Raw genomic sequence first — 72,089 nt, 5'->3', positions numbered from 1 at the left:
ACAGTCATGGAGTTAAATGGAGTAGTGGAGGTGAACAGACAGCTAGAAATCAACTGTGTAATTTTGCCATAACCTTTCGTAAACCTTTGTAAGCAATTTCATAACCTTGTTCACATAATTAAGCATCTTCAGCAAGAAGCATAATATTATTTACAGTAATTGAAAACTATCGAACAGATTAGGTACACAAATCAACTTTAACTCAAGCAAAACTTTAAATCAAATTCATTTAGCCCATAATAAAATTATAGCAGCACAAGTTATACATTTGTATTTCCTAAAACAATAACAAAACACTTTACTCTACCCTTGAGTGACCACCCTGAAGATTGTTTTCTGATAATAGTACTCCCTCAAGTGGTTATTCCTCTTATACCATGGTAACCTGTCAACAACTATCACTTTAATTATTCAAGAATGACACAGCGTACTTTTATCCATTTATAGTTACATTTAATGTTTTGGAATGTCTGCGAAACAATTCAGTTCCTATTAAGTACTTATTCTTATTTATCATTTTTTGGAAGGAGTCTCCAATGTCACTTACATCATAACAGGTTGTTGTATGTTCATGATGTGGGTGGAATACTGAAGCGCAGCAGGCAGGGACTGGTGTTAACAGAGACTTTATTTCTGAATACCATGCTTGCTTTTCAGCTTACTATTCTCACTTGTTATCTCTCTCTCTCTCACACACACACATGCGCTCTGGTCAGGAGAGATTCCCCTTCTTCGCTCTCTCCCTCCTTTTCTATCCTCCACCGTCACTGCAAAACACATGCACACCACATTAATTGACAACAGGTGTACTGACTTTGCCATTCACCTTCCCTGGCCCCGCCCTCCATTCACAAACCAATGCTTGGCCACACCCCCGCTGCCACACAGGTATAAACAGTCATTCCTTCAAGCTTATGTAAAACAAATGTTTTACTTTGATGCAGATGATTTCCTCAGAGAATTACATTGTATAGCCATTTTGCGGTTGCCAATTATAGTGTTAAAACTCAGTATAGGACCAGTTTCAATTGGTTTTGTCCCAAGTAAATATCTGGACCCAAAGAGATTAAATATTTAAATTTCTTTGTTGTTGCTGTTGTTGTTGTTTTGTTTTATTTTTTGTTTTTAATTCTGGAATTTTCCTTTAAAGAGAAACCATAAAGCCCTCCATCCTAAAGACTTTTGAAAGTACTAATGGTGAAGATTCCTTCCACAAATGCTGAATCAACATCTACTCCTAGAAAACTTCACCGTATCAATAATGACTGATAAAATCCATTTTGGAGAATCCAACACCACCTCCTGACCAATTTGAATCAGGAATTCAACAGTGTTTTAACATAAGACTGAAACTAGAAGGAACTCGGTAGAGTGCATACCTCCACCAAGCCACATATCCAGATTTGCCTCAAAATCTAATCAGTTGTTCCTTGGCCCATGGCCCACCTTTCCTCTAAATTTCATCAAAATCTGTTCACTAGTTTTTGAGTTACATTGGGAGCAAACAGAAAAGTCCTGGATCCACATAAATATTTGGATTTGCATCAAAATCTAATCTACTGTTCCTTGGCCCTTGGCTCACCTTTCCTCCAAATTTCATCAAAATCTGTTCACTAGTTTTTGAGTTGCACTGAGAAAAGTCAAACAAACAGAGGTGAAAACAGGACCTCCACCAACAAAGTTGCCAGAGGTCATAACGAAATAATAATGACATGACAACTTCTGTCATATGTACTCTGGTTATCCATCCATCCATCCATTTCCTATACCACTTATCCTACTGAGGGTCATGGATGAGCTGGAGCCAATCTATTGTACAGAGAGAGAGACACTCATATTCACACCTATGGGTAATTTTCACCACATATTCACACCATTGGCCCGTGTTGGAGGAAACCAGAGCAACCAGAGGAAACCCATGCAGGCACAAGGACAACGTGTACACTCCACAAAGAAAGACCCCAGTAAACAGATAGGTTCAAACCCAGAACCTTCTTGCTGTGCAACGACAGAGCTAACCACTGTACCATCATGCCACCCTACTCGAGTTATCATATATTAAGTTCCATGTTTATGTAATGTAATAGTACAGTATTTCAAAATAACTTTGTCTCTCCTGTGATGCGAAATCTCATACATAATTTCTGCTAAAGCATTATGTTTTTAGATGACATTATCGGTAAGTCTATAGCATCATAAAGAGCTTGGCGTAATACTCATCATTAGTAGAACATATTTTGATCCAAACCCCATTAGTGAGCTTTAACATGTATTTAATATTTATGTAAGCAGGTTTAGGGAGTAACGGAATACATGGAACAGTGTGACTTAATAGGGATACGAAGAAAGGTAACTTAATTCTGGTAAAATTACAGAAATAATAGATGTCATCAGATTACAGGTACATTTAGTAAAACTAGGGATTATTATCAGGATTACAGTTTTAAAATATTTTTAAATAAAGAATGATATACTGTCAATGTCATGCACATGCATGTCCAGTATTACAACACTTCACAAGTCTCAGAGCCGAAGTATACTTATGCTTATACTTACGGAAAAAGCTTCATGCAACATGGACATGGATGTACACATGGGCTTTTCCCTATGCAAAGTATACAAAGATTTCCTGCTGTTGTGGATACGTCTCAGTGCACAAGCTAAACTTCATTGTGTGACTTAATTGCCACACCACTCTAGTCTCAAGTGAAACCATAGCCAATCATACAGATGCCTATTCATGGAAAAAAGAAAAAAAAAGTTCACTGGGTGGAAATTTTGCCATTATTTTCTCTTTAAAGCAAAAAAAAAAGTGAATGTCACAATATAGTGCAAGTTATGTGTTCCAGCTGTGAAAATGCTGTCATCAGGCTGGCTAAGAACATAACTTGATTACTTTCCGTCAGTTTTGGATTAAATTAAACATCGAGTCCTTACTCAATGTTTAATTTAATCCAAAACTGACGGAAAGTAATCAAGTTATGTTCTTTGAATACTGTGATACCTGGATTAGGTAACCCTCTCTCATCCTGTATGTAAGTCATGAAGGCTAATGAAGCACCCCAGACATGACATGACATGAGTTTCATCACCGCTGTTACCATGTAAGGGCACTTCTTAAAAAATATTTACAGTACTGTCCAAAAGTCTTAGACCAAAAATGGCTTAAAATAATGAAATGAAATGTTTCAACATTTAAAAAAAATACTATAAACAGCAGTAAGCCATAATAAATTAAACAAAGTCAGTATTTAATGTGAGATGACTCTGCTTTAAAAGAAATAGTAGTCTCAGGTACAATGAGTGCAGTTTGATAAGGAAATGAGCTGTAGGTTTTACTGAGCATCTTACAGAACCAGCCACATAGTCCGGGAGCCATGGGGTCGGACCCGGAATTTTTGGTTAAAGGTTTTTTTTTTTCTTTATCTTATAGATTTGAGGTAGCTCTTCAAGATTTAAGAGGGTGCCCGGTGATATCCCTTGGGCAATTTAATATATTAACCCTTTAATGCCCTATATGCCCAAATAATGGAAGAAAATACAAAAAAAATATCAGTGTAAATACTGATATTAAATGCACCAAGTTGGCTGTATCTGATAGGTATTCACATTTTTCTCTATATTTGTCATTCAAATACATCAAATGTGGATTAATTAACCCTTTCATAACTTTTCCAAATTAGCGATTTTTATACAAGTATTACATAAACTCTACAGTTAATACAAAATAATGATCAATATCTATGTAAGAACTATACAGGATGCAAAAGAACTATAAACAGCATGCACACACACACACTAATGACCAATAACTATGTAAAAGAACTATATACAGCATGCATACACTCACACCAATGATCCACTATGTAAACGAACTATATACAGCATGTATACACTCACACCAGTGATCCACTATGTAAAAGAACTACAGCATGCAATAGAACTATATACAGCATGCATACACTCACACCAGTGATCCACTATGTAAAAGAACTACTGTATATACAGCATGAAATAGAAATATATACAGCATGCATATACATTCACACCAGTGATCCACTATGTAAAAGAACTATATACAGCATGCAATAGAACTATATACAGCATGCATATACACTCACACCAGTGATCCACTATGTAAAACTACAGTATGCAATATATCAAGCATGCAAAATGGCATATACAGCATGCGCACACACACACAAGAATAGCAAAAGATACTGATTTTCAATTAACCAAATTGGCTGTACAGTATTCACGCTTTACTGTCATTCAAATTAGTCAAACGTGTAATTGACCCTTTCATAAATTTGCAAAATTAACAATTTTGATACAAGAACTACAGTACATAAAGCATGTACGTGCATGCATGCATGCACACGCACACACATACACATGCACACACACTAATGAGCAATAATTATGTAAAATAATTACATACAGTATGCAAACACACACACAAAACACAAAAACTATTTAAGGAAAGAACTAAGAGTTCAGATGAAAAAAAAACCCTCTAAACCCTTTGCTATTGCTTAGTGTCTGTAAAAATATGCTTATGTACTGGATGCCAGCTAGTACAGAGGAGAATGTTAAGTAAACCTTACTCCCCAACGTTTTAAAAGTCGTGCTAGTCAGTGGAAGAGCAGTGTGGTTTGGAGTGGGGGTGAATCGGGGACAATGCCCTGAATTTTACTAGGGAACCAGGAACATTACTATTTCAACAGTCAATATCGTAAAAATAAGCAATCTATTAGCTTAATGTATTAGCTTAAGGAAACCTTACTGCCCAACGTTTTAAAAGTCGTGCTAGTCAGTGGACTGGCTAGTGCACATGACTCTCAGTCCACAAGCAGTGTGGTTTGGAGTGGGGGTGAGGGTAAGGTTAACAGACTTTTGAGATGATAATCGGGGACAATGCCCTGAATTTTACTAGGGAACCAGGGACATTACTATTTCAACAGTCAATATCGTTAAAATAAGCAATCTATTAGCTTAATGTATTAGCTGAAAAAAAGCAGTGACTAGCATTTACTAGTGTGCTAGCCAGTGTTGTGAAACTATGGGTCTAGTTCACTGGTGAGCAGTGAGTACATGTCACTGCTCTTTCATGATTACAGTCAAATAGTTTCTCTGCTTAGCTTATGCGTGCTGTGATCTTTTGGGGGCAGTGTGATTGACAGAGTTAGCAAGATAGCTACACAAGTTGGCTTGAATTAGCTAATTGTGTCCCTCATATGGCCCTGCAGAAGTAAACACAAGGATGACAATGGAGTGTATGCCTAATAATTTAAGGCTCGCATTAACAACCAAAGTAATAGAGTAATAAAGGGCTTTTTGGTATAAGCCCCGCCCCCAATTGCATGGCCACACCCCCAACCATGGCTGGAACCCCACCCCCAGGCCTTAAACTCATCCTATTATGTTAACAAACACAAAAATAAGTATGATATATAGACTTTGGTGAACATAAAATGAAGAATGTCAAAATGTCAGAATTTAGGCTATGACTGCAGCACATCCAACAATAAAGGGCCAATATCCGGAATTGCCCAAGGGATATCACCGGGCACCCTCTCTTATCTTAATGAGTAGACCTTGGACAACAACAAACAGCAAAAAAAACCTTTAACCGACGAAGCCAGGTTCAGCCAAATTTGGGCCTTTGGCTCCCGGACTAACAGTTCTTCTGGACACTTTGACTGTCACACTCGCTTCTTCATTTTGTAAAAAAAAAAAAAAACAGTAGCCTTCATTATGTTTTCTTTTTTAATCTGAAAAGTGCTCTCTTATGTAATACGCTGGTCAGAAACTTTTTTTTTTCTTGTAACATTTAATTTTATGCTGGAAAACGAACATTTGTACTCTAAAATGTTTTTGTGCTAACTCGATAATGTAGAAGTCATAAAATAGAAATCTATAACAAAGTTTGTATGAAAAAAAATTTAGGGTGCCGAAGACTTTTGCACAGGACTGTATATAAAAGCACACATGTAAAGGATGTCTTTGGAGTACGTGCCTTAATTAAATGGCATCTTATTTGTATCTGAGTTTCCACACACTCTGATGTGCTGGATGAATCAGTCACACATGGCAAACCAAAGAACACTTTGATTAAAGATTGAAGAGCTTGTAACATACCAATTATACTTCAGTAAAACTGGTTAAACTATGAAAAGGCCTCTCACAAAATGTGCGTGTGATCATGAGGGCTTCAAAAACGTGTCCTTGAGGAGCTCTTGATGAGGTTGTGAGAATTATAAATGTAGCCATTTTAACAAGAAAAACCCCTTTATGCCCACTTTGTGTCCCTTCATTAGCGTTTGCTTTGATGTCTGGTGAGATCAGGAATAGCTACAGTTGGAGAATTTAACGATTGAGAGCAAAGAGTGAAAAGAGGTTTAATTAATAACCAACCATGAAATGTTATATCACACCATTGTTCATAGTGTTATTAATGGTGTATTCCTTCTGGGTCCATCAATGGAACAGGAAGCCTTTGAGGATTTAAAGGAAAAATCCTCTCTGAATGATATACAGTAGTTCTTTGACTTGTTCTTGAAACTGGTTCTGATTGCTACTTGGTTTGGTTAAGTTAAATCCTTGAGATTTATCTTCTCTCACACATTCTGCTCTCTGCCTAATGAAGGTTATGTTGGCCAGTAATGTCTTTCTTCTTTTCATACGACTATGATCCTGACAGGTGTTGTAATGGTATATAATGCTCTTTTCTTTCATAAAGCAGTGTTGTCTAAACCAGTGATGTAATGCTTCATCACCCATTTACGTTATACATAGATAACCTAGCATTGTCAATTAAAGCATCATCATCATCATCCAATCACATAGCTACAATACACTCTTGAATGTGAATATATATTAATGTTTGTCCAAAAATAAACTGAGAAACATTTCTGAACAGCTGCATCTGTATCAGTGACTGTTTGCTCCTGGATCAATCTGTGAGGCAGAATCTCTGAGGCGGCAAAGGTCTGTCAATTCAACCTGTTTGGCTACAGAGAGCTCAAAACCTAACACTGAACAACTTGCAAATTAATGTTTATAATAAACAAGTAATCATGAATGGCTTGTGAGATTTAATTCGTATTGAATTCTTGTTGTTAGTTGCTAATGAGGACGTTTTGAAGATTAACTTTCGCACAGAAGGTGAGAAGTGACATCTTCAAAGAATGTTTCAACTTTGCAGTTTACTTTGCTCTTGTCTTGTTTATGGCCTTGGGAAATGGATGCAACACTTTAGGACAAGAAATAAACGACTCATCGCATCATACACACAACGCACCCATGCCACCCCTCACCTGAAAAAAACACATGAAAAGACAACTCTCTCATATTTGTCTAGTTTTCCTCTTCATTTAATTTTACTAGCTTTATAATATATAGCTCAATGCTATATATAAATCAATGCATTTTGCCATTGGCACAGTGAATTAAAGCAGCAGACACAGCATACTAACTTGGTAACACTGCCATTGGAAGCAAAAATTAACTTCCAGGATGACTTTCTGCACTCCCATGTGCCAAAAAGTGTGTTATATGGCACTGTGACTGAGCCTCAGGTCAAAATATAATGTATTCTCCCTCAGAAAACTACACACACACACACACACACACACACACACACACACAATAAATTGTGTTAGAGGTGTGAACTGATAGTCATGTCCATGAAGGAGGAAAAGGCAGTGTGAAAACTCTGTTGCTGGGTAAGCAAAGATGTCAGACCATAATAAGCAGTGTGTGTGTGTGTGTGTGTCTGCAGCATGGTAAGTGACTTATTTATGGGAAAGATACCATCAGTCAATAGGTATCGTGACCACACATACACACACACACACACACACACTAATCCAGAGTTTTTAATGAAGCATTTATTGTGCCATGGGCTCACACAGTGTCACTGATTACAGACATATTATTTACATAACACATCATAAAAAAAGTGATAACATGATTAGATACACACACACAGACACACACACACTCCCCCACAGGGTTATAATCAAGAAGAGTGGCTGTAGGACTGTGCACACAATCAGCCTTCCCTGACAACTGACAACACACACACATGCACACACACGCACGCACACACACAGTGAGAATACCCAACTTCCGTGCACAATTGTAGACTGACATTTAATTAAAATGCCCGAGCCAGGAAAAAAAAAAGTGGTCCCAACATCCCAATGGTGGGGAAGAAAAATTACAGCTGCTTTGTAATTGTACTGAAGACTGATTTTTTTTTAAATATCTGTGCTGTACTGTTATTTTTATCTCCTGCATTTAAAAAAATTTTGACATCTTAATAGGGCTGAACACTATGAAAATATAAGACTGATAGCATGATAAATTATGTTGCAATATGCTTTTCTTCGATATCATGTCTATCACATTTGTTTGTTTGTTTGTTTGTTTGTTTGTTTGTTTGTTTGTTTGAAATCAGCTGGAAGTGGTGGATCTGATGTCAAACTTTTGTACTTAATCTTTAAAATCGTAAAGCCTAAATGTGGTACATTTCAATATTTGTTATAAAATTTTGCTAAATGTAATTTTTGTTTGATTATAAATTTTTTAAACATTTTTCTCATTTTCAGTGTAAAATATTTATTTTTTTACATAAAAATAAAAGTTCATAAACAAAATCCTTCATTTTTAGCATCAAGCAGTTTTTTTAAATGCAGCATTACTCTTTTGTTGGCTTTTTGTTAGTAAACCTACAGTATAGGACAGTATACAACCCCAAAAGAGAAAAAGTTGGGTCAGTACGGAAAACACAAATAAAAAAAAGAAAGCATTGATTTCTAAATTTACTTTATCTTGTATTTTATTGCAGACAGCATAAACCCAAGATATTTCACGTTTTGTCTGGTCAACTTCATTTCATTTGTTAATAGAGATCCATTCCTGCATTTCAAGCCTGCAACACATTCCAAAAAAAGTTGGCACAGAGCAATTTAGGGCTAGTAATGAGGTAAAACAATTAAATAATGATGTGATTTGAAACAGGTGATGTCAACAGGTGATTGTAATCATGATTTGGGACAAAATCAGTATCCAGGAAAGGCAAAAATGGGCTGAGGATCTCCAGTTTGTTAACAAATACATGAGAAAATTATTGAAACATTTAACAACAATGTTCCTCAAAGAAAGATAAGAAGGGATTTGGATATTTCACCCTATGTGGTGCATAACATCATTCAACGATTCAAGGAATCTGGAGGAATTTCGGTGCATAAAGGGCAAGGACACAAGCCTAAGCTGAACACCCGTGATCCCTAATCCCTCAGACAGTACTGCATCAAGAACCATCATTCATCTATAGCTGATATAACCACTTGGGCTCGGGATTACTTTAGGAAACCTTTGTCAAGTGCTACAATACAGAGTTATATCCACAAATGCCAGTTAAAACTGTTAAAGTTAAAAAAGGAAGCCTTATGTTCAGAAGCTCTGTTGACTTTTCTGGGCTTGGAGGCATCTGGGATGGACCATCATACAGTGGAAATGTGTATTGTAGTCAGAAGAATCAGTATTCCAGGTCTTTTTTGTAAGAAATGGATGCTGTGTGCTCCAGACAAAAGACAAAAAGGACCATCCAGACTGTTACTAGCAACAAGTCCAAAAGCCATGGTTTGTCATGGTATGGGGTTGTGTCAGTGCCCTGGGCAAAGGCAGCTTACACTTCTGTTATGGCAGCATTAATTCAGAAAAGTACACTGAGATTTTGGAGCAACATATCCTGCCTTCAAGATGACATCTTTTCCGGGGAAATTTCAACAAGACAATGCAAAACTACATTCTGCACACATTAAAAAGGCATGGCTGTGGAAGAAGAGGGTGTCTTTCCCCTCTGTCCCCAATAGAGAATGTGTGGAGAATTTTAAAATGAAAAACATGAAAATAATGATCCCATACTGTTGCACACCTTAAGACCTGTTTGAAAGAAAAATGGGACAAAATAACATCTGAAACGCTTCATCACTTGGTGTTTTCAGTCCTTAAAGGTAGACTGTCTTTCAGATTTTTCAAGTGTAGGTCTCATCTCATCTCATTATATCTAGCCGCTTTATCCTGTTCTACAGGGCCGCAGGCAAGCTGGAGCCTATCCCAGCTGACTACGGGCGAAAGGCAGGGTACATCCTGGACAAATCGCCAGGTCATCACAGGGGTGACACATAGACACAGACAACCATTCACACTCACATTCAAGTCAAGTCAAGTCAACTTTATTGTCAAATATGCTATACATGCTCGACATACAGCACAAATGAAATTTCAGTCCTCTCTGACCCACGGTGCAAACAGGCAATGCAATAAATAAAAATAGAATAATTGAAAAAAACAAACAACAATATAACCAGTATAAACACTCTAGATAGGAACTAGACATAGACTAAACACTCAGACAAACAATATAAACAGTATAAATAAACAGTATAAACACTAGATAAAACAAGACATAGACTAAACACTCAGACAATATAAACAGTGTAAACACTAGATAAGAACTACAACACTCAAACAGACAATATAAACACTCTAGATATGAACTAGACATAGACTAAACACTCATATACACACACACACACACACACACACACACACACACACACACATAAATTGGTACAAATAACCAAACAGTCAAGGGCACTTGAGATATAGCAGGTAAACATGAAACATGAAATAAGCAGTATAAACAAACTAGCAGCTGTTAAGATGAGGTAGTGCAGAATAGTGCAAATGAGCGAGGTAAAGTGAGATGTGCGGTCCCTGAGTTCAGTGTGTTAATGAATGATGAGATGTGTGTGTGTGTGTGTGTGTGTGTTGGGGGGGGACTGTGAGGATGACATGTCATGCTGAAGGGGGGTGTGCGAGCAGAATCTGTGGCAGGGGGCAGAGGGGGGAGGAGGGGCAGAACAGGGAGGGAGTTGAGCCTCCTGACTGCCTGGTGAAAGAAACTGTTCTTGAGCCTGCTGGATTTGGCCTGGAGACTCCGCAGTGGTTAGGTTATAAAAAAATATCCCAAGCTCTAAACATCTCAAGAAGCACTGTTCAATCCATCATTGACACCTACGGTCAATTTTGAGTCACCAGTTAACCTAACCTGCAGGTCTTTGAACTGTGGGGGAAACCGGAGCACCCAGAGGAAACCCACGCAAACACAGGGAGAACATGCAAACTCTGCACAGAAAGGCCCTCGCCAGCCACGGGGCTCGAACCTAGACCTTCTTGCTGTGAGGCGACAGCGCTAACCACTACACCACCGTGCCGTCCCAAGTGTAGGTCATAAAAAGAATTTTCCCTGACACCGAATTATTTTTGTTGAATGAACCGAAAGCTACTGAATTCGAATCACAGACTTCCAATTTTATTCGCGTTTTTTAATGGAACAATTAATTAATTTAGGGCCATGTGGCCCTAAATTCTCCACTATTTTTTCCTGCTTCACCATGACCCAATTCAAGACACTACAGTGCCTTGAAAAACTATTCATACCCCTTGAACTTTTTCACATTTTTCCACCTTACAACCACGAACTTAAAAGTTTTTTATTGAGATTTTATGTGATAGACCAACACAGAGTAGCACATAATTGTGAAGTGAAATGAAAATGATAAATGGTCTTCAAAATTTTAAACAAATAAAAATCTGAAAAATGTGGTGTGCATTAGTATTCAGCCCCCTGTACTCTGATACCTCTAAATACAATCCAGTGCAATCAATTGCCTTCAGAAGTCATCTAATCAGTTAATGGAGTCCTACTGTGTGTAATTTACTCTCAGCATAAATACACTTGTTCTGTGAAGGCCTCAGTGGTTTGTTAGAGAACACTGAAGAACAAACAGCATCATGAAGACCAAATAACTCACCAGACAGGTCAGGGATAAAGTTCTGGAGAAGTTTAAAGCAGGGTTAGGTTAAAAAAAATATCCCAAGCTCTGAACATCTCAAGAAGCACTGTTCAATCCATCATTCAAAAATGGAAAAAGTATGGCACAACTGCAAACCTACCAAGACATGGCTGTTCACCTAAACTGACAGAGCGAGCAAGGAGAGCACTGGTCAGAGAAGCAGCCAAGAGACCCATGATCACTCTGGAGGAGCTGCAGAAATCCACAGCTCAGGTGGGAGAATCTGTGCACAGGACAACTATAAGTCATACACTCCACAAATCTGGCCTTTTTGGAAGAGTGGCAAGAAGAAAGCCATTGTTGAAAGACAGGCATAAGAAGTCCCATTTGCAGTTTGCTAGGAGCCATGTAGGGGACACAGCAAACATGTGGAAGAAGGTGCTTTGGTCAGATGAAACCAAAGTTGAACATTTTGGCCTAAATGCAAAGCGCTATGTGTGGCGGAAAACTAACACTGCTCATCACCCTGCACACACCATCCCCACTGTGAAACATGGTGGTGGCAGCATCATGCTATGGGGATGCTTTTCTTCAGCAGGGACAGGGAAGCTGGTCAGAGTTGATGAGAAGATGGATGGAGCTAAATACAGGGCAATCCTGGAAGAAAACCTGTTGGAGGCTGCAAAAGACTTGAGACTGGGAAGGAGATTCACCTTCCAGCAAGACTACGACCCTAAACATACAGCCAGAGCTACAATGGAATGGTTTAGATCAAAGAATATTCATGTGTTAGAATGGCCCAGTCAAAGTCCAGACCTAAATCCCATTGAGCATCTGTGGCAAGACTTGAAAATTGCTGTTCACAGATGCTCTCCATCCAATCTGGCTGAGCTTGAGCTATTTTGTAAAGAAGAATGGGCAAAAATTTCAGTGTCTAGATGTGCAAAGCTGGTAGAGACATACCACAAAAGACTTGCAGCTGTAATTGCAGCAAAAGGTGGCTCTACAAAGTATTGACGCAGGGGGGCTGAATACTAATGCACATCACATTTTTCAGATTTTTATTTGTTTAAAATTTTGAAGACCATTTATCATTTTCGTTTCACTTCACAATTATGTGCTACTCTGTGTTGGTCTATCACATAAAATCTCAATAAAAAACTTTTAAGTTCGTGGTTGTAAGGTGGAAAAATGTGAAAAATTTCAAGGGGTATGAATGCTTTTTCAAGGCACTGTACGTCATGCATCACGTGGTGGGCTTTCCCCATTCGCGCAAGGCATTGTGAGATACAAATTTGAAAGAGGAGAGAAAAATGGAGGATGTGAGTGTGCAAATGAAATGTGAAAGACTGACAAAAGTAACAAAAAGTAAGAAGAAAAGACGTTATGTTGCAAAGGAAACACAGGACCAAACTGATAAATATCGGCGGTCAGTAAGCACTTCAGTGTGATCAGCTGTTGGTTTAGCAACAGAATGATGTAACTGTCAGTGCACGGTCAAAGGTAAACCTGTGCATGCGCACTTCCTCTGTCTGCTTGACTGCAAAAAGCGAGTGATTTCATGCACATTATTTCCTTGGGAATGCCCTCAAATTAAATAACTTCCCAGCCACAGAATGGCCTGCTATTTTGTGAGATATTACAGAAATAAACATTTATCACAATAACCAAATTTCAGAGGGAACTAAATGTCACTGATTTTATGAAATGGAAAGGCAGTCTCACTTTAAACATCATTAAAGTGTGTGAGAATGAATGGCAACATTACAAAGTGGTCAGTGCTTCACCATACAAACTTTTTTGAAATGTGTTGCAATAATCAAAACTGAAATACATTTATTTTGAAAAATCAATAAATTTTATGAGGTACAACATCAAATAATGGGCTGTTGTACAGTGCCTTGCAAAAAACCCCTTGGTGTTTGCCCTGTTTTGTCACATTACAAGTTGGAATTAAAATGGATTTTTGGAGGGTTAGCGCCATTTTAATTACACAATATGCCTACCACTTTAAAGGTGCTATCTATCTATCTATCTATCTATCTATCTATCTATCTATCTATCTATCTATCTATCTATCTATCTATCTATTTTAAATTGTGATACAAAAAATAATTAAGCTGAATAACAGAAATCTGGAGTGTGCATAGGTATTCACACACTCCAAGTCAATATTTTGTAGATCCACCTTTAGCTTCAATGACAGCTGCAAGTCTCTTGGGGTATGTCTCTATTAGCTTCGTACATCTAGCTACTGGGATTTTTGCTCATTCCTCAAGGCAAACCTGCTCCAACTCCTTCAAGTTAGATGGGTTGTGTTGGTGTACAGCAATCTTCAAGTTATGCCACAGATTCTCAATTGGATTGAGGTCTGGGCTTCGACTTGGCCATTCCAAGACTTGTAAATGTTTCTCTTTAAACCATTCCAATGTAGCTTTAGCAGTATGTTTAGGGTCATTGTCCTGCTGGAATGTGAACCTTCGTCCCAGTCTCAAACCTCTGGCCAACTCAAACATGTTTTCCTCCAGAATTGCCCTGTATTTAGTGCCATCCATCTTTCCTTTAGACCTGACCAGCTTTCCTGTCCCTGCAGATGAAAAACATCCCCACAGCATGATGCTGCCACCACCATGCTTCACTGGAGGAATGGTGTTCTCAGGGTGATGAGAAGTGTTGGGTTTGTGCCACACATGGCGTTTCCCATGATGGCCAAAAAGCTCAATTCTAGTCTCATCTGACCAGAGAATCCTCTTCCATGTGTTTAGGGAGTCTGCCACATGCTGTTGGGCAAATTCCAAAAATGTTTTCTTATTTTTTCTTTCAGTCATGGCATTTTCTGGCCCCTCTTCCATAAAGCATACATGGAGTGTATGGCTAAAAGTGGTCCTATGGACAGATGTTCCCATGTCCACTGTGGATCATTGCAGCTCCTTCGGTGTTATCATTGGTGTCTTTGTTGCATCTCTGATTAATACCCTCCTTGCCTGGTCTGTGAGTTTTGGTGGGTGGCCTTCTCTTGTTAGGTTTGTAGTGATGACATATTCTTTCCATTTTGCTATAATGGATTTAATGGTGCTCTGTGGGATATTCAAAGTTTGGGATATTTCTTTATAACCCAACCCTGATCCATACTTCTTCACAACTTTGTCTCTGACCTGTTTGGAGTGCTCCTTGGTTCTCATGTCACTTAATTCGTTATGCTCCAAAGTCAGGGTCCTTCCAGAACAGGTTGATTTATACAGACATCATGTATCCGATCATGTGACACTTTAATTGCACACAGGTGGCTCTTAAAGGGCATATCACAGGTAAATTCAGGAGCAAGATCAATGTAATTCTCCTATTTTATATTAAACTTTGATCAAATGTCTGTAACATTCTGCATTCTCTGCAATTTTTTTACCTTGCGCAATACCAGAAAAATTCAGTTGAAATCAAGCCATTTGAGGCGAACTGGTCCGCCTCTGAAAAAACTTTGCATTTGAATTTCCCGGGAAACATTGGTTTTCGTGACGTCATCTGCGGGACGCCTCCCTCTGAGTCCTACATCAGTGCTGGTTTGTTTATGAGAAAACGACCTGGTGGTTTTCTGCAAATTTCTTCAACATTATCACGTAATTATTAAAATGGTTAACAAATGTATCATAGGAGGGTGTAGCAACACCGATCTTGATGGGATTAGTACTTATCGTTTTCCAAAAGACCGGACAATGAGAGAGAAATAGGAGCGCTTGGTCTACACAGGCTGTGCACTGAAACTGTGCAAAGCTCGCGCAGCCTGCTGGCGCTTCCGCAGGTGACGTCACGAATCTTGCTCCAGACTCCCTTGGGACTTTTCCAGATGCGTTTTGTTATTTTATTTTTTTCTGCTGTAGACAGATGGCTTTGTGCAAAATTACCCTTCTGGATGAGTGTGTTTTATACTTTCATATAAAAAAATGAAATTGGTCCAGAATATGCACTTTAATCATCTAATTATGTCAATAATGAAGTTAATTGCTTGGACCAGCTCTTATTTAGGGGTTTCATTTGAAAGGGAGTGAATATTTATGCATATTCCAGATTTCTGTTTTTTTATCTTAATGATTGTTTGTGTCACAATAAAAAAATAAATAAATAAAAAATTGCACAATTTAAAGTTGTAGGTATGTTGTATAAATCAAATGGTGCTAATCCCCCTAAAATTCATTTTAATTCCAGCTTGTAATATGACAAAACAGGACAAACACCAAGGGGGATGAATAGTTTTGCAAGACACTGTAGTTTGCTTCATGTTAGCTATCATTTGAGAGATTAAGAATGAAGCTGTTAGCTGTTTTTTCATGTTTCTTGGTAAAAGTGGTATTTATATAGTTATCGAATAACTTTCTTGTACTTTTCGACTTTAACTGAAGTGAAGCTGTATTTCAGTTTATTTGGATTTATTTCAGACAAATCACAAACAAAGCCATTGTATGACTCTCATGCTAGCCAAACATGCAGTCACCTCAAAGGTAAATATATCAAGAGAAATTAAAGATGTTAGGCAGTTGAGAATAATACCTTCGACATGCAATGTAACAGAACACTACAGACACAATGCTACAGCTAATATCTGAAAATGATGGCCAGCAATTTGCGCACGTTTTGGCAAAATACACAATGTGCTATCTGGTGTGACGGCGGCCCAAAGAAGCCGCCACCCAAGCAACGTGAGTCATTCCTCACTCCACCAGTTCCGTGGTGCTGAAAAAACAGCAGCACTTCAGTACCATTGTTTTGGACAGCCAAAAGCGGCATGGCCACAGGGTGGGGCCTACTGATTGCACACGGCTGGAGCATCTTAAATGGTGCCTCAAATCTCCCCTCCTCGAGCAGCCATGGGAGTATAAAAAGGCACCGCCACAAACAGAGGTCAGTTGATTTCTCTTCTTGCATGTTGACTGATTCTCCCCTCCTTTCTCCACGTAGGCCACTTTATCAACACAACAACAACGATGATGACAACCAAGATCACAGCACTCTTGCCAGCAATCACCTCTGCTCCCTCTTCCAATGGTATGTTGATGAAAGACCCAGACACAACTAGCCCCCGTCTGCAACCCTGCATTAGACCAGCTCTGGCCCTCCCGCACCTGCATTAATTGCACCACTCTCACCCTTTGCACTTCCCCTGCCTTTTTCTAATAATTTAAGGGGCACTTATTGTTCCACATGACCCTGGGTTGTATGTGTCTGTGTTCCACGCCACAGTTGCTAGTGCCACAATGGTCATTTATCATGTTTCCTTTTGTCTGAACCCATGCAAATTGGTTAGTTGTCTGAACCAACTAGCTAAATAATTCACTACATGTTCTAACATCCCATTAGTTACCACTTTTTAAGAGAGTTTTCTGGACAGTGCATTGGAGCTTTTACTTGCCTGGTGGGCTAGATAACAAATTTATGATTTTTCCACCACTACTTCAATTTTTTTTTAACTGTAAACAGAAATCAGGGTCATTCATTCATTTATTGGGTATGTATCTAAATGATTTCATGTAAAGAAAACTACTATGACTTGTTAACTAAATTAGCCTTATAGCTCCTATGCAAAATTGTTTATGCAAAATTGTGTAAATTTGACTTTTCATGAAGTAGAAGATCAACAAACAATAGTAGTGCTTTCATAGCACACATTTGACATTCATTGTGTAGCTGCTTATTGTTAGCAGAAAGCTTTTGTGCTGTAACTATGCTAGTATTTTAGCCCATAAAGCTGCTTCCTTTTATCCCGGCTTCAATTCCTGTTTGATGAAGATGTCTGGCTCATGAGCAATCTGGTCCTGTCCCTGTGTCGTCTCTCACCTAATGAAAAGCAGAAATCGATAGCTAGAGGATTTATGCGCTGGAAATCAAATGTCTCTTTGTCGGACAGACTGAGAGAATGTCTCAGCTCGAATCAGACGCTAATGGTGCCATTTAGAGGGGAAGTACAAAAGCCTGGTGTGTATCAATCCACAAAGTGAGAGGAGAGAAGAAGATGGCCTCCATGGACGATGAAATAATATCCTGACTTTACATAGCGACACATTAAATTTGATCAGCTAATTGCAGTCTTTATTATACAAATTCATCATATAGATTATGCTAACCAGCTTTCTAGCTAATATGGCATCTGGTTTAAATTATACTATCATAACATGCTAGAGTAGAGCCTATTGTTAGCAAGCCTACTATAACTTTTGATTGGGCAATATGATGCATGTGAAAGCTAACTTTCTAGCGAACAAAGCTCCTGGTTTGGATACAACAAAATATTTTACTTAGCATTAGCATGCTTTAGGTTTTCCTTTTAACCACGGTTGCAGACTTAAAGGGGAACTGAAGGCAAATTTTTTATCATCAAAATTCTATTTATCTGATTTTATAAAATGTAGGAATGCATTTCTGACAGCTATTTTGTCACTACTATAGCAAGTTATGAGTGTTTGAAATATGCTATGTAATATCTCAATCCATATGCCAAAGCAATGGCCGTAAACGAGATTTGCTGAGACCTGTGCGAGACTTCGTAGGACGGAAGTAAAACATACAGCAGAAATCAAAGTGACCAACATCTGCAAAAGTTTTCAAAAGCGGGCCCTCCTTCGAATACTGACATAATCAAGCCGGAAGTTTTCCCTGTGTCAAAAATCGCTCCCTACTCACTATATAGGGCACTATATAGAGGGGACGCCATTTTGTACTGCTGTCCAAAACCTTAGTGAGGATTACGTGGGAAATATTCTCTGTATAATATGTATTTATCACAAAAATACACGCATGTATTTATTATTTTGAAAACCCACCAGCCGCCTGATCTGGCACATTTTAATTGTGCGACAGTAATGACGTAAATACCAGCACGACACACTTGTCCTTATTCTGTCATCTTTCCAACTCTTCTCTACTCCACATTGGTTCGAAGTCGTATGGAATAATCTCCATGTCACGTACGCGAGGGAGGCGGATGTACAACCCCAATTCCAAAAAAGCTGGGACAAAGTACAAATTGTAAATAAAAACGGAATGCAATGATGTGGAAGTTTCAAAATTCCATATTTTATTCAGAATAGAACATAGATGACATATCAAATGTTTAAACTGAGAAAATGTATCATTTAAAGAGAAAAATTAGATGATTTTAAATTTCATGGCAACAACACATCTCAAAAAAGTTGGGACAAGGCCATGTTTACCACTGTGAGACATCCCTTTTTCTCTTTACAACAGTCTGTAAACATCTGGGGACTGAGGAGACAAGTTGCTCAAGTTTAGGGATAGGAATGTTAACCCATTCTTGTCTAATGTAGGATTCTAGTTGCTCAACTGTCTTAGGTCTTTTTTGTCGTATCTTCCATTTTATGATGCGCCAAATGTTTTCTATGGGTGAAAGATCTGGACTGCAGGCTGGCCAGTTCAGTACCCGGACCCTTCTTCTATGCAGCCATGATGCTGTAATTGATGCAGTATGTGGTTTGGCATTGTCATGTTGGAAAATGCAAGGTCTTCCCTGAAAGAGACATCATCTGGATGGGAGCATATGTTGCTCTAGAACCTGGATATACCTTTCAGCATTGATGGTGTCTTTCCAGATGTGTAAGCTGCCCATGCCACATGCACTAATGCAACCCCATACCATCAGAGATGCAGGCTTCTGAACTGAGCGCTGATGATAACTTGGGTCATCCTTCTCCTCTTTAGTCCGAATGACACGGCGTCCCTGATTTCCATAAAGAACGTCAAATTTTGATTCGTCTAACCACAGAACAGTTTTCCACTTTGCCACAGTCCATTTTAAATGAGCCTTGGCCCAGAGAAGACGTCTGCACTTATGGATCATGTTTACATATGGCCTCTTCTCTGAACTATAGAGTTTTAGCTGGCAACAGCAGATGGCACGGTGAATTGTGTTCACAGATAATGTTCTCTGGAAATATTCCTGAGCCCATTTTGTGATTTCCAATACAGAAGCATGCCTGTATGTGATGCAGTGCCGTCTAAGGGCCCGAAGATCACGGGCACCCAGTATGGTTTTCCGGCCTTGACCCTTATGCACAGAGATTCTTCCAGATTCTCTGAATCTTTTGATGATATTATGCACCGTAGATGATGATATGTTCAAACTCTTTGCAATTTTAAACTGTCGAACTCCTTTCTGATATTGTTCCACTATTTGTTGGCGCAGAATTAGGGGGATTGGTGATCCTCTTCCCATCTTTACTTCTGAGAGCCGCTGCCACTCCAAGATGCTCTTTTTATACCCAGTCATGTTAATGACTGTAGCAGTTCGATAGGTCTGAGTGGAGCACAGAGGATGGCAGGACAGAGATCAGGTTGATACACTGTTTTATTGTCACACTTTTCAGTCTAACAACTATGGTTTAAAGTTTACAGACACACACACACACTCGGCGTCTGGTTCCGGGAAGCGCCCCTGTGCTCTCGCTCTCCCTCCTTAAATAGGGCACGGTCACTGGGAAGACACACACAAACACAGGTTAATTGCCATCAGGTGTAGTGATTCTGCCACTTACCTTCCCTGACTCCGCCCTCCTGTTGCAGACCGGCGCTTGATCACGCCCCCGCTGCCACATACCCCCACCGCCCGACTCAGGCCCGGCGGCCGTCCGGCCCGCAGCCGACTCCCCCCCCCTTGCCGGGAGAGGAGGTCCGCCACGACCATCTGCACCCCCAGCCTGTGGACCACCTTAAAATTGAAGGATTGGAGTGCCAGACACCAACGGGTGATCCGCGCGTTGGCATCTTTCATGTGGTGGAGCCACTGGAGGGGCGCGTGGTCCGAACAGAGGGTGAAAGGGCGCCCCAGCAGGTAGTAACGGAGGGCGAGGCCCGCCCACTTGATCGCCAGACACTCCTTTTCAATGGTGCTGTAGCACCCCTCACACACTGAGAGCTTCCTACTGATGTAGAGGATGGGGCGGTCCTCCCCCTCCACCTCCTGGGACAAAACTGCCCCCAGCCCTCTGTCCAACGCATCGGTCTGCAACACAAAGGGGAGAGAAAAGTCAGGGGAGTGTAAAAGTGGCCCCCCACACAGTGCAACCTTTACCTCGGAAAAAGCCCGCTGGCATTGCTCCGTCCACTTGACCGGATCTGGGGCCCCCTTTTTAGTGAGGTCAGTCAGCGGGCTGGTGACGTCCGAATAATTAGGTACAAACCTATGGTAATAGCCAGCCAGCTCCAGGAACTGTCTCACCCCCTTTTTGGTCTTGGGCCTCGGGCAGGCCGCAATCGCTGCCGTCTTATTAATTTGGGGACACACCTGCCCGTTGCCCAAGTGGAAGCCCAGATACCGTACTTCCACCTGCCCAATCGCACACTTCTTTGGGTTGGCTGTGAGCCCCGCTCGCCTCAGCGACCTAAGGATGGCCCTCAGATGTTCAAGGTGCCTCGGCCAGTCATTACTATAGATGATGATATCGTCTAGATAAGCAGCCGCATATGTGGCGTGGGGGCGGAGGACTCTGTCCATCAGCCGCTGAAATGTAGCGGGCGCCCCAAACAGCCCAAACGGAAGGGTGACGAATTGGTGTAAACCAAACGGTGTGGAAAAGGCCATTTTTTCTCGGGATAGGGGAGTCAAGGGGATCTGCCAATATCCCTTCGTCAAATCCAGTGTCGAATAAAAGCGAGCAGTGCTGAGTCGACTGAGCAACTCATCAATACAAGGCATTGGGTACGCATCGAATTTAGACACCGCATTGACTTTTCTGTAGTCCACACAGAACCGGACCGACCCGTCGGCCTTGGGTACCAAGACCACCGGGCTGCTCCAGTCACTGTGGGACTGCTCGACGATGCCCATTTCGAGCATGGTCTCAAGTTCTTCCCGAACCACCTTTTTTTTGTGTTCGAGTCGTCTGTAAGGGCGGCTACGCACTACTAACCCGGGGGCATCTCTATGTGGTGCTCTATGAGGTTAGTGCGACCGGGCAGGGGCGAGAACACATCCGAAAACTCGGTCTGCAACTGGGCGACCTCCGTGAGCTGGGTCAGGGAGAGGTGGTCTCCACAGGGGACCGGAGGGGTACGTGATGTCAATGCCCCTTTTTGAACCTCCGGCCCCAGCTCCGCCTTCTCCGGAACCACCGACACCAACGCCACGCCAACGCCATGCCAAGGGGACCTCCTCCTTCCAGAGTTTAAGCAGATTGAGGTGGTAAATTTGTAGCGCCCCACCCCTGTCCGTTCGCCTCACCTCGTAGTCAACGTCCCCGACTCACCATGTGACCTCAAAGGGTCCTTGCCACTTGGCAATCAATTTGGAGCTCGAAGTGGGCAACAGTATGAGTACTTTATCTCCCTGTGTGAACTCCCTAAGGCGCGTACTCTTGTTGTACAGGCGGGCTTGCCGTTCCTGGGCCTGCGACAAATTCTCCTGGGTTAGGTGGGTGAGCATGTGGAGTTTTGCGCGCAGGTCCATAACGTATTGAATTTCATTCTTGCTTTGTGAAGGTCCCTCCTCCCAGTTTTTCCGCAGCACGTCTAGGATGCCGTGCGGCTTACACCCATATAATAATTCAAACGGGGAGAACCCCGTGGAGGCTTGGGGAACCTCTCGCACTGAGAACAACAAGGGCTCGAGCCACTTATCCCAATTACGTGCGTCCTCACTTACAAATTTTTTAATGATATTTTTGAAGGTGCGATTGAACCGTTCCACTAAACCGTCCGTTTGTGGGCGATACACACTGGTGCGGATTGGCTTAATCCCCAATAACCCATACAGTTCGCGCAGTGTCCATGACATAAATGTAGTGCCTTGATCAGTCAGAATCTCTTTCAGGATTCCAACTCGGGAGATGACGCGGAAGAGTGCCTCTGCAATACTGCGTGCTGAGATATTGCGCAGAGGCACTGCTTCCAGGTATCGCATTGCATAGTCCACCAGAACTAATATAAAGCGGTACCCCCGTGCTGACCGATCTAATGGCCCGACGAGATCCATCCCAATTCTCTCAAACGGGGTCTCGATCAATGGAAGAGGGTGCAAAGGCGCTTTTGGAATGGCCGCTGGATTTACTAACTGGCATTCGCGGCACGCCATACACTACCTACGAACATCGCCGCGAACCCCTGGCCAATAGAATCGGGCCATTATTCGGGCTAGTGTCTTATCCTGCCCTAAGTGTCCAGCCATGGGATTAAAGTGAGCCGCCTGGAATACCATTTCCCAGCGGCTCTTCAGAATTAAAAGCTGCGTGACTCGCTCTTTAGTTTGAGTGTCCTGTGTCACTCGGTATAACCTATCCTTCATAATCGCGAAGTAGGGGAAGGGCGGCGTGGCGTTCGGCTGGAGCGTTTGACCATCGATTACTCTCACTTGGTCAAACGCATGTCGCAGAGTCTCGTCTCGCAATTGCTCTAATGGGAAATCTGCGAGGGCTTCCCCAAGAGAGAGAGGAGGGGCCGGCGGCTCCTCACTCTGATGCAGAGATGACGTAGATGGCTCTGCGACAGCTGCTCCTGCCAAAGCAACCCCGGGACCTCCCCCCGTTAAATGGCAGGACCCACTCTTGACTAAGTGCGTCATTAAATCCCGAAACCCCGGCCAATCAGTCCCCAAAATTAAAGAGTGGGTAAGGCGAGGATTAACCGCCGCCTTCACTATAACTTTTTCCCCTCTGAAAAAAATGTGGACCGACACCATAGGGTAGCTGTGAACGTCCCCATGCACACACAACACCTTCACCCCCTGTGCTCCCCCCAATGCATTGTTTTGTACCAGGCTTTGGTGAATTGAGGTCTGATTACAGCCAGAATCCACCAATGCCTGATATGTATCCCCTTGGATACTCACCGGTATGCGAGACGCTCTGGCCCGATTGAGGGCGGCCTCTGGTGCGTCAGGGATCTGAACCACCGCGCCCACTTCCATCGCTGTGCACTGCTATTGAAGGTGGCCCGGCTCCCCGCAGCACCAGCAAACCGGCCCGGGCTTTCCCTCTGCACCGGTGTTCTGGGGCTCACTCACCTGAGGGTGGGGGAGAGACAGACACAGAAGGGAGAAACAGGAGGGCACCGCGGGTGCGGCGGGCCGGCTGGGGTGGTGCCGGCCCCCGCCTCCGCGGTGGGGGAATGGGACGAGGACGGGACACAGGAGGAGGGGGAGAGAGAGAGAGAGAAGAGAAGAGAAGATGCCATCTGCTGTCCTGCCACCGGGACAGCCGCCAAATGGTCCTCCGCCAGCTCGACTGCCTGATCCAGTGATACCGGGTGGTGGCACTGTACCCACTCCGCAGTTCCTGCTGGCAAGTGAGCGATGAATTGTTCCAGCACCACCTGGTTGATGATTCCCTCGGCGTCGCTGTTGTTGGCCCTCAACCACCGCCAGCAGGCGTCCCGGAGCTGCTGGCCAAACGCGAACGGCCGGCCGACTTCCTCCAAGCGCAACGCGCGGAAGCGCTGGCGCTGCTGTTCTGGGGTGCACCCCACGCGCTGGAGGACGGCCCAGTGGAGGTCTGCGTAGGCCAGCCGGCGGTCAGCGGGGAGCTGTAGCACGGCCAGCTGTGCCTCTCCCGTTAGCAGGGGGAGGAGGCGCACCGCGCGCTGCTCCATCGGCCACCCTGAGGCTTCTGCGACTTGCTCGAAGAGCATGATGAACGCCTCAGGGTCGTCCTGCGGGCCCATCTTGGTGACGGTGAGGGGAGACGGGCCCGCGATAGGAGCGCTGGTGGACCCTTAGGTTAGACACTTTTCAGTCTAACAACTATGGTTTAAAGTTTACAGACACACACACACTCGGCGTCGGGGTCCGGGAAGCGCCCCTCTGCTGTCGCTCTCCCTCCTTAAATAGGGCGCGGTCACTGGGAAGACACACACAAACACAGGTTAATTGCTGTCAGGTGTAGTGATTCTGCCACTTACCTTCCCTGACTCCGCCCTCCTGTCGCAGACCGGCGCTTGACCACGCCCCCGCTGCCACAATGACCTATTGCCAACTGACCTAATGAGTTGCAATTTGGTCCTCCAGCTGTTCCTTTTTTGTACCTTTAACTTTTCCAGCCTCTTATTGCCCCGTCCCAACTTTTTTGAGATGTGTTGCTGTCATGAAGTTTCAAATGAGCCAATATTTGGCATGAAATTTCAAAATGTCTCACTTTTGACATTTGATATGTTGTCTATGTTCTATTGTGAATACAATATCAGTTTTTGAGATTTGTAAATTATTGCATTCCGTTTTTATTTACAATTTGTACTTTGTCCCAACTTTTTTGGAACTGGGGTTGTATGTGCTGAAGTATACAGTTTAATAAAGTGCAGAATATATATACAGTGAGACAGTATATACACAGGCAAGCAGTACAAAATGGCAGGCTAGATCAAAAAGAAGAATACAGGCAAAAGGGTCGGTCGAGGCACAAACAGTACGTCAAAGGCTAAGGGAGGACAAGAACTAGAAACAGGCACAAGGATCGTGAAACAGGGAATCAAGACAACAGTAGAAAGACTTGGTCATGCGTATCGTAATACTTCACGATGCAAATGCATCAGCACAGTCCTATAATAGTCCCTTAATTGAGCTCAGGTGCACCTTGTTCACGCCGCGCGTGCTGGAGTCCACTCAGTGCGCGCACAGCCCGAGGTGTGCCTTCAGGTGCACGTGCCACAGCGTGCAAGACTGACACTCCATCACTGATGAAGCTGGCAAATCTCGAAATTAATCTAAATTGGAATGATATGGCAATCTGGACACTGTTTAAACAGTTTTCAAAATGGCGGCACTGACACTTCACGTTTGAAGTCTCACACAAGTGTCGTGAAGATCGCGTGGATAAGCGACACCTGCCATGGTCCATACGAACTACATTCAACATGGTTAAAAACTGAAAAGGCTGATAAGTGTAATATAATATGCCAATACGAGTCACGATATAAGGTTAATAAAACTGAAAACGTAATTGAATAACACATTAATTCAGAAATTAAGCAAGTTTAAAAATGACTTCAGTTCCCCTTTAATATTGACACTCGCAAAGCTATCCTGTAAGCCTATAAAAATGAGAAGAAAGTCTAGGGCTGATGACTTTGTTTCAACAATTTTTCTTTTTGACCCATAATTATTTATATCTAAATGTATTGTACTGTAATTGTATTTAGAGGTATTTTAAAATACTCAGAAAAGAGTTTATGTTTAAGAATTATGTTTATAGTTAGCTAAATTGTAGTGTTGTGGAAGTTATTTTGTCAAGCTTTGTTTAGCCTAAACCCTTTCTGGTCATCCACAGAACTGTTGTGTTTGTGGTGACTAAATTGGCTTGTATTGTACAACTGTTGTTGTTGTTGACCGAAATAAATAAATTCATTCAATTCAAAAGCTACAGTTGATTTCATGTCACTAAGTAACTGCCAAACCAGTCTTTTTGATAAAGCCCATACACGCTAGATATGTTAAGAATATTATATTAATGCCATTTAGCAGCTACTCTTATCCAGAGCAATATACAATATACCCAGAGGAGCCTGGGGAGCAGTCAGGGGTAAGGTGCCTTGCTTCAGCCATTCCTACTAGTCGAGGAAATCGAACCGGCAGCCTTTTAGCCCCAAAGCTGCTTCTGTAACTATTAGGCCATGGTTTCCTCCCTAAGAACCTACAAACTCAACTTCAACTCAATTGAAGCTACATTTACACACTTTGTACAGGATATGCCATAAAGGAGATTGTGCTTTTCTATTTTGTTTTAACTTAGTAAGAAGCAGGTAACATTATTTCATGGCCCACTTTGTAGGATTCAGTTTATTGCGACCAACTGAATACCCCTCCCTGATCCCTTCGTTTCAAAATGTGTATTAGAATGTATGGTGGCTGTCAGGTACCTCTAGCATACTTCCAATACTTACATTCATGTTCCCTTGATTTTTATTGTGCTAATTAATAAGTACGAGCCATACATTTTCAAAATTTAGGCTCTCAGGCTTGTTAGCCAGCAGCAGCAAACACTGATTCCTCTTCTTTCTTCTTCTTTATCTTCCTTTCTTGATTTTCATCTTTCTTCTGGTGCTTCCTTCCAGACTCACGCTGCTGCTTGTAAAAATGTGAAACATGGAAGGCACCCTCTAGAGGTTTGACAGTTCTGGGTTACTGTAGAGGCACAACATGGCAGCTCCATTGAAGTGGACTCGCACCCTATGTAGATATAAAGGGCTTATTCTAAGCTGACAAAAACACAGTACCTACAATTTGGAGATACAGGTAACTATACACTAATGCAAACATACTTATGAATACTCTATTCCATTTGTGCTAATGAAGGATTATTTTATACCTCAAGATTACTGTTTAATATGCAGTAGAGCTTCAAAATGTATTTAGATTTTGGTCACTGAGGCCATGATTTTCTTTGAGCCAGGCTCTCTGTATTTTGGTCACTGAGGCCATGATTTTCTTTGAGCCAGGCTCTCTGTATTACGGGATCAACAGGTCAAACTGTGGAATGTATCCTTGTTAGCCAGTTTAGAAAGTTAGAACTTTCTCATGCCAATATTTTTAGAGGCCTGTGACACTAACGTGTGTTAGCCTGCTGCAAATATTTTCCTAAGATCACTAAGAAATTATGTTGGATTACTTAGCTTGAATTTATGATACTCTACCAAAGGGGTTTTGTGTCACTATGCTCCATTAGTTGTACCAAGGAAAAAATTATGAGTCAGAATATTTAGAGGATCTTGTGTACAATTACGATAATGTTTTCCTTCACTAATTGTAATCATTGTCAAAGCACTTAAAGCACTGAACATAGACTTGCTATAGAGATCTTGCAGTCACGTGACCGGAAAGTACACAGCCGCCATCTTGTCGGTAAAAAACACAGCTGAATACTGCTGCACTCATGTACAGAATGGATCAATTTCAACCGACGGACTACACGGCTCATTTTTCTAATGAACAGATAACTAGATATATGTCTAAAATAAACGATCTACAGATTAGTGACCCTTATGGCTTACCGGACGGAGTTTTCACGACCGTGTCAGTGGATATTGAACTGCCAGCGGAATACCCGGACGTGTATAATTACCTCATTAACTTTCCCTCGCTGTTCAGTGGTGAAACACTGCGTGCTTATAAATCTCTGGACAGTTATCTTTACAGAAATTCAGGATTTGTCAGCAACTCAGATGTGGCATCTTGTAAACAAGAAAATAACAATCCTCATTGGACAGGTAAGTCACTTAAGTATTGAGTATAGCACTGACCAGCCGATTATAGAATAGAATGAGGTAATTCCAGCTGTAATTCCAAATCGTCTGTCTTGTTTACCATGGATCTGGCGTTGGAGAGATAGAGGCTTAGCAGTGGAGATTTGAGTGGCTGTTTTCTGAGCTTAGTCAACAGGCCGGCTCTGCAGCCTCGCTTTTGCTTCTGCTCCCGGCGCCGCCTCCTTCGCTTTGCTTCCGATAACAATCCACGGAGACCCCGCTGGTCTCGCTATCTCGTCTGGAATGTTGTGCATGTGATGGAAATCGCTACAAACCGTCATTTTCTGCTGGAAACCAATGTCCAGTAAGTCCATACGGTTGTAGTGGATATTGAAGTCCGGTACAGATGAACAACACGCAAAAATACACACAAAAAACATAAAAAACGTGCACAGGTAGGGAGAGCTTGTAGCCGCAGCCGTTGTAGTAGAATTGTATATAGTAGGGTTTTCCAGAAGAAAAGGTAGAAGTAAAAGCAGAAGTAGAACCAGAAGTAGAAGGCGGAAATATGGCGTTTGACCGACAAGATGGCGTCTGTCACAATCTGGATCGGCTGTGACGTCACATGCAAGTGCTCCATTGTCTAAAAAGCGTGAGGTGTCATTTGGCAGAAATTACGAGTTGGTCTGTTCTATTTCAAACTTAGCAGAGTGTATGTCTTGGCCAATAGGAAGCCTGTATTGGGCAACCAATGAGAAGGCTGTGTTCAAACAAAGAAAGGTCCTTTTACAATGATTTTAACAGGAGCTGCCATTTTGTTTTGGGGAGGTTCTGGAGAGGTATGGTACTGTTATCATTGTGAAAGGACCTTTCTTTGTTTGAATACAGACTTCAGATTGGCTGCCCAGTACAGGCTTCCCATTGACTACGGCACACACTGCTAAGTTTGAAATAGAACAGACCAACCCATAATGTAGGGTGCAGGTCCACTTCCATGGAATTGCCGTGTTGTGTCGCTACAATAATCTAGAACTGACAAACCTCTAGAGAGCACCTTCTATATTTCATGTTTTACAAGTGGCAGTGTGAATCTGGAAGGAAGCACCAGAAGAAAGATGGAGAAGAAGAAAGGAATACAAAGAAGAAGAAGAAAGAGGAATCATTGTTTGCTGGTACCTTGTACTGGGACAAATTGTTTATAACAACCATGTTGTCCATGGAAGAATTCAGTATGTTTCTGCAACCACTCAGTTGCAGTAAAAGTGCTTTCAGGTAACTCCTTTTGTGTAAGTGTATTTTGGCTACTTTGGAGATTCAGACTTCCACTACACTAAAAGTTCCCCCTAAATTCTTCATAGTGAACCTTTACCTGTAAAATAACATTGATGAAAAAAAGTTACAGTGCTTTTTGAGGATACAAATCACATTCAAACTCATGTCTCATCTCATCTCATTATCTCTAGCCGCTTTATCCTTCTACATGTTCAAAAGTAATTCTCATACACCTGTCCTCAATGAAGTGATTCTGATTAACCCTAAATAAAGATCAACTCTTTCTATAGGATTTTGAGTCAACTGAAGTATGGTGGTGGCAGGATCATGCTGTGGGGCTGCTTCTCTTCAGCTTGGACCAGGGCTCTGACCACAATAGAGGGAATCGTGGATAGCTCCAAATACCAAATCTAGTTTGGCACAAAACCTGCACTCCTCTGTTAGACAGCTGAAGATGAAGAAACAGTTCACCTTCCAGCACAATAATGATCCAAAGCACAAATCCAAGTCAGCAAAGGAATGGCTTCAGAAGATGATCAATGTTTTGGAATGGCCCAGTCAGAGCTCAGATCTAAATTCTGTCAAAAACCTGTGGAATGACTTGAAAAGGACTGTGCACAGGAGATCACCTTGCAATATGATAGATCTGGGGCATTTTCTGCAAAGAATGGAAGAATTGAATAAAATTGCTAAATCATGATGTACTAAGTTGGTAGAAGAAGAAGAAGAAGAAGAAGAAGAAGAAGAAGCCTTGATTTGTCACATGCACACTCAAGCACAGTGAAATTTGTCCTCTGCATTTAACCCATCTGAAGTAGTGAACATACATGCGCACACACATACCCAGAGGAGTGGGCAGCTATGTGATAGGACCTGGGGAGCAGTTGGGAGTTAGGTGCCTTGCTTCAACCCAACCTCAAGCCATGGCTGCCCCATGTTAACCTAACTGCATGTCTTTGGATTGTGGGGGAAACCAGAGCACCCGGAGTAAACCCATGCAGACATGGGGAGAACATGCAAATTCCACACAGAAAGGTCCCCAATGGCCACTAGGCTCAAACCCAGAGCCTTCTTGCTGTGAGGTGACAGTGCTAACCACTACACCACCATGCTGCCCAAAAGACTCTTACCCAAAAAGACTGAGTGCTGTATTATAAGGCAATTGTGATTAAGCAATGTGTTCAGCGGTGTGCACATTAATGACATGATTAATCTTAGTTTCATTTTGTACATGATGAAAACCTGCAGTTTTAACAGGGCTGTGCAGACCTTTAATATCCACTGTATATAAATATTTCCCAACACATCTAATTTGAAGAAACATGTTGTTATTGTGTCTATATATTTTTTTTTTTAGTTTTGTGAAACCACAATTATTTCAATCAAACAAACCAATATTATACTAAATTAGCAAACACTGTTTCACCATACTAAATGAAACAAAATCTGGAATGGCTTTTGATACTTTTTTTTGCCTCTTTTTGTTGCACTGATATGCAATAAATTATATGTTCAAGCTATCCTAAAGGCCTAGTCTATCATTTAGTTTACTCACTTCATCTTTAATACACCCCACACCACAAACAAACCCCTTAAATAGTGCAATAAAAAGCTGAATAAAAGATTTTATGTTGGCAATATTTTAGCGTTTATGTATTCCACATAAATAGGGCATTTGAATACTTGGGGGCTCACGTGAATGATCTGAACATCTATTCAAGTATCCATGTAAAGTAATTAATAGTACTCCAGTGACTACTTTAATTTCTTATGAAACATGCCATTAAGGGCTTTCAGTGTATCCTGGTTTCACTATCGATGTTGATGCATTAGCAGCAGGCTAGTAGATCAAATCCATTCAATGACGTTATTGAATTACGAAAAGGTTGAACATGAGAAGCTTGCACAGACACATTCATTTAGCTCTGAAAAAGACAGTTGCTGTAATGCACATTTGCTTTAATGACCCTATTGCAGTAATAGCAGTATGAGTGTGATCAGGAATAATTAGAATCCGATCTACTAGCAAGGCTTTTGTTCTGTGAGACTGAACCGCACTTATTGCTTTGACCTCAAAACCACCCATTTCGAGGATCAAGAGTAAAAATTACTATGGCAACTGCGATATACCTGCCAATTATAAATATCTCAAGAATGCAGCTCTGGATTCCTAATAGTCACAGTGGCCTGATATTACAAGATTACATGAACTTCACACCCTGTCCTACAGTGAAACCTCACAACAGACACTGCTTGCATGATAGACATGCTTGGCAGATGTGCTCTGAGCCTGTCTGAGTTCCAGACATTCTGTTGGAATAGCAGGAGGCTAAAAGCTATTTAGGACATGGACATTAAATTTGACACCATTAACCAGTTCAAATGGCTCCTTTGGTGAAATCAGTACTTCCTCTATTAAATGCCAGTTTAACATAGATGTTTATAACAAGTCATACAATATAAATCTCATGTCTAACATGACTTGACATCAACCCTTCAAGAATCCTTCAGCTTTGCTTTGTGAAGGATTTCCACAATGCTTATGATCATGTTATGAAGGTCCAAGGGCTACAAAAATATTATAATGAAATAATTCGCAATTGAAATGGCTTATGCCAGAATTTTTATGAAAAACTCACATTTTCAGTGCTCGTGCATATATATTTGGGTATCTAGAGAGCCTACCAACCAACAAACTCTGAAATAAGACACCCAGTCAGTTTCTTTTGTGCTGCCTATTTCAGAAAACATGTGCTTCAACAAGCTGTTCAGAATTGGCTCCACTTTCGATGTCACAAGTGGAGCTTATTAGAATGATCCCACCCCCTCATCTGAGTACCTCCACTCATGACTTGAAAACTGCCTTTGCCAATGAACATTCATAAGGAAAGTGCTGCCTGATTGGCCAATGGAAGAGAGAGGTGTGGCAAGCAGTGGCTCATTATCATTTAAAGGAACAGGCTGTTCCTCAGACCAGCCATTTTGAACAGGGCTGTTTAGACAAGGTGAGAAGGGAGCTGTGGGGCTTTATCCTTGTGGCATTTTGACCAAATCGTGTCACAGACATTTCATTAAGTCACAGGGAACTGTGTTGACTTGTTGAAAAGGGATATGTCACCTTTAAAGTGCATATTCTGGACCAATTTCGTGTTTTTTTATATGAAAGTATGTCACTTTACACACTCATCCAGAAGGGTAATTTTGCACAAGGCCATCTGTCTACAGCAGAAAAAAATAAAATAACAAAACGTGTCTGGAAAAATCCCAAGGGAGTCTGGAGCCAGGTTCATGACGTTACCTGCGGAAGCGCAAGCAGACTGCACGAGCTTTGCATGGTTTCAGTGCACAGCCTGTGTAGACCAAGCACTCCCATTTCTCTCTCATTGTCCGGTCTTTTGGAAAACGATGAGTACTAATCCCATCAAGGTTGGTGTTGCTACACCCTTCTACGATACATCTATTAACCATTTTAATAATTACACAATAACATTGAAGAAATTTGTAGACAACCACCAGGTCATTTTCTCATAAACAAACCAGCGCTGACGTAGGATTCAGAAGGAGGCATCCCACAGATGACGTCATGAAAATCAATGTTTCCCGGGAAATTCAAATGCAAAGTTTTTTTCAGAGGTGGACCAATTCGCCTCAAATGGCTTGATTTCAACTGAATTTTTCTGGTATTGCACAAGGTAAAAAAAATTGCAGAGAATGCAGAATGTTACAGATATTTTATCAAAGTTTAATATAAAATAGGAGAATTACATTGATCTTGCTCCTGAATTTACCTGTGATATGCACATTAAAGGGTAAGTAAAATGTAGAAATAATTAAACATTGTAAAAGCAATGCTTATGAATGCATTATGAAGGTCCACTGTAGCCTTCAAATAAAAGCTCACCAAAAATGTGTTGAAATATTTGACAATTTAGATTTTTATTGTTTATGAATGCATTATGAAAATCCATTGTCGGTGACCTTCAGATAAATAATGACTAAAAATATATTGAAAATAATTTTCATTTTAAAAATAGCTGCATGTATTATGAAGGTCCAGTGTTGATAGTGTTCAAATAATCAAAGGGTTACCAAAATAAGTTTGACCATTTACAATTTCAACAAAAGTTTATAATTTAAAAAGCAACTTTTATGAATACATTACAAAGGTCTGATATAGGAAGCCTTCAAATAAAGGGCTACCAAAATACCAGAAACAATTGACAATTAAAAAAGCAGAGATTATGACTTTGTTATGAAGGTTCATGTTGGTCATATCCAAATAAAGGGTTACCATAAATGTTTAAATTATTGACAATTTTAAAAGCCATGTTTAAGAATGCATTATGAAGGGTCAATGTAAGTAGCCTTCAAATACAGGGTTACCAAAATGAAAGGACTGCAAAAAAAATCTGCAGAAATAATTGATTCACCCTGAGTGCTGGCGTGCCACAAGGCTGTGTGCTGAGCCCCCTCCTCTATGCACTTTTCACCCATGACTGTCAACCCACCCACAAATTGAACATTATTGTTAAGTTTGCAGATGATATGACTGTCATTGGGCTTATATCCAACAACAATGAAGCTGCATACAGAGAGGAGACCCAGAACCTGGCAATGTGGTGCGATACCAACAACCTGGTCTTGAACACCAAGAAGACCAAAGAATTGTGGACTTCAGAACCTCCAAAAAGACAGCACACAGCCCAGTAACCATCAGAGCAGAGGCTGTGGAGAGAGTCTCCAGCTTCAAGTTTCTGGGAGTGATCATCATGGAGGACCTCTTCTGGACTGATAACACCTCAGTGGTAGTAAGCAAAGCACAACAATGACTCTACTTTCTGAGGAGTTTAAGGAGAGTCAACCTCCCCAGAAGCTGCTGGTCAATTTCTATAAGTGCACCACAGAAAGCATATTAGCAAACTGTATTACCACCTGGTACAGCAGCTGCACCAAAGCTGCCAGAAAAGCCCTACAGCGTGTTGTGAAAACAGCACAGGACATTGTTGGCACTGAACTGCCATCTCTGGATCTGCTATACAACACTTGCTGTGTCAGGAGGGTCAAAAACATTATAAAGGACGTCACTCACCCCGCACATCCCTTGTTTAAGCTCCTCCCATCAGGCAGGTGCTACAGATCTATACACACATGCATCAACAGACTTAAAAACAGTTCCCTTCCAACTGCAATAAACTTATTGAACTCTGATATCTCCACAGTCTGAGATATGACATGTGCAATACATTATTTTCCTGTTCAATCCACAACCTGTACATACTACTTGATTTCCATATCATTTCTGTTAAGTGTATTTATGCTCATTTTGCAGATATTATATTTATTTACTTATCACCTTTCTTAGCTCTCAGGTACTTGCTAGGTAAGGGTTTGTCTTAATATTTTTGCACTTTAACTTTTTGCACCTTTGGGACCAGCACTAAAGAAATTTCGTTGTGAATAACAATGACAGTAAAGTACTAGAACTTGACAAACCAACAAGCAATGCTTATGAAAGTATTATGAAGGTCTATTGTAGGTACCATTCTACTAAACTGCTACCAAAAGTATGTTGAAATAAATAATTTTAAAAGCAATGCTCTTGCAACAGCTGCTAGACTGTAAATGAAAGGAAATGCCCCCCGGTGTTACATCTTTACAGCAGAAGTTATGATTTTTTTCTTTTTCTTTTATTTTCAGCCATATCTTTGTTCAGTTGGCCTTATGCTTCAATGGTTCAAAACTATTCTTATTGTCGATTAGAACACAGATGCAAGTTGTTAAGCAACCACTGCTACAGAAAGGCCAGAGCCCAAATGAATCACTGTGAATCGATGTGTTAAACCACCAAATATACATATTGAAGGACCAATTATAACAACTGTTTAAAAATTAATGGTTCATGTGTGTTGGCTATCGATGATGTGCCATTTTATCTGCAAACAAAACAAAACAAATAAAAAAAAGCCAGTAAGCACATAACATTGGCTGTGGTTATGTTGCAATTCCAGAAAAGGTGAATAAATAAATAAAAATGAATGAATAAAAATAACAATGAATTATACTGATTCAAAATAATGATTACAATTAATAACAATTCTCAAAACTATGGGTAATTGACATTAACGTACATAAACCTTATAAACATTATAAAGAATTATTTCCATAAGCATTAGCTTACTAGAATAAAGATGGCTTTGTTTGTTTGATTGGTTTGACGTAAGCCTGTCATGACACTTTAGCCAAAATCAAAATTAGATAACAACAACAACAACACTGACATATACAGGGTCTTGCAAAAGTATTCATCTCCCTTGGTGTTTGTCCTGTTTGGGGTATGTCTCTATTAGCTTCACACATCTAGCCACTGGGATTTTTGCCCATTCCTCAAGGCAAAACTGCTCCAACTACTTCAAGTTAGATGGGTTGCATTGGTGTACAGCAACCTTCAAGTTATGCCACAGAGTCTCAATTGGATTGAGGTCTGGGCTTTGATTTGGCCATTCCAAGACATTTAAATGTTTCCCTTTAAACCGCTCCAGTGTAGCTTTAGAAGTATGTTTAGGGTCATTGTCATACTAGAACGTGAACCTTTGTCCCAGTCTCAAACCTCTGGCTGACTCAAACAGGTTTTCCTCCATAATTGCCCTATATTTAGTGCCATCCATCTTTCCTTCAATCCTGACCAGCTTTCCTTTCCCTGCAGATGAAAACTATCCCCACAGAATGATGTTGCTGCCACCACCATGCTTCACTGGAGGAATGGTGTTCTCAGGGTGATGGGAAGTGTTGGGTTTGTGCCACACATGGCATTTCCCATGATGGCCAAAATATTCAATTTTAGTCTCATCTGACCAGAGAATCTTCTTCCATGTGTTTGGGGAGTCTGCCACATGCTGTTGGGCAAACTCCAAATGTGTTTTCTTATTTTTTTTTCTTTAGCAATGGCTTTTTTTCTGGCCGCTCTTCCATAAAGCACTGCTCTGTGGAGTGTACGGCTTAAAGTGGTCCGATGGACAGATACTCCCATCTCCACTGTGGATCTTAGCAGTTCCTTCAGTGTTATCTTTGGTGTCTTTGTTGTATCTGTGGTTCATACCCTCCTTGACTGGTCTGTGAGTTTTGGTGGGTGGCCTTCTCTTGTCAGGTTTGTAGTGGTGCCATATTCTTTCCATTTTACTATGATGGATTTAATGGTGCTCCATGGGATATTCAAAGTTTGGGATATTATTTTATCACCCAACTCTGATCTATACTTCTTCACAACTTTGTCTCTGACCTGTTTGGAGTGCTCCTTGGTTTTCATAGTGCTTGCTTAGTAGTGTTGCAGAGTCAGGGTCCTTCCAGAACAGGTTGATTTATACAGACATCCTGTGACCGATTATGTGACACTTTGATTGCACATAGGTGGATCTTAATCAACTAATTATGTGACTTATGAAGCAAATTGGTTGAACCAGGTCTTATTTAGGGGTTTCATACAAAAGGGGGTGAATACCTATGCACACTCCAGATTTCTGTTTTTTGGGTTTTTGGGGTTTGTTTGTTTGTTTTTTATCTTCATGATTGTTTGTGGGGCGGCACGGTGGTGTAGTGGTTAGCACTGTCGCCTCACAGCAAGAAGGTCCGGGTTTGAGCCCCGTGGCCGACGAGGGCCTTTCTGTGCAAAGTTTGCATGTTGTCCGCGTGGGTTTCCTCTGGGTGCTCCAGTTTCCCCCACAGTCCAAAGACATGCAGGTTAGGCTAACTGATGACTCTAAATTGACCGTAGGTGTGAATGTGAGTGCGAATGGTTGTCTGTGTCTATGTGTCGGCCCTGTGATGACCTGGCGACTTGTCCAGGGTGTACCCTGCCTTTCGCCCATAGTCAGCTGGGATAGGCTCCAGCTTGCCTATGACCCTGTAGAACAGGATAAAGTGGCTAGAGATAATGAGATGATTGTTTGTATCACACTTTTAAAAAATCACCTTTAAAGTGATAGGCATGTTGTATAAATCAAATGGTGCTAACCCCCCAAAAAATCCATTTTAATCCAGCGTGTCATGAGACAAAACAGGACAAACACCAAGGGGGATGAGCATTTCTTGCAAGACACTATACACTCACCAGCCACTTTAATAGGAACTTGTTCTTGATTCCAAGGTTCCTGTTCTTGGCTGGCAGGAGTGGAACCCAATATGATCTTCTGCTGTTGCATGCTAAGATGCTTTTCTGCTCACCACGGTTGTAAAGACTGATTATATGAGTTACTATATCCTTCCTGGCAACTCTAACCAATCTGGCCATTTTCCTCTGACCTTGCTTATCAACAAGACTTTTCCACCCACAGAACTGTTCCTCACTCAATGATTTTTGTTTTTCACACCATTCTGTGTAAACTCTAGAGACTTGTTGTGTGTGAAAACCCTAGGAGATCAGCAGTTTCTGAAATACTCAAACCAGTCCATCTGGCATCAACATCCACGCCATAGTGAAAGTCACCGAGATCACAATTTTCCCATTCTGATGTTTGAAGTGAACATTAACTGAAACTCTCGATTTGTATGTGTCAGGATTTGGGTCTTTTCACATGTTGCAATTCTTCTCTTCCACCACTAGATGTACCTATTTCCTGACAGGAGCACTTGAAGAGTGGAGGCATTGGTTGGAAGGAGCTCATCATCCTTTCTTAGTCTGGACTGATCACAAAAATCCGGAATACATCCAACAGGTCAAATGGCTCAGTCCAAGACAGGCATGCTGGGCTCTGTTCTTCAACAGGTTTGACTTCACCCTTTCCTACAGTTCAGGGACCAAGAATCAGAAGCCCAATGCCCTCTCCCGACAGTTTCTCTCAGATTCTCCCGAAATCCAGCTCGAGCCTAGTCTGGCTAACGCGACTTCAAAGCTCTACGAGCTATTGGTCTGACCAAGATATTAAGCCCAACCTTTTCCCAGAGCCTGTGGTTGACCCGCCTCCCTGAAATGCCTTAGTTTGCTACTGGTCGAAGCCAGAAAAGGCTGTGACGAAGCTTAAACCAATCACATCACTCTTTCCTCTGACGTATGTGACGCGACGATAGGATTCTCGCTGAGCCCCATTGATTTGGCTACTAGCAGGGCTAACTGGTAGATTAAACTCTTACTGAAGCCAGTCGGGAGCAAGGCGAAAACGTCCTTCCTTTCAATAAATACCTCCAGGGCTGCTATTTGCTCCATTTTCAATGAGAACTTCCCATTGAATGCTTTCAATACAGCATGATTCTGTAAACAATCTATGGCTTCCGGTCGCAGTTCTACTACGTCACTGCCTTGAACACGCCTCTACCCAGGGCCGTTGGAGATGCTCAAAGTTGATTGGCTCCCGATTTTTCCGGAGCTTGGAAGAGCTGTAGATAGCTTGCCTGGCCAGACTAAGCTCGCAACAGGCCCTCGTGTTGCGTCATGCTTAGGATGAGCGGGCCCAGGCTAGCTCGAGCCCATTCTACCCAGCTCCAGAGTCGTGGCACCAGTCCGCTGGGGCATTATTACTGAGGTACAGTGAGCCCTTAAGAACAACCCTGGTCCAGGTTCTGGGCCCACCAACCAGCTTTATGTCTCTAAGTCTATTCGAGCTAAGGTTATCTAGTGGGGTCATGCTTCACAGCTAACAGTGCACCCAGGATCCTTAAGAATTCGGGATTTTCTCCAATGCCGGTTCTGGTGGCCCAGCATGGAGATGGATGTTAAAACCTTTGTGGCAGCTTGTTCAGTCTGTGCCCGGAGCAAAGATCCATGTCAGAGTACTCAGGGCATGCTCCACCCCTTACCGATCCCTAGAAGACCATGGTCACACATCTCCTTGGACTTCGTCATGGGCTTACCTCCATCCCAAGGTAACACAGTTATTCTCATTGTAGTAGACAGATTCTCTCAGACCTGGCATTTTCTGCCCCTACCCAAACTTCCTTCTGCTGCCGAAATGGCTCGACTGATGTGCAAACATGTCTTTTGAGTTTTTGGTCTTCCCCAGGACATCATCTCTGATCATGGAACCCAGTTCACCTTCAGCTTCTGGCGGACATTCTGCAAGCTCATTGGTGCCACCATCAGTCTATCATCCAGCTTCCACCCACAGTCAAATGGGCAGACAGAGAGACTGAATCATGACCTGGAGGCCACCCTGAGATGTCTAGTGTCAGTACCACAACTTGCAGGAAGAACTCAGCAGTGAGCACAAGGATAGGCACGCAATATATACCTCCATGCTAACTAGACACAGGTGTAAACAATAGCCAAATAGACACAAATGGCAAAATGGGTACATCTAGTGGTGGAAGAGAGGAACTGCAACATGCGAAAAGTCCCAAATCCTGACAGTGTCTGCATGATTTTATGAATTATGCTGCTGTCAAGGGATTGGCTGATTCGATAACTGCATAAAACAGCAAGTGGATGGGTGTACCTAAGAACGTGGCCAGTGAGTAGAAGTGAACACTTCCAAAAGCAAACCACATTTGAGGAACAAAATCAAAGCACACTGTTAATTGAATGCACACAAAGATAGAACGTGAAGATCATGAAGACAAGCTGCTGTGTGTGAGAGCAGTTCATTTCTGCAAGCACTAAACATTAAGCAATGTGCATTATGTTAAGTGTAAATCAAGTTCACTCAAGCTAGCTTCTTAAATGGCATGCACATATAATAATGAAATATAGAGCAAGACAGAGAAAGTGACATTTCTGTGCTTGCAAACAAAATCCAAAAACTTCCAAAAATGACATGAACGTTCATTGTTTCGAATTCAACTCATTGTTTTGAAGAATGATTTGCCTCTGTTTAACTAAAGAATGCCATTCTTAGTGCATGGTCAGTGACATACGGTATATGAGACACATGGGCGCCACCAAGGGGGGAAAGGTTAGAACAATTCTAGGGGCCCAGCACTGCCATGGGGCCCTTTAAGGGGCTGATAATATGATTTTAATGATTTTAATAAGACTTTTGAAATAACAACAATGCAATATTCCATCTGGTAAAATGAGCTAATTGAACAAGGTTGTCTATTTCTTGAGTTCTTCAACATATTGTCATTTAACCCTCCCCCTTTTGCGAAATGGTACGGTCCAGTTCTGGTAGAAGCGCGATGCGTTAAATCTGTGTGCTGGTGCAGCAGCCAGCCAGCCAGCAGTGGAGTGCATACAGTCTATGATCGCTAAATATGAAGCATGGCTGTCAAAAATGTAAAGAAAGGCAGCTGAAAGCTGAGAGGGACCGGAGAGGCAGGCAACTGGTCACTCAGTTTTTCCCAAAGAAAGGTAGCTATCGCAAAATATTAGCGAATGGTAAATGAACAGTATGAACGTGGTTGGATTAGCCTATCAAGAGAACACTTTTACAGTTTGTACAGTGACATTTTTTCCATTTTAATAACTGAACTGACTTGTGTGATAAACAAGATGAAATATTACGTTATGCTGGTGCTAATAACTAGTGCTAATAACCAGTTTCATAACTAATGGGGTGCCCTAAATATGCACAGATTCAGCCTCAGGGGGACCTCCGCCCTACCAAACCACTGAACCCCCCTTTGGAGAAGGAGGTAAGCAGCAATACAACCCATAAATGCTTTAGGATTGAAGTTTTTAATGAGCGAGCGCCATATACAGTTTGCTAGATTAAAGTGTTGCTAATAACGGACACCAGTCAAGTGTTTGACATGGTTACTATGTGTGTGGAATGTTCACACGTTCTAAACCATTGGTTTCAAATTGAGGAGCTGGAGAAAGCGCAGCACACATAAAAGAGGGATAGAGGTTACAACATATGAAGAAATACGTACGTAATTGATCAAATTGAAATGTCAGGATTTTTTGCATTCTGCCAGTTAGAGTTGCTGGTGGAGAAATGGCATTCAGTAAACTCAAACTGATCAAGAGTTACCTCAGGTCGACCATGTTGCAGGAGAGGTTGAATAGTCTAGCAATACTTTCAATTGAAAGTGAATTGGCTCGCTCTCTAGACTTCAAAGATTTAATTCATGACTTTGCTACAAAGAAGCCTCGGCGCCTAGACTTGGGTATTTAAATCTTTACTGTATGAGTAGTGTAAATATCATGTTTACATTTGGATTGGTTGATATTGCTGGTAAGAATCTATCTTGAATATTGAATATTTTATTGTTCATGGATATTTGAATATTTGCTTTGACAAACTTTTTCTATGATTTATTAGCAGTCACATCACACATTTCACTACCAATTGTTCTAGCACAAGAAGGCATGTGGCAAAATCTTGAATTTTCATTTGTGATTGTAAATGCACCAGAATTAGTCACTGACCAGTTTTCATCTAGTCCCTGGTAGGTTAATACATAAAATGTAATAACAAAGTCACAAACTCAAGGTCCATGTGCTATCAAAAGTCAAATAATGACAATAGTGCAATTGTGACAAGGGTGGGCAAAGTTGGGGGGCCCAAAATTCTAATCTTTCATGGGGCCCAAAATTTCTGGCAGCGCCCCTGATGAGACAGCAGATCTCTTCCCAAGGATATGGAGAGGTAAGGACATGTGGGCACATGAAAGTGATGATTGTAGTCAGCACGAGCTCGCAACTCTCTCTAGACTCAAGAGCTGGCTGGGTATTGACTTTCTCCCTCCCTGATGCTTTATTTTCTATGAAATTTGAACCAAAAAAAAAGAGAGATCAAAACCCAGAGAAAAACCTGAAGTCTGATTAAACTTGCAAATGCAATGCATTGCATCATATAAGATGTATAAAAGGGTTAACAAAGAATTCATTCATCTTAAGTAACTGCTTTATCTTGGTCCTGGGCAGGGTTAGGATGGTACCATGCACACACACACACACACACACACACACACACACACAAACGCTCATTTCAAGAAGCCAAGTCACCTACTAGCATGTTTCAGGGAGGTGTGAGGAAACTCAAAGGAAACTGTCATAGATGCAGGGAGAACATTCAAAACAACGCAATATTTGACAATTTAAAAGGTTTTTCCCAACATCTGAAAGACTGTACAAAATACAAGTACTGTATCTTTTCCAGTGTTAGATCCTCTCCACAGAAGTGAAGGGGGAAAAATCCGATTTCAACCAAGTTATTTGTCCTTTTCCATCTTCTTTCCCCAAGCTTCAGTGGCTTAAAACAATTCTTATTTTCTATTACAGCACAACATTATGCTGTAAACAGCCACTGCTACATTCTATTTATTTAGCACTAAGGCACTAAAGGGGAAATTATTCCTGAAGCACTTTTTGTGTAGATATATTAAGAGAAACATGGAATCCATCATCCAAGGAAGGCTGCTTACTGAGCTACGTCTAACGGATATGTTGATGGGTATGAGCTTCCATGCTGCGCGCTCTCAGTTTCAGAACCAACTATTTCAGCACAGCCATATACACCAAGTCACCCAGAGTGTAGAGTACATTTTAAGAATATATATGTCCTTCAATCATATATTATGACACATTACATTATCTTGCACATTTCACAAGTATTAATTTTCCTATTTATGGATTTACAACCCCGATTCCAAAAAATTTGGGACAAAGTACAAATTGTAAATAAAAACAGAATGCAATAACTTACAAATCTCAAAAACTGATATTGTATTCACAATAGAACATAGACAACATATCAAATGTCAAAAGTGAGACATTTTGAAATTTCATGCCAAATATTGGCTCATTTGAAATTTCATGACACCAACACATCTCAAAAAAGTTAGGACAGGGGCACTAACAGGCTGGAAAAGTTAAAGGTACAAAAAAGGAACAGCTGGAGGACCAAATTGCAACTCATTAGGTCAATTGGCAATAGGTCATTAACATGACTGGGTATAAAAAGAGCATCTTGGAGTGGCAGCAGCTCTCAGAAGTAAAGATGGGAAGAGGATCACCAATCCCCCTAATTCTGCGCTGACAAATAGTGGCGCAATATCAGAAAGGAGTTCAACAGTGTAAAATTGCAAAGAGTTTGAACATATCATCATCTACAGCATAATATCATCAAAAGATTCAGAGAATCTGGAAGAATCTCTGTGCGTAAGGGTCAAGGCCGGAAAACCATACTGGGTGCCTGTGATCTTCGGGCCCTTAGCCGGCACTGCATCACATACAGGCATGCTTCTGTATTGGAAATCACAAAATGGGCTCAGGAATATTTCCAGAGAACATTATCTGTGAACACAATTCACCGTGCCATCTAAAATATAGAGTTGCCAACTAAAACTCTATATTTCAAAGAAAAAGCAGCATCTAAACATGATCCATAAGTGCAGACGTCTTCTCTGGGCCAAGGCTCATTTAAAATGGACTGTGGCAAAGTGGAAAACTGTTCTGTGGTCAGACGAATCAAAATTTGAAGTTCTTTATGGAAATCAGGGACGCCGTGTCATTCGGACTAAAGAGGAGAAGGACGACCCAAGTTGTTATTGTGGGTGCATTTGGGTAATTGAGTGATCAATCTCATTAAATCAGTCTCATATTAAATTTGAAGGTTAATAATTAAATTGAATCAGTCTCATTTGAATCGTTTAAATTGAATCACTCAAAGTGAATCATTCAAGTGAATCATTCAAGTGAATCATTCAAAGTGAATCACTCAAGTGAATCATTCAAAGTGAATCACTTAAATTATTATGATCACTTACCGTATTACATAACTTATATGCACCTTTCTGAATTATTTGGGAGATTGTGTGACTTCGAGTATATTAAGCACAACAAATAAATACACAGTTTCAATTATAATGGAATTTATTATAACAAAGATGAAAATGGATAATAGCAGATGGAATATATACAAACAGTGAGGTGTGTGTGTGTGTGTGTGTGTGTGTGTGTGTGTGTGAGAGAGACCTTGTGTGGGTGTGGCCTGTGAAAGGCCCTATGGCCTAGCTAAGGAGGGTGTTTGTGTGTGTGTGTGTGTGTGTCCCCACGTGGTGTAGGCCTTGTGGCTTAAGCAAAGGTTAGCCTAGCTTGCTAATGAGACAAAGGAATTAGCCTTGTGGCTAGCTAAAGCCCAAGGACCCTACCTCGTGGAGTTAAACAAAGGAAAGGTGTGTGTGAGTGAAGGGGAAGGACCGCCACGTGTTGAAGACAAAAGGCTAGCTCTGTGTAGCTAACCAAAGGTGTGTTTGTGCACATGGTAAGGCCTAGATTAGCTTCATGTGGCTAAGCTCAGACAAAAGGGAAGCTAGCTCATAACACTACTAAATCCCCTGAAATCTTGATGTGGTCAAGATGTATAATAAGAGAACTAAATATGTTAGTAGGAGTAAAGAGAAGCATGCACAGCCTATCTATTAAACAATTGAGAGAACATAGAACAAAATAAATCAACACGCTGCGTGTTTAACAGTGTAACAAATAAACCTGGGTTTAAATTCACACTATTTCAATAAAAGCAAATTCCTAAGACTAGCTATAATTATGCCCAAAAATGCCAGTCTTACTTAATATCCTGCTTCTACGCGAGATTATGAGAAGATTTTCCGAGACTTTGGAGTTTTTCACCGTTGTGAAGCACGTGAGGCACAGGGAATTACGTGGAGAAGTTGAGTTTCACAGGAGCCCGTGGAGCACGTCTGTGGAAAGCAGAGAATTCTTGATCCGGCGCTTCGTGGCTCGTGGGAAGAAAAACTCTGATTAACAATGTGCACAGCGCTTCAATCAGGAGGAATTCTGGTCGCTCCTAATTATAAATTAATCGCTTTGAGCTGCAGTCATACGTACTTAATGAATGAAACCGGTTGTAACTCACTGAGTTTAAAATCGCGAGATCTTAGAGTCTACCATGGCCAAAGGTAAACAAAGAAAAGCGCGAAACTCTGATTCTTGCAAGAAAGAAAAGAAAAGACGTCTTTATCTGGTTGGCTCGCGAGCCTTCCTCTCTGTGTCCGTGTGGAATCACGGCGCCAAAAGAGAAAGATATGGCGGATTTCCAGGTCCTTTACGGAATCATGGAGGATGTGATGAAAGTGATCCCGCCCAGGCGTGACGTAGGTCAATGCAGAAGTTGGCTGATGGGAAATGTAGTTTCTTAAAAAGGGACTGTACCTACAATCCCCCTTTTGGTCTCAGGGGTATGATGGAGTCGTAGCACTGAGAGCACAGTACCGTACAGTCCACATGTCCGTAGTCCTTGAGGCAGCCTTGCTCTGCACAGTCCATGGTGTCCTGTGAAAACTGTGTAAACTCATGAATTCCAGTAAGACAGTTGGAGGCAGAGGCATTTTGGGCATATACTCAGGCTATGGGCATTTTGGGCATATGATCACTCTAGCTAACTAGGTCAAAGTCACATCTAAAAAAAAAATTAAACATTAATCATGAAACATGTACTTCATTTCCTACGCATAAAAAAACAAGAAAAGAGAAGAAATGAAGGAAGGAAAGAAGTATTAGTGTTTGGGGTTGGCAAACCTAATCTTCTGGGAAGGTGATAGCAGTAGGTGGTCTGGCTAGAAAGCATGCGCTACTGTGGCTAAAGCTGTCAGGGACGCAGATCATCTTATCCAGCTTGGCGTGTAGTGTTGTTACCGTATGTATGGGTTGCCTGGGCAGACCCAGTGGATGTCTGAAGTGGAGGTGCACATCTCTAAGTCTTGTGGATTCACAAAAATGAGGATAGCACTGCCGAGACTATATGCCAGGTGTATTTGCGATGAATACACATTAGTAATAATAGCGGATTTTAGTATTTTATCTACCATGTTATACTGAAGGGTTATTACTTTATTGGGTTGGTAAGTCTGACCGAGAATGTTAGTGTACGCTTATGGGTGAGTGATGCGTACAAGCTAGGTGGACAGGATGGGCCTAGCTGTCATCCCCCCCCCCTTTTTGGAGTGAGGACTGTTCAAAAGGCTTGATTTGATTGGTATGGAAATCGATATGAGAGCGTTTGATTGGGCCTGGATGTCCTAATGCGATACGCGATGGGGGACAGTTTTCCTACGATCGAAAGGTCCCGACCAATGTGGTAGGAACTTTTTGAGACTTCTACCGGCTTGGTAAAGTTAAAATATAGGACTTTGTCACCTATTTGATGTGTGTGATGGGAGGCTTTTCGGTCGTAGTAGGCTTTTTGTTCTTTTACGCTCATTTTGATTTATTTTGTTGGGGGGTCTGACCTCTTTTGTAACAGTTCTTTAATCTCAGCCAACTGGGCTTTTAAAGAGTCCAGCTCTGAGCAGAACTCACCAGGTTGGTTTGAGTCACTGTGTCGGTCATCTCTACCCCTACGTTTAGAGCTACGGTCGGAACGCTCCTGCCGTCTCTGGCCAGAGCGGGGATGACAGTCTTGCTGCCAACCGCCTTGTTCCCTACGACCCTTTTCATGTGATGGGTGGTTGCCATAGTTACTGTGGACTTGCCTTCGGTCCCTCCTGGCCTTACCTTGCCAATTTTTCCACTCACGCTGGTGATGGCTCGGCAAGGGGGAGTTTGGGCCGGGATTTCTCCAGGGGGGGTCCCCCTTTCGGAGCTTCGCCTCCTTCTAAGGCTAGCGGGGGCTTGTCTGCATCCTGGAGCCAAAGGACTCTGGGTTCATCATCGTTTCCGTTTGCGGTTTTGACAATGGTCTCCCAAGTCATTTGGGCTAGTCGCCTAATTTCCCTCATCAAGTAGCAACCCTGTCGACACATCAGTGCAACTTGAGTCCGCACGCTTGGGTGGAGGTTGTGTAAGAAGAGGGATTTGAAGCCTCTATCTTCTTCCAAGCCTGGTGCGCTACTACCCTGGAAATAGGCAGTACGTAGCCATCTATAATATTCACGAGGCGCCTCAGACCGTTTTTGTTTGATTTGTAATGCACACAATGTCGCAGAGGTTTCGTACGTGTATGGCGCATATTCTTCCCTCATGTAATTGCGAAGTTTTGAATAACTATCGCGAATGTTTGGGGGTAGAGTCTCTAAAAAGGCACGAACACTGCTACTGGAGGTTTTCCAGATCAGTTTGAGTTTCTCTCACGTTGTGGCTTTCGGTAGGTCTATCAGGCATCGGTCAATCTCTCGTAAATAATCATTTACATTAGTTCTTTTATTGTCGGGATCGAATTGCTCAACATCGTTGGCAAGTAGGTCAATTTGCCATAAGCGAAGAGTTTGGTGCATGTCCTTGTGCGGCCTTCTTGGCTCTTCTGAGTACTCACTATCTAAGCTACTCTGGTGTTGTTCCCGTTTCGCACTAGATTCATAGCCTGGAGCCTGTACTAGGAACAGAGGTCAACCTACCCAGAAGTAACCCAGGGTTCCCCTGCTAAACTGGGGTTGACAAAACCTGGTTATCTTGTTTGGGGTTAAACGGTACTACGACGCCAATTATGAAGTTGATTTGTTGAACCTGTGTTAACCTAATCAGGGTTAATGCGTGTTCACATTAAAGGGGAGGTTATCAGCGCAAATCACCACTGTTCACAATGGCACGGTCGCCGTACTTCACGGAGGAAGAATGCGCTGTCATAATGCAAAGCTACGAGGAGTTCAAAACAACATTAAGAGCAAAATCTAACACAGCGGCTGCCAATAAGGAGTGGCAAGCATGTTGGCAACGAACTGCCGATCGGGTAAATGCGTAAGTACATTCTCCCTTCTACATGTTCCAGAACAGAAGTATAGGATGAGAGAAAGCTTCATGATCAATCACAAGTCACAGAAAATGGTCCTTCGACGTGGCCCCAGTCATATATAGCTTGTTTAATGTCTGAAAAATCCTGAATAAAATTTGGTATGGTAAATTCATGGAGTAGCCTACTTAAGCTGATATGTGCACATGAGTCACATGAATTAGGATGACTGACTGTTCAGTCCCTTTGACTAAGTTGGTGTATGTCCTGTGAACATTTCAGAGGCAACAGCAGTGCCAAACGCACCTAGCAACAGGTGAAAATGAAATATAAAAACATCATTCATAATGGTAAGTGTGTGTGTGTGTGTGTGTGTGTGTGTGTGTGTGTGTGTGTGTGTGTGTGTGGCATATATAATGAAAAGATGCTTGCCTTTCACAGCCAACAAGAAAAAGGTGGCCACCAGGTGCACGGGAGGAGGGAGGGCACCAGAAGCCCTTACCGTGGCCGAGGAGTTGGCGCTCGCCAACAATAGCGGTAGGCCAATCATGGAGGGGGTAGAAGGAGGCCTACAATCCACCCCTGGTGCTGTGGAAATGTCCACCCTCTACGTGCGGGGTAATATGGCATTCAAGTTCCATGTAAGAAGTGTGTTTTCTCGTTCATCAGTGGCATGTCTTATGTGTTGTGTGTACAGTTGAAGGAAGCAATCTGGAGACCATCCAGCCACCACAGCCCATATCCGGCTCCAGTGATCCTCTGGCCGAGGTACCTGTAATAGCTAACATTGCATGCATTATGTCGTGTTCAGAAATTATGTAGGTGCAGCCTATGATTTATGTATGTTCTCTCAGGAGGAAGATGACGAGACCCTCACGGCCAAATCCGACACCCACATGCAGGTTGAAAGACTCTACCACTGCTACTATATGCTGTGTCAATATTCTAGAAGGGTGCCCCATTACTCTTCAGCAGTACTGCATTTGAAGTGTGACTTGTATCAATGATGCAATCAGTCTGTGTGCTTGTGTTCCTTTGTAGGAGGAGTTGGAGCTGCCCCTGTCCCCTCCTGAGGCTTCCCTGCCAGGGACGTCACAATGTCACAAAGTACAGTTTCTTCCACTTCGGTCCATCATTGCCGACTGTTATGCATACTAGGCTAATATGTTCATTCTGGGGTGGGGGTTCTGTAGGCTGGAGTGGACAATGTGCGCAGCCTGTACAAGAAAATGTTACAGCTAGACTGCAAAAAAAAGAGGCTGCAAATTCGGAAGCTCGAACTAGAAATCGAAAAGTTGGAGCATGGGAAGAAGGTATTAGTACATTGTGTGTGTGTGTGTGTGTGTGTGTGTGTGTGTGTGTGTGTGTGTGTGTGTGTGTGTGTGCAAGCAAGCATTAATTTGGCTTTTCTGGCTTTTCTTTTCAGGAACGGGAGAACTTGAATAAATAAATACAGTAGGAATGAGTGGTGATTTTGGCTTTTCTTTATTTTGTGTTACTGCCTGAAAAATTGGTTTGTGATGGCCTCTCTCACTGAACGGCCTGTGGGATGGTCCAGGGTCATGGGGTCAACAACATCGGGGGGTGAGGGAACATGATTGGGAACCCTTTCTTTTCTAATGGTGGCTATGTTATGTAGTACCACACATGCCGCTGTTATTTGACAGGCCTTCTCTGGCCTCACACGCAGGCCTTTTAGGCAGGCAAACCGAGCCTTCAATATGCCGAACGTGATCTCGATTCGTGCTCTTGTAACACTGTGGGCATGATTGAAGGCTCTCTGGGCCCTTGTTTGAGGGTCTGCGAATGGTGTCAGGAGGTGTTTCAAACATGGGTATCCACGGTCCCCGAGTAGGATATCATCAAATCGCCCTTGTATGAAATGGAGAGAAATGTAGTTAGTGTCAAACAACTGTAAGACGCTCACTATTCTTTACTTAAGGAATACCATGAAGTTTGAGTAGGGACGTCTGTGGTATTTTAGCTCTTGTTTCTGTATTGTCCCGATATCTTTTTGATGCAGGATGATTTGTGTTTTAAGGATTAGATGTAGGATTATCTTACCTTCCTCGAATCCCGCAGCTAGTGAAGATTCTCTAAATATGCGGGAATTGTGGACAGACCCTGGCCATCTTGCATCCAGGCTGGTTATCATCAACTGGTGGTCACATGTCATCTAAGAACATCAAGCATTTGTGCAAGGACAGGGGACATGACTGAGGTACAAGCACACTGTTACCCCTGCAAATGAGGAACAACACCAACCCATGTGGAGGACAAAACATCACCTAACGCAAAATGGGACCAGTACTGACAGGTTGATTTGAGGTATGGACATGACCTGTTTGAATGTGGGCCTATATGAAGTAGACCTTTTACCTGTACATTGATGCTATGGAAGGATTTTCTATTCACATAATCCCCCTCATGCTCTCCCAGGGGTGCACTGATTCGGATGTGAGTGCAGTCAATGGCTCCTATTACTCTTGGGAAACCTGTATATTTTGTTAGTCATATCAATTGTCAGTCATAATTGTCTCTATGACAGTAGGCAAACAGACACAATTTGATATTAGTAATTACCTGCGATTGCATAAAACCCTTCTTTGAGCTGAAGTGCGGTTAAATGCCCAGGGAACACGACAAATGAATTCATCAGTTTGGTTAGGGCAAGTACCACTTTGCGAATCATATGACATACAGTGTTCTTACTGAGGTTTTCAGCATCACCGATGGAATACATATATTGTCCACTGGCAAAGTAACGCAATGACAAGCACATAATTTGCTCGATTGTGAGGGCCTGGCTTCAGCGGGTTACATTGCAGACGTCTGCCTCAATCAGCTGGCAAAGGTAACGAATTCCCTCAGCTGAGAATCTATATCGTTCATGAAGAACATCGTCCGGGTATGCCAGCGGATTCTGGCGGTCTCTAAATACCCTCGCCCTCCAGAGAGAGCCCCTCACAATCTGTGCTCCGATATCGCACGGGTCATCCAGGTACACTGGCATTGTCTCGAGAGGAAATGTCGGTGGAGAGGTGGTGTTTAAAAAGGGTGTGGTTAATCGGAAACCTCGGGTTAACCAAGAACATAACCTGAGATGAGCAGGTTTGAGATGCAGCGTAAATTGCCATGGCAGCATACCTCGGTTTGAACATAGACAACTTTCGTAGTATGGGTTAATCGGGAAGTTACGCTGCACGTGATCAAGTTACTCTCGAAGTTACCCTGGTAAGCCAGAAAATCCGCTTCGTAGTACAGGGCACTGATTCATCCAACGATGGATCAGGGGTACTGTAGCACACTGACGTCGGTGTGCTATAGGTCTGGGCTCGGGATGAGCACAGTTCGGCTCCACCCTGGCTAAACGACGAAGTCATGTAGCGAGTTGATGGAGTTTGGCGGGGTGTCTGGTTCTCAACCAGGTCATCTACGGTGTCCGGTTCGGATGCCTCTTGCCACTCTGAACTTTGGCGCATTGTTGGGGGTCTTGCATGCCCCTCGCGCTCTTCTTGGGGGGTCTGCTCCTCGGCAGCCCTCTTAGCAACCGTTTCAGCTTTCTCTAGCCTTTTGGCGCAATCACCAAGGGAGGTCTTCAAGAGCTCATGCTCCCTATGTAAACTATTATTATCGGTTGCCAGCTCGGCGTTGCTGGTGGTCAGCCTTTTAACCTCTCCGCGGAGGCGTCTGATTTCTGAATCAGTATCTTGGAGGTATGATAGGAATAGCTTACCTAGTGCCGCTTGGACACTAAAAGTTGTTCTTTTTGGATCTCTCATATGTTTATTCGAGTTGTCTATGTTGTTTTGGCATTCACTCTTACTCGTGTTCCTAATGTTTGCCTTTTCGGAGGCAGGGCAGTGAATGAGGTCTGCGATGACCTCAAGGAGAGACACGTCTTGAGCGTTGTCTTCAATTTTTGAGACACGAGGGGATGCCATTTTGCTTAGGCTGGATACTAGGATAATTAATCAATGAGTTAATTTATTAATTAATTTGTATTAATTAACATTAACTCTGTAATTAATTAATCAGTTGATAAAGTTTGTTTTGGAAATGCTCTCTTATCCTAAGTTATGAATAGGTTGTGAGTATTTGTGATATGGTTATCACACTACTGTTAACTGTTTTAACACACCTGGGGATATACTTTGGCAACTGCTGAATCAAACTGATGGTTTATCTGTTGTTGCGCCAATATTCAAGAAGTCAACAAACCAATCGCCTCACACGGGGCACCAATTTAATATGTGGGTGCATTTGGGTAATTGAGTGATCAATCTCATTAAATCAGTCTCATATTGAATTTGAAGGTTAATAATTAAATTGAATCAGTCTCATTTGAATCGTTTAAATTGAATCATTTAAATTGAATCACTCAAAGTGAATCATTCAAGTGAATCATTCAAAGTGAATCACCCAAGTGAATCACCCAAGTGAATCATTCAAAGTGAATCATTCAAAGTGAATCATTCAAAGTGAATCACTTAAATTATTATGATCACTTACCGTATTACATAACTTATATGCACCTTTCTGAATTCTTTGGGAGATTGTGTGACTTCGAGTATATTAAGCACAACAAATAAATACACAGTTTCAATAATAATGGAATTTATTATAACAAAGATGAAAATGGATAATAGCAGATGGAATATATACAAACAGTGAAGTGTGTGTGTGTGTGTGTGTGTGTGTGTGTGTGTGTGAGAGAGAGAGAGAGAGAGAGAGAGAGAGAGAGAGAGACCTTGTGTGGGTGTGGCCTGTGAAAGGCCCTATGGCCTAGCTAAGGAGGGTGTTTGTGTGTGTGTGTGTCCCCATGTGGTGTAGGCCTTGTGGCTTAAGCAAAGGTTAGCCTAGCTTGGTAACGAGACAAAGGAATTAGCCATGTGGCTAGCTAAAGCCCAAGGACCCTACCTCGTGGAGTTAAACAAAGGAAAGGTGTGTGTGAGTGTGGGGGAAGGACCGCCACGTGTTGGAGACAAAAGGCTAGCTCTGTGTAGCTAACCAAAGGTGTGTTTGTGCACGTGGTAAGCAGGGGCGATTTCTCAGAGACAACAAGGGAAGCCGAGCTTCCCCTAAAATTCTCTCCCCAAACTGTGGTGTCTACGACGTTGAATTCTCATTAAAACAATAACTTGCATAACATAATATATGCCCAAGATTGTATTTATGTTCATAACTATCCTGTAACTTATTTGAGTGATGTCTGACGAACTTGCAGTTCGCTACGAGAATCACCTTTGCTGCCAGGCTGTAACCTTTCTTATTTCAATGGGCTCTATGGACTGGCAGCAGTGTTGCCAGATTGGGCGGTTTTAAGTGCATTTTGGCGGGTTTTGAATATATTTTGGGATGGAAAATGTCAGCAGTATCTGGCAACACTGACTGGCAGCCGGGTATGCGTTGCAGTCTACGAGACGGCTCTGAACAGCCAATTTTGGCTAATTGTTATTGGTTAAAATCAACAAAATCATCACTTCCAGGGAAGCCGGGCTTCTCTGGGACTAAATGAGACAGTGGGAGGGACAAGAAGCCGGGCTGATAAAGGATTATTGGAGGTAGTGTTTGAAAGACATGAGGAGGGCGGTACTTCGGCGAGGAACACGGAAGTATGATCAGTCAGTCCCTAGCGGATGTCGAGAAAGTGTAGTCGTGTGCCAAAGTGCTGTCCGAATTTCTTTTCATATAACCATTTCTTTTCATTGATGTCTCTGTACATTACTCTGTAAATAAATGTAAATATTACTCGTTATGCTCCGTTAACTTTCATCCATTCTATCAGTTTGATCATTCGTGAATTCACTCGTTTATTTCATTTGTAGTTCAATCTGGTTGTAGGCTAGCTTGAGCCTTATTGGGATCTGCAGTGCTAGCTGCTAACAGAAATTGGTGAAGTCTCTGGAAAGCACAACCAGCTGGTATGACAGGGTCACAGACCATTTTCTGGAAAAGGAGTGGAGGGCAGAATTTGTGTATAAATAGTGTTCATGTTCATGAATCTGAAGTGTGTATATTGTTCAGTAATGTTAAGAGAATGGTGGGCTCTGTGTTATAGGCAGAGGTGGAAAAACTGGATTGACAAAGTAAAAGTCCTGCTTAGGTTTTCCTTCTGCCTGTGCTCTCAACACAGGTGATTTCACCAATTAGCTCATCAACCTGGCTTAGGGGATGTGGTAATTAGGATCAGCTGGTTCATTGAATTGACTGGAGCAAAAATGTGGCAGCGTTTTTACTTTCTGCACCCGGGTTTTTCCACCTCTGGTTATAGGTTATACCTGGGTATAATATTCAAGGTTCTGTGTGTTGCATAGCCTACCTGGTTATGAATTTCCAGACTGTGTTGCAGAAGATGTTCAAGGATGTGTTGCACAGCTGGGTGTTGTGTTAAAGACTCTGTGTTGCATATCAGGGTATGATGTTCAAGGCTCTTCGTTGAATAGCCAGTGATTTTTGGATGTTTGATATTTTTGATTAAGGATATGAGGCACTAGCCTGGCAAGCCAGACTATAACATGAAATGTACAAGCAAAAATACTTTCTGCCACTAGGTAGGGTTGTCTAGTTCACTGTGCTAACTTGACTTTTCTGTGTTCACTTTTCTATGCTTTGATATCCGGCCTACAGGTTTTACGATGAATGCGTAAAATGGGCTTCCCCTGTTTTAAAAACCAGCAGCTGCCACTGGTGGTAAGGCCTAGATTAGCTTCATGCGGCTAAGCTCAGACAAAAGGGAAGCTAGCTCATAACACTACTAAATCCCCTGAAATCTTGATGCGGTCAAGATGTATAATAAGAGAACTAAATATGTTAGTAGGAGTAAAGAGAAGCATGCACAGCCTATCTATTAAACAACTGAGAGAACATAGAACAAAATAAATCAACACGCTGCGTGTTTAACAGTGTAACAAATAAACCTGGGTTTAAATTCACACTATTTCAATAAAAGCAAATTCCTAAGACTAGCTATAATTATGCCCAAAAATGCCAGTCTTACTTAATATCCTGCTTCTACGCGAGATTATGAGAAGATTTTCCGAGACTTTGGAGTTTTTCACCGTTGTGAAGCACGTGAGGCACAGGGAATTACGTGGAGAAGTTGAGTTTCACAGGACCCCATGGAGCATGTCTGTGGAAAGCAGAGAATTCTTGATCCGGCGCTTCGTGGCTCGTGGGAAGAAAAACTCTGATTAACAATGTGCACAGCACTTCAATCAGGAGGAATTCTGGTCACTCCTAATTATAAATGAACTGCTTTGAGCTGCAGTCGTACGTACTTAATGAATGAAACCGGTTGTAACTCACTGAGTTTAAAATCGCGCGATCTTAGAGTCTACCATGGCCAAAGGTAAACAAAGAAAAGCGCGAAATTCTGATTCTTGCAAGAAAGAAAAGAAAAGACGTCTTTATCTGGTTGGCTCGCGGAGCGAGCCTTCCTCTCTGTGTCCGTGTGGAATCACGGCACCAAAAGAGAAAGATATGGCGGATTTCCAGGTCCTTTATGGAATCATGGAGGATGTGATGAAAGTGATCCCGCCCAGGCGTGATGTAGGTCAACGCGGAAGTTGGCTGATGGGAAATGTAGTTTCTTAAAAAGGGACTATACCTACATTATCAGCGCTCAGTTCAGAAGCCTGCATCTCTGATGGTATGGGGTTGCATTAGTGTGTGTGGCATGGGCAGCTTATACATCTGGAAAGACACCATCAATGCTGAAAATTATATCCAGGTTCTAGAGTAATATATGCTCCCATCCAGACAACGTCTCTTTCAGGGAAGACCTTGCATTTTCCAACATGACAATGCCAAACCACATACTGCATCAATTACAGCATCATGGCTGCGTAGAAGAAGGGTCCGGGTACTGAACTGGCCAGCCTGCAGTCCAGATCTTTCACCCATAAAAAACATCTGGTGCATCATAAAACGGAAGATACAACAAAAAAGACCTAAGACAGTTGAGCAACTAGAATCCTACATTAGACAAGAATGGGTTAACATTCCTATCCCTAAACTTGAGCAACTTGTCTCCTCAGTCCCCAGACGTTTACAGACTGTTGTAAAGAGAAAAGGGGATGTCTCACAGTGGTAAACATGGCCTTGTCCCAACTTTTTTGAGATGTGTTGTTGTCATGAAATTTAAAATCACCTAATTTTTCTCTTTAAATGATACATTTTCTCAGTTTAAACATTTGATATGTCATCTATGTTCTATTCTGAATAAAATATGGAATTTTGAAACTTCCACATCATTGCATTCCGTTTTTATTTACAATTTGTACTTTGTCCCAACTTTTTTGGAATCGGGGTTGTTGTTAATAGTTTAGGAAATAATTTGTGTTTTGTGTATGGCTATTAACTCTTTGCTGCTGTTTAACAGCATTTAACTCTGCTAATACAAATAGTGATGCTCTGAAATCAGGTTTTTCTTGAATTGCTTTAACTATGGGAAAAATGAAAAGATGACTACTGTACTTTTTTATTACTGGGTGATGAGTGACTGCAAATGAATAGTCCTGCAGCTTGTAGTATACCAAAAATTATTATATCCACATTCACTGGATTTGAGCGCGGAACATGTTGTTGAACCAACTGGGGATGAAATAAAAACTCTATTTAAAAACAAATCCCAAAAAACTACAAAAAAAGCAACAAAATATGGAATAAAATTATTTGATGGTAAGAATGTATCTTTGTTTTATTTTTCAATAATTATTACTGTCATGGGTGGCACGCTGGTGTAGTGGTTAGCACTGTTGCATCACAGCAAGAAGGTCCTGGGGTTCGAGCCCAGTTGCCGACGGGGTCCTTTCTGTGTGGAGTTTGCATGTTCTCCCTGTGTCTGCGTGGATTTCCTCAGGGTGCTCCAGTTTCCCCCACAGTCCAAAGACATGCAGGTTAGGTTAACTGGTGACTCTAAATTGACCGTAGGTGTGAATGTGAGTGTGAACGGTTGTCTGTGTCTATGTGTCGACCCTGTGATGACCTGGCGACTTGTCCAGGGTGTACCCCGCCTTTCGCCCGTAGTCAGCTGGGATGGGCTCCAGCTTGCCTGCGACCCTGTAGAACAGGATAAAGCGGCTAGAGATGATGAGATGAGATGAGATGAGATGAGATGAGATGTTACTGTCATTTTGACAATTTGTTTACATTCTAAGCGGAAATTATTTTGTTGGACATTTTGTATAAAGTTTTTATTTATCAAGTCTGTGAAAAATAAAAATGCTCTGTTTCTCAAAATCCAGTCAATGTGGATAGAATAAAACAGTTATTCCACTCAATCTCGTCATACATGATTTACAGCTAACTCAGCACTACGCGACTCGTCAGCTATCGCCTCATGTATGACTCGATTTTGTGGAATAACTGTTAAATATCCTAAAGCTACTCAATTTGTTTGACTTTGTTTACTGTATGTTGAAATGTTACATGTTAAAATATTGACAGTCACTAGGCAGAAGCAGATGCACACAAGTGCAAGGCATTTAAGTCAAAATATAACCGTAGTGGAAAAACAGGCAGAGGTCAAATGTCAAACAGAGCAATCAAAATCAGAATAAAGAGCATCAATGAAAAGTCAACACCCAAGAATGACAAATGGAGAAACATCACTCTGTAATGCACAATGGAATGGCAAAACTCATACATGGTGAATGAACTAACGTAACTACATGGAAGTACAATAAATGAGTGTTGAAAGAAAACAGATGAGCTTAATAGGCAGGGTAGTGAGAGTGTGCTCATGTCCAGACTGGATTGTGGATACGATGCATTGGCTCCTGGACTGGCAGTGGATTTGGATGTGATATTGGCATTGAAATACTTTTGAATTCAGCATATTGTCAAATCTGCCAAAATTACAGTGCAATTACAATGTTCCAAAACAGTAATCAGAAATTGCAATGATGGAGTTGTAGTTACATGTTGTCTAGCTTCAAGAGAGGAGAGGGAAAGAGGCTATGCTATTTGCTATGCTGCATGCTGCCTCTGAGTATTTCTTACCCTGTGAGACTTCATCTTTGTAGGGTGTCTGCAGGTTTGGGGGTTTTAGCATCACTGATAGCCCCCTGGGGCCCACATCATGATTTAATCATATTGACAGATCACAGCATGCAGAGAGCAGTCGAGTCAAGCGGTGTGTGTTTCTGAGAATTACACCCTACCTCTCCTGTTCCTCAAGTAAACCTAATTGGCAGAGAAAGGCAAAGAGAAGGAAGATTCGAGTGAACACTTTGTCTCTTCCTGCACAGTCAGGGAAAATCAACCTGGCAGGTTATTACCGCATTAGCACTTGTGTGCTAGCAAATTATGGAGCTATCTTGTATTGGGGAAAAAACAAGGATATTTTCAGTTTGTACTTCAGAGGGGCAGCTTGGAGGACTTCAAACACTTACTTGAGAACACACAGGGAATGATTTCTATGCCACAGTTACTGGCAACCTTCATGAAAAAAAAATAACAAAAAGAGTAGCACATACATTCAGGGATATTTTGAGTTTAAACATGTGGGGACGCTTTAATGTGTTTTTAATACTATATATTTTTTTCCAAAATAAAGCTTTTCCAAATAAGTGCATATTTTACAGAATAAACACATAACTATCAGTACCCCACCCCAACCATTAGTAAAGCCTTACCTGGACTGTATAACAATGCTGGGGCTTTTGCATGCAACATTTAAAGACTCTTTATATTATTACACTGCATTGCATAAGTATCCACAACCTTGAATTTTGTCATATTACAACTTAGAATTGAAATGGGGTTAATTAACAGTTATTCCATGAAATCGAGTCTTACATGAGCTGATAGCCGACGAATCACATAGCACCGAATTGGCAAAAGCCATGTACAATGAGATTGAATGGAATAACTGTTTTATTATATCCATATTCACTGGATTTTGAGAAAAAGAGCATTTTTATTTTCTGCAACTTCGATAAATAAAAACTTTCTACAAAACATCCAACAAAATAATTTCCGCTGAGAATGTAAACAAACTGGTGAAATGACAGTAGCAATTTGTGAAAAATGCTATAATAATAATTCTTGAAAAATAAAACAAAGATACGTTCTTACCATCAAATACTTTTATTCCTTATTTTGTTGCTTTTTTGTATTTTGGGGGGGTTGTTTTCGAGTAGGGTTTTTATTTCGTCCTCGTTTGGTTCAGCAACATCCACCATTGTGTTTTTCTCTACTCACGGTATATGAGCTGATAGCCTAGTAGTAGAGTAGCCGATCAGAGCACACGATTACTCATATCCAGTGAATGTGGATAGAATAATAACAAATATAAAGTATACATTTTGTATGTGTACAAAAGATCTCATAATATATAAATGGGGTAAAAAACATTTATATATTCTGCAAAGGTATTACCAAATTAAGAGGCCAAGGGTAACTCTCAACATGATGCGATCACCACCATGCTTCACTGTAGGTCTTTACAAACCAAGGTAACATTTAACATGATGCTATCACCACCATGCTTCACTGTAGGTCTTTACAAACCAAGGTAACATTTAACATGATGCTATCACCACCATGCTTCATTGTAGTATTATTGTGGTTTTCTCAGGGAGATGGGGAGTCTTGGTATTCCATCAAATAGTAAATTTGTTTTATTTAGAATCAGAATCAGAATTACTTTATTAATCCCTGGAGGGAAATTCAAAATTGCAACCAAGCTCCTGAATCAAGGAAGAAGTAAATATGTCTAAAAATAGAAGATAAAATAGTCCTTAAAAAGAATAAAATAAAAATAAAATAAATTTAACTAAGTTGAATAACTTAAGTAAAAGCAAAATGAAGTGATTTTATATACAATGATTCCTATATACATATATTGCACCTGAGTTAAGGATACATAGTAAGAAGTGTACCACAGTTATACAGTGGCATTGTACAGCTTGACTGCAACAGGTAGGAATGATTTCCTGGGGGCGTCGTGGCTCAGGTGGATAAGGCGCCATACCATAAATCCGGGGACCCAGGTTCGATTCCGACCCGAGGTCATTTCCCGATCCCTCCCCATCTCTCTCCCACTCATTTCCTGTCTCTACACTGTCCTATCCAATAAAAGGTAAAAAAATCTTTAAAAAAAAGGAATGATTTCCTGTGTCTCTCAGTTGTGCAGTGTGGAAGAATCAGCCGTTTACTGAATGTGCTTCTGTGGCTGATCAGCTCCTCATGTAGAGGGTGGGAAGGACAGTCTAAGATTGTTTTTATTTTGGACAGTGTCCTCTTTTCCAACACCACTGTCAGAGAGTCCAGTTCCACGCCTACAACATGGCCGGCCTTCCTGATGATCTTATTGAGTCTGTTAGTGTCCTTCACCTTCAAGCTGCTGCCCCAGCAGACGACAGCATACAGGATGGCGCTGGCCACCACACACTCATAGAACATCCGCAGCATCATTCGGCAGATGTTGAAGGACCTTAGCCGTCTCAGAAAATAGAGACGGCTCTGGCCCTTTTTGTATACAGTGTCCACGTTTTTGGACCAGTCCAGTTTATTGTCCAAGTACACCCCCAGGTACTTATATTCCTCCACCATGTCCACACTGACCCCTTGGATGTTAACAGGATTCACCGGAGCCCTGATTCTCTTCAGATCGACCACTAGTTCTTTCATCTTTGTCACCAAAGATTTAAAATCTTTTTCAACTTTAGGGTTGTCGGTTATTTTGCTGCACATTTTTGACAGACAATAGTAAAAAGAGAATGATTTTTTTCCACCAGCACTTTAGAGAAATGCTGGTGAAAAAAAAAGATAAGTTCCTTCAAATTTTTTTGTATCCCCTTGTTTCTTATGCGGTCTGTCATTCCTGTAGCCTGTGGGTGGGGTTTTTTTCTGTATTTCTTTTTTACTTTTTGTATGTCCCATAGTTCCATGTGTGTTCCCTATGTTGTTTCAAAGTTTTGGTGTCTTCAGTATTGTTCTGTGGTGTAGAAAATGGTAATACAAAAAACACTGATACAAGTCACTGATACTGTATAAATCCCTAAAGGATTTAATTTGCACTTTTGAAAATCTACCTCTTTACTTGGTTCATTACACATCTTGTGTTCATTGCTTGTTTGTGCACTGTTGTCTTTGTCTATTGTCTTTGTTTTGTTTTGTTGTACTGTATAACAATAAAAAAAAAACAGAGGAAGGATAAGTAGCTCCTTGTATTGTTTGAGTGAAATGTTTAAATCATTGTGTTTGATATTTTATACAACAATTTAGCATGTTTTCTTGAATTCTTTTATTTCTGAAGTTGCCTGAATATAAACTCGACTCTGGTTTTGTTCTTCAAGGTAGTTACATCTGAGGTGAGAGGTAACCAATCTATTGCGGGGCTACTACAAAGAGACAAACACCCATTCACACTCACATTCACACCTACGGGTAATTTAGAGTAGCCAGTTGACCTAACTGGTATATCTTTAGGCCAAGTTTACATTAGACCGTATCTGTCTCGTTTTCTTCACGGATGCACTGTCCGTTTACATTAAAACACCTGGAAACGCCGGGAAACGGGAATCCGCCAGGGTCCACGTATTCAATCCAAATCGTGTCTGGTCCGGTGCTGTGTAAACATTGAGAATACACGGATACGCTGTGCTGAGCTCTAGCTGGCGTCGTCATTGGACAACGTCACTGTGACATCCACCTTCCTGATTCGCTGGCGTTGGTCATGTGACGCGACTGCTGAAAAACGGCGCGGACTTCCGCCTTGTATCACCTTTCATTAAAGAGTATAAAAGTATGAAAATACTGCAAATACTGATGCAAATACTGCCCATTGTGTAGTTATGATTGTCTTTAGGCTTGCCATCCTTCCACTTGCAAGTGGTAAGTGACGCGCATGCCCGATATGCACTGAGATCACACACACAGCGGCTCAGTCCCAAATCACTGCTCGTGCTCTATACTCGTGCGCTCGGTGAGCTGCGCAGGGCCGGAGTGCGCACCCTCCAGAGGGCACTCGCTGTTCAGGGCGGAGTGATTTGGAGCGCAGGATGCCTGCGGAGCCGAGCGTATCTGTGTATTGGCGTTGCTATGTGCATGCGAATCGTGTATTGGCGTTGCTGTTTGCACACTAATCATTTTAAAAACGTTAATCTGATGATCCGTTGATACGGTCTAATGTAAACCCCACCTTAGACTGTGGGAAGAGGAAAGCCACACAGGTATGGGTAGAACATACAAACTCCACACAGAAAGGCCCCAATCAGTTTACAGTTATTTAGCACAAAACTCTTTCAGCACAAGTCTAAAGTCTTTTAGCACAACTCTAAGTTTTTTAGCACAAGATCCAAGAACATTTATTTCCACACAACGGTGGATATCATAGTATATACATCCATTTCTGTTCACTGAGTGCTCAATTAAAATAAAACAATAGGATTAGAGAAGTGGGGCGGCACGGTGGTGTAGTGGTTAGCGCTGTCACCTCACAGCAAGAAGGTCCTGGGTTCGAGCCCCGGGGCCGGCGAGGGCCTTTCTGTGTGGAGTTTGCATGTTGTCTGCGTGGGTTTCCTCCGGGTGCTCCGGTTTCCCCCACAGTCCAAAGAAATGCGGGTTAGGTTAACTGGTGACTCTAAATTGACCGTAGGTGTGAATGTGAGTGTGAATGGTTGTCTGTGTCTATGTGTCAGCCCTGTGATGACCTGGCGACTTGTCCAGGGTGTACCCTGCCTTTCGCCCATAGTCAGCTGGGATAGGCTCCAGCTTGCCTGCGACCCTGTAGAAGGATAAAGTGGCTAGAGATAATGAGATGAGATTAGAGAAGTGAAATTTTTTGCCATCTATCCCATTGTTATTTCAACGACAGGTTTAAAAAATGATGCAGAAACGCAATAGACTTTATTATTAATCAAATAAAGTGCAAACTGTTCTTGATCTGATTAACTTGTGTGAATTATCTGTAATCTGTGCACTGCGGGGGGGGTTTTCGCACAATCTACAAGTGTTTGTGGTTTATTGATTTGATAATTTAGTGTTTTTAGTGGTTGATAGCATGGAACAAAAAAAGAAATATTGAAATCAAATATAAACATGCTGCAACAAAGTGAATTTCCCTGTAAACTAACCATAGCTTCGAGACTCAGCTTGATGATCAAACAATCTTTACATCTTAGTATAATCTCTTCTTCTTCATCTTCTTCTTGCTTCATGATTGCTGTATTATAAACAATTGATATATTCATTTTGGTTGTTTTGTTATTCCTGAACATTTATATTGCACTTTTATTTAATTGCCATTCGTTCTAGGATACTTTAGTAGAAGTTTCTTTCATTTGTTTACATATCGCAACTGTTGGTTACTAAGGAGACATGATTCTCATTTTTCTCACTGAAATTGGTCTTTTTTCAGTTGAAGACTTTGTAACTTTATTAGTCAAATACATATCAAAACAGTAATATGTGATATCAAATCGACTTTAAATAATTTGAGTAAGTTTTTAGGAATAGATTCCGCTCTTAGTCAGCAAAACACATGTCAAGCAAGGCAAGAGACATAATCCCCCATTTAATTAATCCAGCAAACATGTAATTATTGACAGTCAATTGAATTTGTGATATAATCAGAAGTGACTGAAGTTATCTGTGAAGGTGCCCACAATTCAAGGTTTGTTATGGCTTAACTAAAAATATCCAAAGACGCCAAAGAATCAGATTTTCAGTCCATGTTTCAGGGATCCACAACTGATCCTTAACATGCACAGCAGCAGAAATTCCAGCTTCCAGTCCCTAAACAATCATAATAAACCCCTTCCTATATCAAGATGAGTATTTTTTATTATTATTATTGTGACCATAATCCAGAGTTGTGCTAAAGAACATAGAATTGTGCTATGAGACTTTGGATTTGTGCTAAAAGACTTTAGATTTGTGCTAAAAGACTTTTGTGCTAAATAACCGGATACCCCCCAGTCAACCAGCAGGTTCAAACCCAGAACCTGTATGCTGTGAGATGACAGTGCCAACCACTGCACCTCTGTGCCCCACCGTGCTGCCCACATTTAGAATCAGTTTGCTGGATAGTTTGATGGGTCAATGGGTGATAGAATTCTGCTGTGGAGAGAGGCAGGCCATGACAGCTGTCCTGCCATGCTGGGTTACATAGTGTATGCTTTTGGACAGCAGGCATGCGGATGCCAGGCATCGCTCTTTACCCTTCATGCATGCTGAGGCCTGGCAGTCAGGTGATGCAGACTGATGAGCGAGAGACAGATGAAGAAATCTCCAAACCCCAGTCCTCATTCCACCATGTCAGGGCCTGCCAATCACACCCATGTAAACTTGCTCTTTCCTCCCTGCTAGCCAAGGTCTTGCATTTCAGCAAGTGCTTGTGTGAGACAAAGACATACATAAAAGCAAGCAGAGTAGTGAAGTCAAGGTTTGAAAATGCCCTGCTCACTTCATCCCACTGTTTTTTGGTAATGCCAATGATTGTCAAAGCACTCAATATTCTCTGATATGAAAAGAAGAAGAGGCATCTTATTGTGGTGATAATGTGCCACTGGTGTTAGCACATCACTAATGGGCCTGTCACTGCATCCCAGTTGTCCTTCAGTGAGGTTATTCTGCCACATCGCCTCCCCCCATTCTGACATGGTAATTACTGTCAGCTGGCAAAAATGCCTGGATCGAACAGCATTTGAGAAAAGAGATGCATTCTGAAATGGCAGCAGTATGCTGCATGCGTGCGACCTGGGATTTCAGCCTGTGATGGGTTATTACTTGACTGAACCACCGATGAATAAAAATAGCTTAAAGTCTGAAAAAAGACACCAGATACTAATCTTTTTAATTGTTAACCACATACCCAAATATACTTCCTGGATGAATTCATTTTTTTTACTTCCTCCATTTTTCGTACCTAAGACCTCAACTGTAGGTTGTAAAAAATCTTGACTTATTATTATTATTATTATTTCAAGATATTACATCATTATTTTTGACTTAGTTTGCACTTTAAGTATCATGTATCATTTACCTAAAAAGGTGTATGTGCTGTTCCTTCCATCCATAAATGATCTATACTGCTTATCCATCAGGGTCATGGAAGAAGTTGGAGCCAATTGCAGCTGATGTCGGGTGAGAGGTGAGGTACACCCTGGGCAGGTCACTGGTCTCTTGTAGGGGCTAACACAGAGACAAACAACCATTCACACTCATGTTCACAGTTCACATAATCTTGAATATTAAGTATTCAAGATATTGAGCATTTACTTTTCATGTACTGTTTACTTCCAGTTTTAAATGGGAAAGTGTGTTCCCATACTTTTGGATATATACTACATACATAAATCGATACATGCATACACTCACTGGCCACTTTAAAAGGAACTTGTTCTTGATTCTAAGATTCCTGTTCTTGGCTGCAGGATTGGAAACTACTGTGGTCTTCTGCTGTTGCATGCTGAGATGCTTTTCTGCTCACCATGGTTGTAAAGAGTTGCTATGAGTTGTTATATCCTTCGTGGCAAAAAAGCTTGAACCAATCTGGCCATTTTTCTCTGACCTGTCTTATCAACAAGACGTTTTCACCCACAGAGTTCACTCAGTGTTTTTTGTTTTTCACGCCATTCGCGCTGTGGGGCGGCACGGTGATGTGTAGTGCAGAACAGTGGTGTAGCGGTTAGCACTGTTGCCTCACAGCAAGAAGGTTCTGGGTTCAAGCCCAGTGGCCAACAGGGGCCTTTCTGTGTGGAGTTTCCATGTTCTCCCCGTGTCTGCGTGGGTTTCCTCTGGGTGCTCCGGCTTCCCCCACAGTTCAAAGACATGTGGTTCGGTTAACATGGGCAGCCATGGCCTGAGGTTAGGTTGAAGTGCCTTTGAGCAAGGCACCTAACCCACAATTGCTCCCTGGGCACTGTAGCATAGCTGCCCACTGCTCTGGGTAGGTGTGTGCTCTTTTTTTTTTCTTCCTATTATTGTAAAGCGACCTTGGGTTTTGAGAAAGGCGCTATATAAATTGAACATCTCATCTCATTATCTCTAGCCGCTTTATCCTGTTCTACAGGGTCACAGGCAAGCTGGAGCCTATCCCAGCTGACTACAGGCGAAAGGCGGGGTACACCCTGGACAAGTCGCCGGGTCATCACAGGGCTGACACATAGACACAGACAACCATTCACACTCACATTCACACCTACAGTCAATTTAGAGTCACCAGTTAACCTAACCTGCATGTCTCTGGACTGTGGGGGAAACCGGAGCACCCGGAGGAAACCCATGCGGACACGGGGAGAACATGCAAACTCCGCACAGAAAGGCCCTCGCTGGCCACGGGGCTCAAACCCAGACCTTCTTGCTGTGAGGCGACAGCACTAACCACTACACCACCATGCCGCCCTAAATTGAACATCTCATCTCATCTCATTATCTCTAGCCGCTTTATCCTTCTACAGGGTCGCAGGCAAGCTGGAGCCTATCCCAGCTGACTACGGGCGAAAGGCGGGGTACACCCTGGACAAGTCGCCAGGTCATCACAGGGCTGACACATAGACACAGACAACCATTCACACTCACATTCACACCTACGGTCAATTTAGAGTCACCAGTTAACCTAACCTGCATGTCTTTGGACTGTGGAGGAAACCGGAGCACCCGGAGGAAACCCACGTGGACACGGGGAGAACATGCAAACTCCGCACAGAAAGGCCCTCGCCGGCCCCAGGGCTCGAACCCAGGACCTTCTTACTGTGAGGCGACAGCGCTAACCACTACACCACCGTGCCGCCCTAAATTGAACATATTATTATTATTATTGTTGTTGTGTGTGCATGTGTGTGTTTATTGCTTCAGATGGGTTAAATGCAGAGGTTAAATTTCACTGTGTACTTAAGTCTGTGCTTGAGTGTACGTGTGACAAATAAAGGCTTCTTGGCTTGGCTTCTTCTTCTCATTCTCATTGTGTGTGAAAACCTCAGGAGATCAGCAATTTCTGAAATACTCAAACCAGTCCATCTGGCACCAACACCCATGCCACAGTGAAAGTCACAGAGGTCAAAAATTTTCCCATTCTGATGTTTGAAGTGAACATTAACTGAAGCTCTTGATTTGTATCTGCATGATTTTATGCATTGTGCTGCTGTCAAGGGATTGGCTGATTAGAGAACTGCATAAAACAGCAGGTGTGTGGGTGTTCCTAATAAAGTGACCAGTGAGTGTACATACCTCCATACTGCATATACTGTATATTGAATAGAAAGTACAATACAGTTGAATCTTTTCAGATATGTGGAAACACAATTACTGACCTGACAGATCTGGGCAGGACGAAAATCCCAGAGCCACTCCAGTAATAGTTACATCAGCACACCTCTATTGTATGAAATAAGGCTATTGTATTGTATTGTATTGTATTGTATTGTATTGTATTGTATTGTATGACTATTGCTCACGCTACTTGCGTCAATGACAGTATGTAACCTGATGATATGAAGAAATTATTCCTAATTGTAATTCTGGGTGTGAGCTACAAGGCTGTTTTGCAAATCCAGGCAACCAAATAAACATCACAAATGCTAAGAAATGCATTCCCATAGGACACAGAACCCTCGTTTCAAATATCTGGTGTTTAAACTTCAGCTTTACTCTCATACAGCTTCCCTGATGGAAACTATTCATTATTCAGTGAACACATTAAAAAAAAAAACACCATTCTTTACTAAAATCAGAATGTACTGCTTGACTCTTGGATATAATTGAATCATGTTGTCAAGCTTTCAAAAAAAAAAAACCTCCACACTTGGCCCAAATAGAAGGGCAAATGCACAAGTCTCCCCAGGTATTTGCAAAACTAAGCCTCAACAAGTTTTCAAGGCAAATTGCTCTCCTTGATATAGACATATACTTTAGAACCGTCTCCCCTTATTGTTTCGCTTTCACCATTCTGCACAATATGCCATACTAAACCAACGGATACGGCTGTCCCTGTCAGCCTTCCGTTAATATGGACCTCTCTTGGATAGCTAGCTTAACTGCTAATGTACTAACAATTACAGCAAGAGCGAGTGTGTTAAAAGAATGAGCAATCCATTTACAAACTGAAACCGGGAGAGAACAATTTGCACTCAAGTGTGAGAGGAATAAAGCAGGATCAGAGATAGCAAAGGAAAGGATTAGGGTTACAAGAGGAATAAAGTGAGGGTGGAAAGAGAAAGCATAGAGGAGGGTGATAGAGGAAAGTCGAAGCAGGGTTTAAATGGGGAACTAGGTCATGTGCTACTTTTAAACTGTACGTTTGACTCCTGACTTGGTTATCTAGGCAATACTGTTGCCTGGATCCATTGTAGTACTAGGACTTGCATTTCTGGAACTGGAGCATCATTCATAAACTAAAGGCCTCATATAAAGACAACACAAGAGTTGCACAAAGATGAAACAACTTTCATTCTGTGGTTTTGCTTCTCAAAGTCCATCTTTGTTTGTAATGACCAATCCCAACCATCGCTTATGCATCCTGTTCAGCCGTGGAGTTCACCCAGCTTCCATGTACAAGATACAGTGATCAGAGCCACCACACAACATCCATGTGCTCTAGTTATATCAAACTATTCATGGAAGCCAGCTGAGCACCATCTCTGCATGACATATGCTCAAGCATCATGTTGTCGCAATCAACATGTGTTGTAATGTGTGCTGTACGTTGTAACAATCAACTGTGTGTGTCATGATAGTTGTAGTACAGAGGAAATTAAAGTAATTTTCCAGGCAGCATCATAGCCAGAACATTTGCTGATTCACATGACTTGGCTCCTCTATGACATTACACAATTAACCGACGTTGTGTTATGACTACAAATTCCCACAAGTCAATGACTGCGAAACAATATAAACAGATATGGGTCTTCTTGGAGGACAATAAAGACTCTCGTAGCAATATATAAAATTAAAATTTATGGATTATTAAAACCACTCGAGAGGGAAAGAAAAAAAAAGAAATGGCAAAACAGGAATTAATACCTTGGAGAAAAAAAAATCAACATTGTGGAAGGTAAAGGATACTGAGTAGCAAAAAATAACAAGAGAGATATAACAAAGCATTTCCATTGCAGTTTTGCGCAAAATAGAAGCGGTTAAAAAATACATTGACAAAACATAAATGTAAATGATCTGTGTTTCCACTGTGTGATGTTAGGCGATTAAAGGCAGGCAGGTTTTGTCCTCTCGTGATAGTCATTCCAATTAAATATGCCGATGGATCTCTATGACCTGATAAGTATTGGTGCAGTGATTTCGACTGTAATGAGCTTCCATTCAGTTGTGTGTAATATTGCTTTGAGCAATCATCTGAAAAACCACCTCATACAAGCGTATAAACTTTGCAATATTTGAATTTTGTTTGAAATTCATGTATTTCATATGTTGATCTGTTTTTTTAGTTCACTATTTCAAATTGCGCATTCAACAGGTTAATGGAAACCCACCTATAGTGGATATGGCACAAAACATTTCACTTGAAGACTGGTAAATATTGTGGTATTGATATATTGTTCAGCTGTTGTTGTGTAGAACAAACCTATGTAGTACAAACCTTTCCAGAGCTTTTCTTACAATTGTTGTATAGCTACACAGCAAAGCTACATTCATCATGGTACATATATACATTCATTGTCAAACACAGTATTTAATACGTTAGACATTTCTGAGGGTTTTACAGTAACTTACTGGCAACACTGTTATTAAATTTTATTAATATTAAACGGTTATTAAATTTATCCCACAGGTGCCTCCTCAGATGCTATTACTGTATTAAACATGACAATCTCACTGAGGTGCCTAATAAAAGCATAATAAAATGGCAGTTGTTTGTAGCTGGCATATGCTTACATCATTATTTATTTACAGAAATGCACACGATTATGCTTCAGTCACCACTATTGCTTCAACTATTGTCTAACATTGCTAGCAAAGTAAGAAAAACTTTTTAATAGCTAGCCTACTCGCTTACTCAAATCAAAGTCCCTTCTGGCACCATGTGGCGCATAGGGCAGCGCCAATCTCTGTTTCCGTAGCCCTCAGCCTCTCGCCTATTACATAGCTAGGGTTACAGTGGGGGGCGAGTCCTCTGGTAATCGCGAGAGTTTGACTCCCCACTCGCATCTGTATTACAGCGTGCCTTGCCAGACGGCAGTAGGTACCATTTTTATGATGGTCCCGATCGAGAGGCAGACATGCTAACCACTAGGCCAACTCATGGTACTCGCTTACAAGCTTACTAATTTTTTTACAACAAACAGTATTTTACCGAGTCAAATCTTTCGGGACACAGCGCAAAGATGTTGTCATTGACAAAAAAATTATGCACAAGACGAAAGAGACATTAGCTAATTTATAATGAGTATTCAGCCACTAAAAGTTTTATTTATATTAGCATTAGCAGTATAGCTGCCAGTTAAATGGTTGCTTCTTCCTTAGACAATTGCTTCAAATGCACTAATCTAGTGCCATGTCTAAAACCCAAAACAATAATGCAGCGCTAAGAGGCGGGTTATTGCAGAACGATTCAAAATTAGGCACCACTTCCATGTAGGTGAACTAGTTATTAGAAACCAAACACATAAACATAACACAATGTCAACACTAGCGTACTCACAGTTTTGGTGTCCTTCACTGGAACCCATTTCATGCAAGCTTTCCATCCAAGTTCTCTCTCTTTTTTTTTTCCTCCAGGGCAGGACAGCTGCTTTTAAAAAGTGTTTGTCCCTTCCCTTTTGAGATACACGTGCCCTCTTCATGACCTATATAAGCATTCAAAAAAAGCAGTATGACAACAGCTCCTTCTATTATGAGCCTCTTTAGCATGCTACAATATTGCAATTGGGTTGAGAGCACAGTTTAATATGCAATCCTTATGTGTTTTATATATTATCAGAGTGTAATTACTCAGGAATAAAGACGTACAGGAAACCAGGATACAGTGCATGAGGGTTCTGATTGTCCACTTTATTAGGAACACTTGCATATTCATGTAATTATTGAATCAGCCAGTCATGTGGCAGGTATTTTTGTAATGCCTAAAAGCATATACATATGGATCAAGAGCTACAGAGCTGAAGGTTCACATTAGAAAAATCTCACAGGAGTGGAACCCGATGTGGTTTTCTGTTGTTTTAGTCCATCTGCCCCAAGATGTATTGTATGTTCTGAGATGCTTTTCTATTCAACACAGTTGTAAAGAGTGGTTATTTGGGTTACTGTAGCTACCAATTAGGTACCCGAAAATAGCGATGCTTGGCAGTGTACATGGCTAGAGGAAGACCGGCAAAGAAGTGGATGGATTGTGTGAAGGCAGACTATGCCACCAGAAACCTTGACTCCCTTTCCCAAGCTACAAGGCTAACTCAAGATAGAAAGACCTGGAAAGCTATCATGAAACGGCTTTCCAGTGATGGTGTGGATGGCTTAGTAAGTAATAAGTATGTAGCCTTCCTGTCAGCTTGAAACAGTCAGTGCGTTTACATGCACATAGAGAGAATCGAATTTCTGCCGTTGCTCGACTGAAATCGAAGTTCAAAATGCCATATATACACCTTAATTCGGCTGAAATTGAACCGAACTTGATTTCTCGGAATCGAGCTACACGACCTAGATTATTCGATTTCTGCCGAGCTACTTAGTGCATGTATACCCTATCGAGCTAGTAGTCGAGCTACTTACTGCCCCTTCCGGAAGTGACGAGTGACGAGACCACAAGCGGGAAACACAACAGCCTCGGTCGGCATGACAACAGTAGTAGCGAGCAGCAGAAGAGGTCAGGAGGAACAAACGAAGAAGAGAAAATGGCGAGCAGAAACGTGCACTACTGGAGCAATGAGGAGACAGAGTTCATGCTCATTCAGCTTAAGGAGTTGAATATATTAAAATTCATGGATGGGAGAAAAACGCGCAATGGAGAACACGGAACTGATAACTTTGTTTACACTCTTGAATAGCTCTTCTTCATGACGACAACCGGAAGTGTACCAACACGATGGGGCATGTAGCGCCACCTGTGGCTCGGGTGCACAATGCACCTCACACAATAGCCCGATTTCATTGTGTGCATGTAGGATTGGATTTCTCTGGCACCCTGCTGGGACCTTCAGCTCGATTACCGACAGCAGCTTGATTTGGATGTGCATGTAAATGTAGTCAGTCTGGTCATTCTTTCTGTCTATAGAACTGCTGCTCACTGGATGTTAATTTGTTTGTTTCTTTGCTTGTTTCT

At 41.6% G+C, this 72,089-nt stretch overlaps 1 pseudogene; it reads right to left on the bottom strand.

Moving 5' to 3' along the window:
- Positions 1 to 49,037: 49,037 nt before the first annotated feature.
- Positions 49,038 to 50,882, bottom strand: LOC132882576 (putative nuclease HARBI1; annotated as a pseudogene).
- Between the last annotated feature and the right edge of the window lie 21,207 nt (positions 50,883 to 72,089).

The sequence above is a fragment of the Neoarius graeffei genome, chromosome 3 (genome assembly GCF_027579695.1).
Source record: "Neoarius graeffei isolate fNeoGra1 chromosome 3, fNeoGra1.pri, whole genome shotgun sequence".
NCBI lineage: Eukaryota > Metazoa > Chordata > Actinopteri > Siluriformes > Ariidae > Neoarius > Neoarius graeffei.
The sequence above is the reverse complement of the archived record's forward strand: the minus strand, read 5'-3'. Positions and strand labels throughout refer to the sequence as shown.